The sequence below is a fragment of the Platalea leucorodia genome, assembly GCF_965183815.1.
Source record: "Platalea leucorodia genome assembly, chromosome: 19".
Lineage (NCBI taxonomy): Eukaryota > Metazoa > Chordata > Aves > Pelecaniformes > Threskiornithidae > Platalea > Platalea leucorodia.
The window spans coordinates 3,660,959-3,727,914 of NC_138841.1; the positions used below are offsets into that span (position 1 = coordinate 3,660,959).

General features: G+C 51.0%; 3 protein-coding genes across 3 annotated transcripts; 2 read left to right on the forward strand and 1 right to left on the reverse strand.

Annotated features, from left to right (window-relative positions):
* Window positions 1–13,626: 13,626 nt before the first annotated feature.
* On the forward strand, window positions 13,627–23,124 carry CAMK1G (calcium/calmodulin dependent protein kinase IG; the record flags this gene model as incomplete). Its single annotated transcript, XM_082329979.1, has 11 exons — window positions 13,627–13,718; window positions 16,504–16,632; window positions 17,132–17,206; window positions 17,978–18,116; window positions 18,259–18,382; window positions 18,952–19,027; window positions 19,591–19,703; window positions 20,709–20,787; window positions 21,212–21,299; window positions 22,074–22,501; window positions 23,031–23,124. The coding sequence occupies 11 exons, from the start codon at window positions 13,627–13,629 to the stop codon at window positions 23,122–23,124; spliced, it is 1,437 nt and encodes a 478-aa protein (XP_082186105.1).
* Window positions 23,125–25,548: 2,424 nt separating this feature from the next.
* LAMB3 (laminin subunit beta 3) lies at window positions 25,549–49,814 on the reverse strand (the record flags this gene model as incomplete). Its single annotated transcript, XM_082329980.1, has 22 exons — window positions 49,751–49,814; window positions 49,099–49,253; window positions 40,498–40,612; window positions 40,223–40,296; window positions 39,578–39,760; window positions 39,112–39,175; window positions 38,599–38,774; window positions 37,771–37,894; window positions 37,217–37,405; window positions 36,968–37,123; window positions 36,158–36,354; window positions 35,069–35,180; window positions 34,179–34,551; window positions 33,535–33,695; window positions 32,250–32,458; window positions 30,927–31,130; window positions 30,079–30,223; window positions 28,516–28,723; window positions 27,354–27,495; window positions 26,791–26,967; window positions 26,176–26,329; window positions 25,549–25,685 (listed from the first exon to the last, which is right to left on the reverse strand). The coding sequence occupies exons 1-22, from the start codon at window positions 49,797–49,799 to the stop codon at window positions 25,549–25,551; spliced, it is 3,504 nt and encodes a 1,167-aa protein (XP_082186106.1). The 5' UTR covers window positions 49,800–49,814.
* An 11,059-nt stretch (window positions 49,815–60,873) lies between these two features.
* On the forward strand, window positions 60,874–61,878 carry G0S2 (G0/G1 switch 2). Its single transcript, XM_082329908.1, has 2 exons — window positions 60,874–60,975; window positions 61,256–61,878. The coding sequence occupies exon 2, from the start codon at window positions 61,290–61,292 to the stop codon at window positions 61,587–61,589; it is 300 nt and encodes a 99-aa protein (XP_082186034.1). The 5' UTR covers window positions 60,874–60,975; window positions 61,256–61,289; the 3' UTR covers window positions 61,590–61,878.
* The last annotated feature ends 5,078 nt before the right edge of the window (window positions 61,879–66,956 follow it).

A 66,956-nucleotide genomic window follows, 5' to 3' on the forward strand; every position in this document is an offset into this window, starting at 1 on the left:
TTAAGTTCTGGAAACTATCTTCCTTTTGGCAAGCGTCCCTCTTGTCCCCCGAGGAGCTGGCATTCGCATCCTCCAGGATACTCACTGTTTGGCTCCTTACGCTGGCAGCGATCTGCACTAATGTATCATATGTGATTAGATATATTTTTTTAAGCAGAGTAGGAAGGCAATAGAAAATAATAAGGAGAAAATGCTTTGCTAGGAAGTATCTGGTAGACTGGTCTTTGCTGTTCATCTGCTTCTCTGTTAATTATCTGCAGAAAATATTAACATTTTAATTCAGTGAAACACCACATAAGAATGATTTCAAGTCTGCATTTGCATCTGCAGAGTCCTTTCTCTTCCAGAAGGACCACCTTTTCCTAAGAAGCCTGATTTTCCTGGCTCTGAATCCCATGCCTCCTTCCAGCTCCCATCCTGTCTGTCCTTTCGCCTTTCTTTTTTTCCAAATCTGGTTTTACACTGCAACTCAAGAGAAGGCAGCACTGATCAAATCACCCACATGCACACAAGAAGTAAAAAATTTGACGCTGTAACCATGAAGCTTTCATGTTAAATCCACCTCGTGCGACGGTAGCTCTGGTGTGCTATCGCCATCTCATACTCAACTCTTTTTGTGACTTCCCCCTGTATCCTTACAAGAGATGCTTGGAGCTTTTGTTGCCATTTGAGCTGTGAGATTATTGTGAACCAGAAGCTTGAAAGGAAACTTTAAGATGTAAAACAACGAGGATCACAGCCAAGAAACCTATTTACCAAGCAAAACCAAAAGAGCTGTTTAAACTCAGGAGAACCTGACAGATCAGTGGAGCTCAAAACATACAAACTGGTTTAAGCAGAAAGAAAAAAAGTACTATGTCCTCTCCATGCTGTCTAGAGCTGTTCGTGAGCGTACGGCTGCTGGTAAGCAGGACGTGCACCTCCCCACAGCGTGCTGGCCCTCTGCACGCCAGCACCGGAGTCCCAGGCAGCATCTCACATCGAAATAACACTTTTATTCCTCATTTTGCTCCTTCTAAGGCGGCCTCAGGGCAGTTTCTCTTTTACATCTTGCACGTTGGTAGGGATGCTCAGAATACCCCGCGTTCCCTGTGCCAATGCCAACCTGAAAACAGACACCTGACAGCTATTTCTAGTTCTTCCCAATATAAATAATGAATGGTTTCATACCGGGAGGAATCAAATGGCACCAGATGACTCTCTAATAAATCAGGAGAAAGGCAGGTGGTCTCTTGTCTGGCATCTCAAAGCTGATGTGCAGCTTTATGAGGAGGGAGGTGGCTCTGGTACAAAACACATCAATATAAATCTCAGATATTAGAAGCTATAGCACTTTTCATGCCAGTTTTAAGCTTTATCATAATTCTGGCCTTATATGAAAAATCCTTGGCAAAGGGCTGGGCTGAGGAACACGCCTGCACCACTCTGACTTTGGGGTTTATGTTCATCACTGTACGCTAAATCATTGTCATTCATTGGGGGACAACTCTCTTGCTGCCAGCTTCACTAAAAAGAATTGGATATTTGGGAGTGGGAAAAACGGACCTAAAAATCACCTTCTTCCACTTGGCCACATAGGTAGCTCGACTCGCTCTTAGACCTTAATAATAAATAATCATTTTCACTACATTGATATCTAAGCACCTCTTTCATCACTGCCACACAGTCCACGATGTCCGTATGCGTGTGCCCGTATGGGACGAGGGGACCCATGGGGTGCCAGCGAGGGGACACCCCCACCGCAGGCACTGTGCTTTCACGGTTGTGCGAGGAGCAGAGACTGTGTGTTTGGAAACCACCCCTGCCCGAAACAACTGCGAAAAGGGTTTAGCTAAATAAAGGCTGCGAACAGGGGGTGTGCTCGTCCGTCTGCCAACAGCTAGCGGCTCCCCAGGCACATCGGCTCTATCCCCTCGCCACCTTCTGCAGTTTTCCTTCCTGGCATGCAAAATCCCAGGGACATTCAGCACATATTTGAGTAATTTATCCATTTCTTTACTCAGCTCTTCTAGTCTTATTCTCTAACGTGCTTAGAAAACTTCTGCTTCTTGGGGGAGGGGGAAAAAAGAGACTATGTCACCATCTCAATTACCCACTGAGACAGTGCGGCTGAGACGGACCAGTGGGTCACCTGGGCAGGAAAGCCATTATCTGCCGTGTACACTGTCAAATTTCATAGGAAGGAGGTGGGAAGGTTCCTTCTGACAAGAAGTGGTTTTGATTTAGTGCTACTATAACGAACTGCATGGTGTGTCTAAAGATGACAGAGTACCTGGAAGGTAGTCTATTTACCCATACGGATAACTACCGTCTCTTTAAACAGAACAGAGAAAAGATTATTTAAATAGGTTTGGATATATTCCCTGTGTCATAGCAGACATGTTAGCTGCCAGCAGCCATCCCACAGCTATTTTCAAATGGTCAGAAAGCAGATATTCTGAATAATTACATCTAGCAGGATCCAGGCAGATAAAAATTTGTCTGAACATCACCAAACCGGGGTAATGGTCCATTATGAATAACAGCACCTCGGGAAATGTTTCTGGTCACCTTATGTGTAGGTGAGTAAAGCGAACACTTCCAAGTGGTGATGGTTAGCCAGGTCTCGTGGGGAACCTGAGGACAATGTTACAGAGCTCCAATCAAGGCTACTAAAGTGCAGTTTACAATTTCAGCAAAGCCGGCTTTTATCAGTACTCCCACATGCCGAGAGATGGACTCTGTGACTGCTTATGAAATGTTTTGTCATCTAGCTTCCACTTTTCAGCAAGCTGATGAAAAAAAAGCATAAATCCATCAGACATGTTGTCTTACCAACTCCTGATATGTTTTGGCTACTTATAAAGAGTAAGAGAAGTCTTTGGAGCAGATGTGAAATTCAGATCTTCTTTGCTCACTTGTCATCACTCAAAAAGCAAAACAAACACTCCTGCTCCTGCAAAATTAGCCCTCACGTCCCACCGCTCTGCCTCGCCGCACTGCACGCTTGCTTGATCTCCCCCATGGGTGATGGTTCCTTTTGGTCCGTAGCCCGGTCCCACGTTCTTTAAAACTTGCTGTGAAGTGCCAGAGAAGCAGCGATAGCGAGCCCAGGAAATTGTGCAAATCAGTCCAGGTGGCAATTATGCTGCAGACGTGACTCATTAAAAATACCTAGAATGCCACCGTACTGCACCTGAGAGCAAAAGGTAACCCAGAGAGTCATGAAAAACGATTTCACGAGAAACTTTCTAGTCAGCGTGTTTGTCAGTGTTGTCACTGTGAGTTTCTCTGCCTCGAGAGGGGGGTTTTACAGGTACGCGGAGCCACCTACAAACTCTGGATAACACAAAAGCAGCCAGGATATCAGTTTATTACAAATGCCCTTTTTCTTTCTGATACTTCAACGTGCTCTCCAACCTTCACGACGTTTCTCATGTGATACTGCAAAACGTGGAGCTGGTTTGGCAGGACTTCCACATACTTCTTCAGAAGTGACGTATGCAGTTTTTCAGCATCTTCTCCTTACACCTTAGCCGCTCTTCCCGGTGTTTTGCTGTGTTCCCCAGGCACGCGTAGAGCCGGGCTGCGACCGGCTGCATGACCAGCAGCAGCGAGGGAGGGAATGGAAACCCGGGTCGAGGCTGTCTCCATCCTCCTCCCAGACTTCTGAGCAGATCAGGAGGTGGTGTTGGTGTATCACTTAAAGGAAAGTTTTTTTCTTCTTGTTCTTGCACCTGCAATCACAGATAAAACAGAACAAGTGATCTGAAGCTGCTATCTGCCCCAAGAGAAAAAAAATCGTAACAGAAACACACATAATCCCATATGAGATGAGCCCAGAAGAATCTAATTGGATTTTTTCTTAAGCTAAATTCTACAATACCCTTATCTCCTTGATTATTTACCACACACAGTAATAAGCAGACAAAGAAAAATTGCTCTTGATAAAGCCTTCCAGCCAGATTTCAGCATCCTGAAAGATTTCGTTTTTAACTAAAAAAAGAAAGCTATATCTTTACTAGGAATGCCTTAATCATTTTGCTTTTTTAACAGCCATCACATGGTATAAAAATACTTGTTCTGGAAATTCTGAATTTTATTGGTCCTGTTATCTTTTTTGTTTTCTGTAATGACTGATATATTTAACCTTCTCCCCACCAGGATGACGTAGCAGGGAGGAGCCAGTTTCCCGTTCAGAACAGGCACGTCACCGATGACTCTGAGCAGATGCTGCCAGACGCAGCGCCGAGGCCGAAGCCCGCTCTCCACCGCGGTCCCTGTCCCCAGCCCTGCACAGGCCAAAGTTCCCAGCGCAATCGCCAAGGGAGCCCGAGGCCGAGGAACAGCAGCCGCAGGGAGCGGAGCCCGAGAACGCCGGGCACAGCAGCCGTGGGACCAGCCCTCGATGCATCCACCGCGCTTTGGTGGTAAGGATGCGGAATATAAAACGAAACGTGGACCTGGGCCGTCCTTGTCATGCTTTGCATCAAGTCTCTCCATCTTTCCAGCGAGAGACGGTCGCTCCCTCTGCAGCTCTCCGAAGTGACGAGCGGTCACGGCAGCGGTTGGAAAGGATGAACTTCTCAAGGCTTCACATGCATCACCAGCCAGCAGTCACCGCGATTTCCTGAGCCTCTCCTCCCCAGATGCACAAAATTAAGTTTTGCTTTTTACAGATGCATAATTAACCCCTCGAGTAAACATCTATTCAAACCTACATAATTAGTACTTAATTTTTCAAAAAGCTAATGAAAGGCCCTTTTAGGTTCCTAATTGGCTGCTACTTTCTATTAGTTAACTCTGAGTATGAACTATCAACATGGGAAATGCACTGTACGACAGGAACAGAGCGGGAATGCGAGGCTGAAAGCCGACAAGCAGGATGGCCAGGCGTCTGGGTGCATGACCCAACATACCTCACGTGGCCTGTTGTTGTGCTGTACAGCCTAAATGTGATTCAAAAGGAGCCATTCTTCAGTTGAAGAAATTCAACCCGCAATGTCTGATGTTTAGGTCACGGGGTGGTTGTAAATTTTGGGATGGTGGTTTGTATAGCGGGTCAGGGCATGTCCCAGAAAGAGAGTTTTCTATGAAAACAATGGCAAGACGAGATATGTGCTAGCTGGAATTATTTAGGGACAGATAATCAAGCTATACAGTAAATGTACCACTGAGCAGCTTAATTAACAGCGCATGCTTATCAGAAGCTAATTACATGATTCTTTACCATTTTAAAATGAATGGTTACTACTTAGTTCCCAGGACCATAATTACCAGGTTAGAAGAATGTACAAAATCTATAGCTAAGTTCTTTGGATAACTCAATTTAACCACTTTATTTATAAAAATAAAGCCTATAGAAAAGAGCAACACTTTCCAGCAGAGACAGTATAGATTCGAAGAAGCAGCACCTAGTTCCACATCAACTCGTTTGCAATCAAGCTAGAAATGAAGGAACCTCCTTGCTTTACAGCCAGCGTCTGCGTTTCAAGGCAACAAAGGAAAGCAAATAATGCTTACGGATTCCACTTCAGAGGAATACGTTATTGAATTGCGTGTTATTTCAAGGAGCTCATCTAGAATAACACCTTCCCCCCACCCAACCGCTCAGCAATCCCAGCTGCGTTGTTTATAAAAGTCCTTATTTATTTATTTGCGCTCCGAAGTCCACGGCGGTGTCATTGGCTGGGCTGCAGTGCTCTCTGCTGGCACCAGCCTGGGAGCTGCGGGGACGCCACAGCTGAGCAAAGGCAGCGACAAGGCGGTCACAGCCCTGAGCCTGTCCACCCGGCGACCGTACTGCTGGCGCCGCCAGGCCCACGGATTTACAACCCATGAGTCAAGCTCCTGGAAAACCCCGAGATTACCAACACTGGGTCTTTGTATTTGCTTTCTGAGTTTGTATTTACGTTCACTTCTCAAAACGTCTCTGCTTGAAAACCGCTGTGCGAGCGCCTCCTGCACCAATGGCCCTGCTGCCCTGTTTGCCCTCCCACTGATAATATTCAGGAGATATTTTCTCACTTCCTTGCAAAAACAGACAGAAGTGTTCCAGGTCCCTTCTCACCCGAGGATACCTGAGCTAAGTCCCACCATTTTATTCATTTCCAAGGCAAAGGTCTCTGGCACTGCCTGATGAAGAGCACCCAGGACCAGGATCGAAGATCATACATGATTTTCTTGAAAATCTCCTTTGCGCTTTGTTACCTGGCCCCCCCACGGCAGGGCCCGCAGGGACGGGGCTAACGGCGTCTTTCCAACACCTCTGCAAACAGGCTGCTGTAATTTGCACATTGTGCTGTTGCTTTCCATCACACCTCCTCACTTCTGATTCACACCGTTGAAAACTAGATTGTTGCTTGCTCTGAGTGTTTTTGGTTAATAACTGCTATTTTAACTCGAGCCCATTGAGAGCTCAGCAAAAGTCCCTGAACTGAATTGCCTGTTGTCCTAGATTTCTATCAGGCAAGGTCGAGAGCCACCATCTCGATTGATTCTTTCCACAGGAAAGCACACAAGGGAGCTTTTCCCTCTCGCTCCCACCGGGTTGTTGGTGTTTTTCTCAGGGTGTTTCTGAAGGCCAAACTCTGAACACTGCTGATGTGGGGAATGGTGCAGCTCTCGCATACTGAAGAGCTCTGCTCTGCTTTCCTTTTTTTCAGGCAAGTTTCTTCCTACTCCTAACTGACGGCTGTCCCTAGCATCGCCCTGCTGCAGTCACGCTCTTTCTGTAAGATTTATAATGCATTTACAGCAAGTGCTACAACAGCAAGACAAGGCGCACGTACCCACTCCAGTTTATCTCAGCCTTCTCCTCTTCAACACAACTAATAATACTACACGACTCCAAGGACTGGAGCGCAGTAAATGCTTCCCTTTTGTTCTCATTATCTCTGCCTTGAACTTCTCCCAGAGCAATCGCATTATCATGAATCGTGTCATTTTTAATTTCATTTCCCCTTAATCACCCTACAGCTGACCCAGCCCAGCCTGACTCGGTGCCCCTCGCGCAGGCCAGCGAGCCCTCCTCCGCACAAGGCAAACAAAACCCCAGGCTCAGCCACCAGCATCACAGGGATGATGGATGCTCATGCATAGATGCCAGTTTGTCCTCCTTATTGACGCTGTATTTAGAATTATCATCATAATGAACCTATTTCAATAAAGGACTTGTTGCTTTCCTCCTCTGCCTTCCCTACGCACATCTACCGGCCACCTCGCCAGCGCCTGCGGGCAGCACTCGGCTCTGCTGCGGGTACGGAGGTTCCTTCAGCTGAATCCACCTTAAAATGCCCTCTGTGGTCCAGGGTGTCCTTATCTCACAACACGAGTTTTAACTGGGGCTATTAAATTTCTAGTTAGCTTTTGAGAAAGGAAAAGAAGTTGACAAAAAAATCCAAAATCTTATAAAATAATAAGAAATGAGCTGAGACCTGACTATGACAAAGACAATAATACTGAAAGCATTAAATTGTTTTTATGTTTTAAAACTGGAATTAATAGATGGGAATGAAAGAGCACGAGGCAGACGTGGCCAGCACCTCTCCCGCTCAGGTCTGCCCCGAGGCACGGCGGGCAGAGCAGCCCCTGGCCCCGAGGCACCGCGGGCACGCACGTCCAGCGCCGGGGCGGGCGCTGTGCCTCCCTGCCGAGGGCTTCTGCTCTCTGCCAGCTGCCACCGGTTTTACACCGGGGTGCAAATGGAAATGTCTGTGCTGCAGCAGGACCAGAGGCATTGACCTACATGTCCGTGTTTATACATACACACATATTAGGGTATATATCTATATGCGTGGTGTATATATACATAGATATATACCCTAATAAATGACCTCACGTTACTCTGATCTTGGTGTCTCAGCGGTGATGCCAGCAGTGGGACTGGCACTCCAGAGGAGGTACAGCCAAGGCCACGCAAAGGCTTTTGGTGCTGCCACATGGAAAACATTAAAGGGACAAACAGGTGAAGCTTTACAAGGGTTGCAAGATCAGATCAATGCAAATTCCACCAAAACCTAGTGCTAAACAAAACCTTAACATTCAAATCCGCATCCAGGAATTCTGACCAAAATCCCCAGCACTATGGAGTTCACAGTGATGGAGCCCAGCCAACAGAGAAATGGAGAATACTAACTGCCTCCGCCTTGGAACTAAGTTACTGAAGAAAAAAATATTAAGAAAAATAATGTGATTTTCTAGTATTGCCTCAGAGTTGATTTATTCCTGATATAAAACTAAACTTTGCAATGATATGTACCTTTTTCATGCATTATTCTAGATGGCAGTGTAAATCAAAATTGCAAGTGCAGTCAGTAAAGTTGTTATCGCCATCTCTCAAAATCCTACAGTAAAGATTCAAAGAATTATTAATATTTCCTGTATTCTATTCCTATATATGCTTCTTGGGAAGGCACACACGCAGAGGTTTTGGAAGTCAAAATAGAGACATTGCATGGTTTAAAATAGTCCAAAACTGCGGTAATAGAGATTAATCTCTGCTGCAATGCTTTTTCTCCATGGTTTTGTACCATCTAAAAACGGTGGAGAGCATCACCTTCCCAGTGCTGGAAACGAAATGACTGGGGTGCCGGAGCATCCCGGTGGGAAACCCCATCTCGCTCCAGTCCCGCTCCACGCTGTGTGGGCCCACAGACCTCCCAACATCATAGAAAAGAAAATGGGGCGATTTTTTAATACCGAGAAGTCATTAGTTTGATTAAGGCAAATTATATTTGCATTCCGCCCAGGAATATTTCAGTACCAAACTGGGTACTCGCGGGGAGCGGCTGCTGCTGCACACCGTGCACCATCTCTCCCAGCAGCAGCTGATTCAGTTCCTGCCGGCGAAGCGCTGGGGTTCCCGTGTCCGCGCTGCCAGGTACGGCTGCCGTTCTCGAGAGCGACGTGCACGCACACGCACACCCACAGGCAGCTCGTGCTCGTGGCAATTTACTCGCGGCGAAGTGCTGCCTGGTTACCATCGCGGCAGAGCCATCTCCTCCTCCCCGCTGCCGGTGAGCACCCAGGCGGGCTCTAATCCCCGCAGACCGCGGGAGCCGAGCCGGAGCAGCAGCGAACAGGAGTTGCTTTGTTTGTGGTGACTTGGGTAAGCAAAATGTTATTTCCTTAATAGCCATTTGCTTTTCCTGTCTGCTCTGTGCGGGAAGCAGGTGGGATTCTGGCTAACCTGGTTTTTTTTTAAACGAATTTTATCTAGTACTGGGGAAATACTGGAGGACTTCTCTGCACAGACTGTTAGTCTAGTACCCTACAGCACTCATGTTATATTTAGCAATTTCATAGAAAGCTGCCTTCTGACGTTTTACTTTAAAAGTATGTTAAGGAATCGGAAATATTTTAAATGAAAATAGTGATTTTGCAAGTCTTCATCAAGGACTACTAAGTTAACGCACTGCTTTTGAATTGATGGAGTGGTGGGATGAATACAAGATGTTTAACGTGGATTTGTTTTTAATGGCGAGCTCGTGTTTTCAATTTCTTGTTCTTTTGTCCCTGAACAGGGAGGCTGGCCTGGCAGTTAATTCATTCACATGCAGATTGCTTGTTTTGGTGTATTTTTTAAAGCAAAGCCCTTTGACTTTGTATTCTTTTTTTCTGTAAACTTCTTTCTAATTCTAAAGGCAAAATCATGAAAGCAGCATGTATCTTCCCCCTCCATATGTAACTTTGTCACAAGACTATTAATCATGTCTTACAATAATTTTGCTAATGCAGTATATCCATTCAGAAGCAGAGTGTCTGTCTGCAGATGGATTTGTTACTGTGAGATATGAAAGCGGAACAAATTTCTCCAGGAGCTATTTAAGCAAGGTCATAGTAACATACATTACATTCTAAGCAATGATGTGTCGTTTGCTGGATCAGACAGAGTACAGCAGCAGTCACGTTTATTGACTTAGTCTGTAGAAGAGCCCAAAGGTTAGACATTAATATCGAAACTATTTACTACTTCCAGCGTACACTCATCAGATTGAAGTCCTGCATATTGCTTAATTTGTTGTGATGGGGAAGAGGGAAGCTAAACAAATAAAAGCAACGTAATGTACTTTGTTTTAATCTCCAAAGGTCTTTACCTACATTTATAAGTGAGCATTTCCATTTTATTATGCAATCTTAACACACTACTGTTCTTGCACTGCCACAAAAGGTTAATAAGCAAAGGGGTGAACACGGACCCTTCTCTAGATTAGGTGTGGGAAATAATGCATTTTTCAAGCGCATATTGGGGGTTCTCTGTCCGTGCATCCCACTGCTGCGGCTGGAAGACTTGCCCACCAAGCCAGGGGGTGATGCACGTGTGAACGGGGTGTCAGGATGGGTCCGACAAACAAAGCGTGTCAGGAGTGTGATGGAAGTGCTCAGACGGACACATCGTATGGCAGGAAAACCTGCCAGTCCAAGCACAAAGTCTGTTCGCCCAACTTTTGGTATGATGGTTTCTATTCCTGTGTAAAGTAAAGCTTCTTCAAGTAAGCGAGTAGGTACATTAAACCCCGTTTGCCCATACGCTGTGTACCGAGAAAGGTCAGGACATTGTTGGGCCAGAGCCCGAATAAATAAGAAAAACCAAACAACAAATATATCAAACATGACATTCTCACAAACTGCTGCGAAGTGCAACAAGTGGCTTAACCAGATTGAGAAACAAAGTAAAGACGAGTTCCCAGAGCCTGCATCAGGAAAGTCACAGGTCTCCTAATCCTGTGATCACGGCTGGACCGTGAGGCCTCTGCGTCCTGCACCAAGCCCCATTGCAAATGCTTTCCCATGTATCAAAAGAGGAAAAAGTACTGAGAATAACATGATCCAACGTAAGGAAGGAGGAAGGTGGGCAAGCATTCATCACCCGAGCGCATATGCAGCTTTACATTTTAGGCAATTCAAACATTTCATTATTTTGCTCTCAAAATAGCAGCACTTACTCCCCTTCCTCGCAGCCCGGCGAGGGGAGGCAGGAAATGACTGGCTCGTGATGGCACAGAAAAACTGAGAAAGCAGGAAATCAAATCCACGTGTAGGGAGTCAGAGCTATTCATCCAGCCTTCCCTCCAGGTATCAGCAAAACCAAATGCCGTACACGGAGTGTGACAGAAGGAGGAACTATAAGATGAACAGATGATTCACAGGAGACTAAAGAAAACACGATACTACCTTCCTTTAGAAGCAAAATCCATTTTAGAAAGAAACTTGTTGAATTCGCAAGGAATTAAACATGAAAATACTAAAGGAATCGAGCTTAAGTAAGCAAATGGCGGGCAAATTTGACACTTGTGCTCAAATGGGCCAAATTCACAGAAGTGAGCGCACATGGCTCCACTGTCACCTCCCGCCGGGGCGGGGGGGACAGTCACCTCTGCCGGGGCGCCCGTGGCGTGGCCCAGGTTCCCAGGAGGGGCTGCTCGGGCTGCCCCCAAAGAGCTTGTGCCAACCGGGCTGCGCTTCAGCGCAGGGGCTGCACGGGAACGGAGACTAAAATACTGTTTGTCCCTGGGGCCAGGCTGACCTACATTTGAGGTTTTTTTTTTACTTCATATTCTTTGTTTGACAGCAGGCTGGGGAAGAAACAGAGAGGTCATCTGAATTTTACCCGTCATTCAACATCACGCTGGCATCATGCGTTTGATATTTGGTTAAAGCAGATAAAACTCACCTTCCACCAGCAGCTGAATGTCTCTGCTGAGAATTCGTTTTGTGACATTCCAGTTCTGTAGAGATTTGGGATGGGCAGATGACTCCAAATGAAAACTTAATTTTAGGGCTCAAAACATTGGCAGAAAACTTTCTACTAATTGATCAGCGTTTTTGTGAAGAACTTTTGACCTTCGCTGATTCTAAACAGCAAGATACGGCTGGTTTTTATAAGGAGTTGTATTTCTAGGAGTTACACGTGCATCAGAATCCAGAAGGTAAATAAAGGTCAAGTGCACGCTGGCCTTTCGTGATTTTATGGACTGAAGCCTTCAACTGTTTACAATTGAGTCAATTTTGTTTTCAATGATGTTAAATTAACCTTTAAAAAATTGTGTCAAGGAGCCCAAAACCCTGAAACCGTACTAATTAAGGAGATAAACTAGGTTCAGGAGAAATTCAATATCTAAGCTGTCTGTCATGAAACAAGATCTTTCAGCTTTTTCTCTGCTTTAATACTTCTGTCTTTTCCAAAGGCTTATTTTTACACCAAAGATTGTGCTTTGTCTTTCGAAGGCTCAGCTGTGTCTCACAGGCTTTGGGGCAGCCGTTCCTGCTCTGGAGAAGTGCGATGCTCCACGTGCCAAGGGTGCTGCTGTCCCCCCCTGCCTGGGGATATTTTCAGTGCATTTCTTTTGTATCCCGATAGTGGGGACAAGCCACTTTTTTATATTTTTTTCTAGACTCAGGGCTTCTTTCTCACCTTCCAGCATACTTCCAGTTCTGTAATGTTAGACCTGATCTTAATAAGAGCGCTTAGGCGTTTCTATAACATTTCACACCTCCCAGGCGTTGTGCAAGCTCTAACTGATGCCCCCACCGCTGCGGTGAGCTCCCCCCGGGCTGGCAGCGTTACTCTCTGTATTACAGCGGTGCTGCCCAGCCTGCGCTCTAAAGAGCTTAGCAGAGGCGGGGAGGTGGGGGACTGGGACCTGGCCAAGGTCAAGCCACCCGTGAACGGCGGTGCGTGTTTCAGATGCATGGATCAGTGGGGAGTCCCACGGCTGCGTTTACCGGCAGCGCAGATTTCCTGCAGTTACATCCTCCAACGCCAATAACAGGGGCTCAGCTGCCGCCTCGCAGAGCAGGGGCGACTCCAGAAAGCTGCGTTTTCTGCGAGCTGCTCTCGCCAGCCCCCCACACGCCGAGTGGGGGGCTGCAGGCGGGGACCGCTTGCTCCATGGCTGCAGCACAGATGCCATCAGGGCAGGGCACTAAAAGCTGGGCACCCCTTCACCGCGTTGGTGGCCTCCCACCAGCCAGCACCGCGGCATTGCAGCCCTGCGAGAAAAAGGCAAAGGGAAGGTTATGACTCAGAGCAAAAGCAATCTGTCAATTAACAAAAATTAAAGACGACAGCAGCGCAAACTGTACAAGACAGATCAACAAAATGTTTTATATCAATTCCCCTCCCTGCAGTCATGAGCTCTTTAAACCATTTATTATTTGAGCAATAAAGCAGCTCAACTATAATCCATCTCCATCACTAGTTGTACCTAACTTTTAATTCATTAAGTCATGGATACTTTAGTTAAAATTAGCAACCATTCAGCAGGGCTATTTTAACCACTAAATATGAAGCACAATATAAACATTTGTAATTGCCAACGTGCGCTAAATGAGTATACTGACAAGAGAGTATTACCATATGGTCACCAGCTCCAGCCCAGCTGATCTGGTATTATGCTGCACTGACGGCTGGAGCGGGACCTAACGGCAGAGGCATGGTCAGCACGAACGTTTGTGAGTAGCAAAAGCAGCACAAAATTTCACATGCTTGAAAAGTCTGACTCCTCTGACCAAGCAAACGCCATTCACAGCATCCTGAATCCAGCTAGCTCCTGGGTAGTCCTGTTCTTCATGCAAGCACCTACCACATCACTCACCTCTCTCCTCCTCTTCCTCACAGCGTTCCCTGCTTCCACTCTGGAGGAGATGGGCCGCAAAGAAGAAGACAACAGCAGCTCCTGGAAAAAACAGACGAGCAACATCCGAAAAACATTCATTTTCATGGAGGCCCTGGGATCGTAAGTACCATAACCGCTCTCCAGAGCGAGCCACCCCTAGATACCGGCTTCTCAGCCCAGGGCAGCAACTCCCTCCCTAGCACTGGCCAACGTCACAAGAAAACGGCTCCCTCGGAGATGGGCACCGGTCTCCAGGCGCGAGGTGGGCACCCCATCGCTGCTGCGCAATTGCTGCTGGTGCTCTGCTTCGCGGCTCACGCTTGCCAAGCGGCACCGAAGCAGCTCCTTCCCACCCAGCCCTGCGGCACGGCTCCGGGTCAGCTCTGCCCTCTCCTCCTTTCCCTCTAAGCCTGCATGGCAGCTTAGTTAAAGTTTTTGCTCTTTTGCTGCTGAGCACACTGGTCTGCTGCTGCTGCAAGGTCAAGCACGGTCAAGGGATGGCTCTGGGAGAGGTATTATAATAATACGTCATATATTTAGCTCATAAACCCTGACTCAGTTGAGGGATGAAACAAGAACAAGGACGTTCAAGTTGTACGATACTTCTCTGTGAGTTAACAGCTTAATTTGCCTATTCATGCGAATGAGACAAGAAAACATTTCCAAGGTGGTGGAGGAGGAATTGAGTTACCTCCACCAGCGAGTTCTGTCACAGCCAGATTTTCTGCTGCTTTAGAACCCACGACAAAGCTCCCAAAAACAGCTACTCCAGAGCTGGGCAACATTTTAAATTACTGTGTTCCCGGTCAGCCTCAGAAATTAGTTAAATTATCCAGCAGCTTTCTCTAAAGGAATGACGTTTGAAAAAGCTTTATTCTCTCCTAGCCAACTTGTTGATTCATCATTTTTTAATAAGGGGCATAATTATTATAAACTGTTTGGGACAGATATATAGAACAGATGCCCCAGCATCTGATTTGTAGGTTGTTCATTTCCTACTATTACATTAATAGGAAAATTTAGCATTAGAAATTGGGATTTTTTCCACACACACCGCTTCAGCTAGCTGAAGAATATAAATGAAGATTTGGGACCAAAAACTACCTGGAAACTTCCTGTCACCTTCCCCCAGCATCCACAGCTGTTGGATTAGGGACCTCAGCGAGGACGTCCCTGCCTATTCCCCGAGAGCTCTCAGGAACTTGAAAGGCATTTCCACAAAACAGCCTCCAGAGCTCAAATGGATAAAAGGAGAAAAAAAAAAAAATATGTAAAACAAGGAAAAGGTCCCAACACCACCTGCTTTTGAGGCCAGAAGAGAGAAGACCACTGCGTATAATTTACTGAGTGAAACAAAAATTTGAATTCATCGGTTGGGATGCCTTCCCAAAAACCTATGGGCTTTTTTTTTTTTATTAATTGTTGGTGAGGTTTTTTTGTTTGTTTGTTTTTTCCCCTTGCTTTGAACTGGTCCTGGCACAGCCCAGTTCCTCACAACCCCAATGCTCTTGCACATTGCTTCAGCAGCGCTCAGGGGCCCACTGGAGGAGCAGGAAAGCTGAGCCCAGCGAGGAGCTGCCCGAGGCTCCCGCTCCCCCCTGCGTCGTCGCCGGCTGCCGCTCCCTAACAAAGACACAGGAGCAAAGCACCGCATGCAGATGGGTACAGCTCCGTGCTCAGCCAACCGATCTGCACAGTATGCTGGATTCTTTGTTTAGTGGATTACAGGAGATACAGGTTTTCTGCCCTCGTTTATTGGGTTTGCTGCAATAGCATCCCAACCAAGAAGGTGCTTCTGCTGCGCTCACCTTCCTCGCTCTGCCCTCCAGCTCCCTGCAGCGCTTTGCAGACTCAGCGGCAAGTTCCATTTAACTTTCATCAATTAATCTGTTGCTCATTTGATGAGGATTATTGAGGACTGATCTGGCAAAGTATGCACTGTCACTGTCCCGAGACACGTGTTCAGCTACCTAAGATAAACCTTTAACAGGATTGCAACCTTTAGGCATGTTATAAATACCTGCTCATCGCTGCAACCCGTATCAGAATGCACAAGACGCTCATTGTCACTTTGTCACTTAGGGTACGCAGAAAGGAAAACACATTGGATGCTGAATGACAGTGTTAACTAAGGTTATCCAGTTGTTTTGCACTTTAGATATACAAAACATTGACTGATATACCCAAACCGCAACGTAATTGGGCTCTCCTCACTGCAATTCAGCGCGCTCGGTCCTCAGGGCAATGCCGAGCAGGCAAAGTGAAGGACTGCTTTAAGATGGTGGGGGCTTTGTGGAGACGCGGTTTGTATTAAGCAGGAATCTGGCCCCGTTGGAGGGGAGGCTGCGGAGACCTTTCCACAGGGAGCTGTTATCCCCGGTGAGCACCCGAGCCGCAGACTGCCCCGTTAGCGAGGGGGCTGTCGATACGGCCCCTCGGCTGGGCTTGCACTTAGCCCGGGAAAATTCCCCCAGTGCCAATGGATTCAGAGCACCCCGGAGGTGTGCTCTGAACCTGGCACGGCTGAAGTTCACCCACAGCCTGGCACACACACGAGTAACATGCTTGACTGTCTTTACAGACAGTCCTGAAGAACCGGATTTAATTTCATTGCAGGGATCTTTTTTGTCCACTACCTCAACACAGCTTCATGAGGAACTACGCAACAATAACTTTTTCTCTACAGGGAATATTGTGGGGGTTTTTCTACATATTGCATAATCTTGCATTGAATATCCTACGTTTGGGGCTGCTGGAGATGTAGTTCTAGCTTTACAATCAGCATCCACTTAGAGCTAAATTACTTCCATATTATTTTTTCTTGCTATTTCCTCTTCCTCTCTGTAAGTATCCTTCCAGTTCACAGCAGCAGCATCTACTGAAATACAACTTCTCCTCTCTGCAGAGGTGCCTTTTCAGAAGTTTTCCTAGTGAAGCAAAGAAGCACTGGCAAGCTCTTTGCTCTGAAATGCATTAAGAAGTCTCCTCTCACAAGGGATAGCAGCTTGGAGAACGAAATAGCAGTGTTGAAAAAGTGAGTATATATGCATTGTAATGTAAAGTAGAACAAATGTGCTTTCCTAAAACACGTGGCTCTACAGTAAGAATAATATAAAGAAATAAGTATTTCTTTTTAAAGAATATATAAATATTAATATGAATTAGTAGATTAGTAAAGTTTCTTCGCTCGCTCCTCGGCTGGACTTGGAACCCCCGACAGCCGTCCTGCCCCAGACCTGTGGAATGAGACAGATGAAGCAAAGCAGCACTCAGGGAAGGAGAACCAGAGTTAATGCTTTTGCAGTCCCAGGAACACAGCTGATGCAGAGCAGGCAGGTCTGCTCCTCCGCTGGCGGTGCCCGGTGCTCCAAAGGGCATGGCATCAACGACCCTCTGCCACGCAGGGCGAGGGAGATCAGCCACAAATCAGCGCAGTGAACTTTCACTGGTGATTAAAGCAAGATGACTGTTGGGTTTCCCACTTGAGAAGCCACTTTGCCCGGTTTGTTTCTGACCCACGTTTATCTTTGCAGAATAAAGCACGAAAACATCGTGACATTAGAAGATATCTACGAGAGCACGACCCACTTCTACCTGGTCATGCAGCTGTAAGTATCAGCAGAGCCGTTTCTTTGTGGGCCGCAGAGGAAGAAGAGCGGCAGGACCAGGGTGATGCACCGTATGTCAGCACCTACACACCAGAGTCCCTCGCATGTAAAAGTTGCATGCGCAAGAGCCGTTCAAACACCTCTCGCTAACGAAGCTGCGTGGTTTGAACTAACCTGGACACTTCTCATGCTGTCTTGGCCCATACTCATTTTAGCAGCAAGTTTCTAAACCAAGATTAGGATCTATTTATGCAAATTAATTCATCACAGTTTAGCAGGGCAGAGACAGAAGTATTTCTAATTAAAGCTGTGCCATGCAGGGTTTCTGGAAATGAAAACAGGCAACATGTCAGCTGCAGAGAAAGCAGCTCGCTGTGGGCATCAGCTCTGAGCACCCGGCTGCTACTGCTAACTTGCAAATTTAGCTAAAAGGAAGCAATCACACAAAAACCTCTATCTGCTCGTGTAGCAGAGCCTGGGGGCAGTCCTGCCTGCGGTGCTGGATGCCTGCGGCTCAGACCTGCCGGGAGCTGCATCGTAACCTTACCCAAAATCCCCAGGTTTACCAGTAACGCTTACTGGCACCCTGAAATTGCACTCCAGAGTGTCCATTGACCTCTCAGCCTCACAAAAACTGCTGCCCAAGGAACAGTTCTGCTACAGGTGGAGTTGTAAAAGGACCAGAAAGTTAACTTGCCTAACATGAAAGCATAATTAGCTTTATTTAACTTTCTTTTCAATCTTTTTCTTTCTGAACTACCATTTCCACAGCGTATCTGGGGGAGAGCTATTTGACCGAATTTTGGAACGAGGAGTTTACACAGAGAAAGATGCGAGTGTGGTGATCCATCAGGTCCTGACAGCAGTGAAGTACCTCCACGAAAACGGAATAGTTCACCGTGACCTGAAGGTGAGACCTGTCCCCCAGCAACGGCAGTGCCGCGGGGAGGCGGTGCGACTGCAGGCTCTGCCCTCTCTGCCCCATGACTTTCTGTTGTTCCTTTCCATTTTCCTACCACAAATTTCAACCTCTGACCACTCTGTATTCACAGCCTGAAAACCTTCTTTACCTTACTCCCGAAGAGAACTCCAAAATCATGATCACGGACTTTGGCTTGTCTAAAATGGAACAGAACGGCATCATGTCCACCGCCTGTGGGACTCCGGGATACGTTGGTAAGACAAGGATCAGGAATGGGCTTGTGCTGGTGGGCTGTCTGGAAAAAAGGTTGGGCACGTACAGTACGTTACCTAGCAGACGGGGAAAAAAAAAAAGTACATAATTACGTTAACAACAACATGCTAGTCACAGATGCACTGCATGGACCACATAAAGCCTCGATTACAGATGAATGTAGAGACTGCAAAATCCCAGAATATTTAACAGTGCAAAGAAAAGGATAAAAAAAAAAATATTTCAGCGTTAGTCAGGTATTTATTGAAATTTTAAAACAATGGGATTTTGTTTCATGTTCACCAGACTGCATTAGCTTGATCCACAGCTTACTGGTTAAAACCTCAGGATGCAGGCAGAAATTGTCAGTGGTTCTTTCTATCGATGGCATAAAATAGATACAAAAAGCACAGACCAATCCAACCGGTGAATGGGGCTGTTACTGGTTGATTCTCCTGCACTGACACCTCAGAGACCAAGTGTACAAGAACTACTGCTTTTCCCAGTATTTATTATTTTCCCAGTAATTTATTATTGCTTAGAATTTTTATTTGGTTTTGCTGTTCTGCAGCCCCCGAAGTCCTCGCCCAGAAACCATACAGCAAAGCCGTAGACTGCTGGTCCATTGGAGTCATCACCTATATCCTGTAAGTAAGAGCAAACAGCATCCCACTTATTTTTCCATGAGTTTCCCAACTCCTCCATCGCTTCAGACACCTCTGCAGAGTGGCAGCGGAGGTGATACTGGACCTCCCATTTTGCTGTGGGAACATGGCAGCAGCGTATTCTTCCCTTGCACAGATCCACTAGACCATAGAAAGGAAAGGGACGCGGGGAATCAAGTACTGGAGCGGAGATGAAAGGAATCACATTTTCTCTATTATGTGCCTCATCCTATGCTTTGTTTTTTTTCAGTTGCCTACAAATATCATTCAGTCTTCCTCGGTACTTTTTGTTTCATTTCCTCCCACGCCATACAGTTATGTACCAGCTGTGGCTTTGTCCTTTCGCTGCTGCAGTTAAGTTTTTAACTCTTTTCTGCAGCCTTACCAATACACTTAGCTGTGAGGGGCAGACAGATGGATAGAGCAGCCTCCCCTGTTGCTCACTCCCTCGTGCTGCCCGTGCGTGCCCTGGCCGGGCTGCGGAGGAGCCTGTGCAGCCGTGGATGGCAGTGCTGGAGGACCGCTGGCTTTCTGCTCTGTTCCAGGCTGTGCGGGTATCCTCCTTTCTACGAAGAGACCGAATCCAAACTGTTTGAAAAGATTAAAGAAGGCTACTATGAGTTTGAGTCTCCATTTTGGGATGACATCTCTGCATCAGGTAAAGCTCCGGCACCGGGAAGCACCGCGCTCCCTCCCACAAGCTGCAATCCAGAGCCCTGCAACCCGCGGGCAGGAGCCTGCACCAGCCGAGCCCCCGCGCCCCCCGGCAGGGACGGGAAAGGGTGAAGCGTTGAACTGAGTCACTCGCACAGCAGCAAACCCCCAGACGTGGGAACTGATTGCAGAGGCTCCCAGCACCGCGTTAGCAGGGGCGATGATGCCAAAGCCGAGCTGCACTGGCAGAGCTTGGGGTACTTTGCATCCTGCCTGTAGCACAGCATCCTCAGCCGAAGCCTCTGTTAACGTAACCCTGATTTTCACAATTAGTGAGCTCAGAGTGGGCTTAGGTTTCCCTCGGAAGCAGGGGAACTCTGGGGATTTTTCACCTTCTTTTTCAGTTAGGGTTTTTTGTTTTTTTTTCTTTTCCCCTTTGCTTTTCTTCCCGTCAGGCCACATTTCCTTACAGCAACACAGCAAACTGTGTCAGCCACCACTGCACCCTTCCACCAGGCTAACCTGCTTGTGGAGCTCGCCTGCGCAGCGTTTACCAAAGCCAGCATCTTAGCAGCATATTTAAACATCAGTCTTTTATACATACAAACAAAACTAGCATGAGGTCTGTTAGGACTTAATAACAAACACCACAATCCTCCCTGCAAAAAAAGAAAAAAAAAAAACGGGAGGGATGTAACTGCTCTTTAGAGCAACTTCTAAATCCTCTCAGCTTGCACCGTCTTATGTTTTTTAGCTGAATAATTCAACTCAAATGCATGTAATCTAGGCCTGAAGTTTGGTACGTCCCCAATTCACGTTTTTTCATCCAGAGCCCTTCGCTGCAAACATCTCCCTTTAATGGAGTAACGAAGCAGTACAAACACCTCCTTCTCGGGGCTGAGCACTGCGATGTTTATCCACTAGCATTTGCCATGTGCTATTAAGATCATATCTTGGAACAAGGAGAAAATAACCTTTATCTCTCTGCTTCTCCTCCCCTCCCAAACAGCCAAGGATTTCATCAGACATTTACTGGAGAAAGACCCGAACACGAGGTTTACCTGTGAAGAAGCCCTGCGGCACCCATGGTGAGAGGGCCGGGGCCCCGGCAGTAGCTGGCGGCCACGGGGATTTAGCAGCCTCCGCGTCCCGCTCCACGTGCTCGGTGGTGCTGGGAACAGGGGTGTCTCCCCAGCCCCCGTTAGTAACGTCACCGCCTGCCTCCGCGTGGCCCTGGGTGTTTCTTTTTTGTGTGCGAAGAAGGAAAATTATGAATAATTAAAGATGCAATTTGTGCCTATTTGCCTCCATAAACAGAGGCAAAGAAGAAATCCCATCCTGAGCTTTTCCAAGCTTTGAAGTGTGTGTTTGTGTTACATTTTGTTGCTGTTTTTCCTTTGGGTTTAATTATTGCTGATTGAACGTACAAAGCAGTTAGTTGCCTCCAGAATGTGGAATGCCTTACAAATGCCATCTGCCTACGAGCCCATTTTCTTCTCTCCCCATCTGCAGGATTAATGGAAATACAGCCCTTCACCGTGACATATACCCATCTGTCAGCGCTCAGATTCAGAAAAACTTTGCAAAGAGCAAATGGAGGGTAAGTCGTCTGCTGGTGGGAGCCCAGAGCCATTTCACTAACAAATGCCAGTTGCTGCCATCTAGCAATAAGCAAGGCTTCGGTTGTGTGGGTAAGAACCCAAAAGCTGAGATCCTCCAAAGGCTGCCTGAAAATTGTATGCAGTTACTGTTTATAGTATGTTTGGACCAATATTCCCTGCTGCAATGCACACTGGTAGATTTACCACAAACATTGCAGCATAGTGGCCTCGCCAAGAAAGTAAGGGGGAGGAGGAAAGGATTATTGCCTTTATACTGAGGGAGTGAAATTGGTGCTCCATCAGCAGATCTTTTGGGGAGCTTAATCCAGCTTTTCCGCCTTTCAGCCTTGAAGATAAATTGGTACTTCACTTGTATCAAGAGCTTTAGTAAGAAATTAGGCAGAGAGAGGAATGCCAAAGGAACCACGTGTACAACAGCATTTTAAATACTTACATTTAAAATTCAGCTCTAGTCTCCATTTCACACTGCAGGGTAATTTACAGCTGTTCCCCTGATTTCCTCATGTAGAAGTGGTTGTAGTCTTCAAAAGCATCCACAGTTTGCACTCAATGGAAACCACCGTGTTTATGCCAGGAACGAGCACGTCCCACTTTCCACATATTGTGCAAACAGACCGGCAGCGCTAACCGGTGCAGCGCTGCCCGCCCCATGCACGCAGTCACTACCTAGGGGGACCGTCCGTTTGTCCACAGCACCCACCCAGCCCGGCATCACTGGGAGCTCACCGTGGGTTGTGTGTCTTTTTCCCCAGCAAGCCTTCAACGCCGCAGCCGTTGTGCACCACATGAAGAAGCTCCACATGAATGGTCACGCAGCGGCTGAAAGCACCCACCCCGTTATACAAGCCTCAGAGCCACCCAGACCCAACACACCCATGGTGGCCACCCGGCCGGCAACGCCAAACGAAGACAAGGACACGTCTCTCCCTCTGGTCCCCACGCAGGGCTGTCCAAACCCTCCCGCTCAGCTGGAGCAAGACGCAGGAATGAGAGAGGGAAAGCTGCAAAGCCGCTCAGAGAACGGACCGCTGCCTGCAGGCAGCAGCCCGGTGCTGCCGGATAACCACAGCCCGCCAACCAGAACTTCTTGTGGCTGCAGTCCAGCCTGCGTGGGGCACGAGAAAACAAAGACATCCTTCTGCTCCGAGACGGTGCTCCTTAAAAAATCTGCAAAATCCCAGTAGGTATCCAAAACATTAGCCGTAATTTCCAACAAAGTACATGGGAATAACCATGTCTGGAAGGAGTTGCCTGGCACTTAAGTCGCCAGCCCCAGGTGGAGGTAGAAAGAAGGGAGGAATGAGGACAGAAGCAAACGTTTTGGCTGGCTGGATAGCAGCACCCAGCCAAGTGCCTTCCATGCTTGTAGGAGCATCAGGTGAGGCACAGTGCCCAGGCTGTGTGGCAAAGCTTGCAGCGAGCCGAGGCAGCAGTGCTCAGCTGCCACACTCTGTTGATTTGAGCACATTTGCTCTCCAGAAACTGCAGTTGCTGGTGGTTAAAGCTGCTGATGCCAACTACTCAGCTGGTGCTGAGTGACTGGACCCTGCCTTTGCTGCAGTGCTGACTCGCACTCAGCTCCGCTTTGCTTTCAGCGGCTGATGTTCTTCATATTAAAAACATAACTTCAGTTCACCTACAGAATGATCGTAAATAGTGCTATTTCTCTTTTTTCTTCTTTCTCTTCTGATTCTTCCATTTCCAACCAGTCACTTCAAATCAGAAGTTCTTGTTCCAATGAAAACCAGTAAACACTCTTCTCACTGTGGCACTGGGCAAACTGGAGTTTGTTTGATCATGTGATGAGGAGGCAGCCACTGGGCTCCCCGCATTGCCAGAGGTAAGTGCTCTGCAGTCCAACCACTAGCTGCTTTTAATTAATCCCATTATGGCATGAAAAAGGAAAAGGCACAAATAGCAAAGTGATTGTACATGAAAAACTGACTCATGGATTTTTTGCAACAGAAAAAGCCTTAACTAAACCATCTTTCAAGGAAGAAATCATCTTTCAGCTTCTGTTAAGGCCAGTCCAGTGACTGATCCAACTTTTACAATTGCAACAGAGTTCCCCAAGGAGCATGTGAAAGGAAGCCAAGCATGTCATATCAAACTCCACAATTATTCAAGCTGCTCACTAGGAATCACACTGGAACCAAACAGCTTCATCAGCTGGGATTAGGGCTTTTCAGCCAGGTCTCAGCTGTGACCATGAGCAAAGGGCTGACAACAGCCTGCTGGTCCATGGCCAAGCATAGACAGGACATCTCTGCAGCCTGAAGGGCCATTCCCTGTCCCAGATTTGGTCCAGGCAGGTCAGTTTAAGTTGCTTTGTTACCAGAGAGCAGAGCATGGAGATGTTCGCTTTGTAGGTGAGCAGAGTGCAATCATGGAAGTTTCATCCCGTTTGACCATAGCTTGGATTAATTCTGGACTAGCTAAATTGTTATCATTTGCACCACGTTGCATATGAGCTGTAAGAAGTATTGCTATTAGATCCTGCATTAAAGAAGGTTCCTCAAAGGCGAGCAAATGCTAGCATGGTTCTCCACAAAAGCCACATAGCGAGCTACATCCTATCATCTTTGATGACACCCTCTACTGATGAGATTATATGAACAGAACTAATACAAAGGATTAATAGAAGAGACAAATGCAAGCGAGACCTACTATAGGCTCCAAAAAGGTCCATTCCGATGATCAGTCATGTAATAGCCCTTTACAAATAAAGCACACAAAGGGATCCAAGCTGTTCCTAACCCCCGTGCTACTGCTTATTAACAGAGCACATTTTGAAGGTAGCAGTCTAGCGAAACAAAGTTCAATCCTCAACTGAAATTCTCTCTCTTGCAGAAACAGAAGGGCTGTTTTACTCTTTTCTGCACTTCAAAGCCAGACATCAACAGTGCGAGCGAGAAAGGAGGCTGTGTCCCGCCAGGGGCAGGCGGGCAGCAGCGTCTCAGACAGCAGCGACCGACTGGTGACGAGCGGCACGTTAGTCCCAGGAATCCATCCATGCAGTGACCTTGGGGCGTTTCTGGATCGTTAAAACTGGGAGAAGGCACTTTAGCAAGGGAAAGTCTGAGGCTACTGCTAGCATATTCAGTGTATATTATCCATATGACATCGCTCAATGCTATAAGCTTTTGTTTTCTGTATACTGTTTAGTTGTCCAATGCATAATAAGTGCACTGCACAACGTAAATCCTATAAACCAAAGCCATGCAGAGTTTTACTCAGTGGCAGCTCAGTTATTTTTACAATCTGCATCCTATCCACTCCTTGGATTTTGGTTAGTCCCAGGCTTCGGCACTCTGAAGTTCAGCATCAACCAGCTGCCCAGGCTGCACAGTTCTCACTTCAGCTACAAAAGGAGAGACAACCTGCTAGCAACCTCCATATGTCTGATAATAATCACAGCAAGGTCTAAATTCCCTGCTTCCAAGTCTGTAATTGCACAATAAATACTTGCTTAATAAAGCTGAGTTTTGTTTTGTAAAGTGCCTGTTGGTTATTCATAGAAATTTGATGTGGAAATGGTCTATTAAGTGCCTTCTAAAGCATTCCCCGTGCATCTGCAGACCTGCTCCCTCTGGTATTTTCTGGCAAAGCGTCACACGGTAAATAAGCAGATTGTGGCAGAAAGTCAAACAAGACATTTGACTTCACCTTTGAGTACGAGATCGCATTGCTCTTATTTGTATAAATGTAGGTATGTTGTATAGGTATGATGGAGATAAAGTTCTCCATTTCTGTGATGTGGTTCTTTGAAGAAAGATCTAGGAGGGAAGTACTGAAGCCACGGCAAGTTTTAAGGATTAACTGCAGCATAGATAAAAAGTTTTAAAAGGCCCCACAGGAGGGTTTTAATTTGAATAGTGACATTCAGCTAAAAGAGCTTGAATTGGCTTAAACAAGAAAAAGAAATAATGTCTTGGTTTATAAACCCCTCTGGAAATAACAGCTTTGAGGGTGTTTTTATTTGCAATGGAAGACTGATGTCTCTCCCCCTTTTTCCTCCAACCACTGGGCAGCTTCAGCCAGTCCAACCAAGGATAGCCCTCTCCAAGGGCTTGCTCCTTTGGCTCAGTGCAGCTATTTTCCAGAGGTACGGAAACTCAGTTTGCTAAAAATAGAGACATGAGAACTCCAGCCGGAAAATGGGAATAAATACACAAGTCAGAGTCTGCAGAGGAGGAAGGCAATGCCGTTGGGGCGCAGGCAGCTCGCTCAGGAGCAGCTCTCGTAGTAGGCGACTCGCTTGTTGATGGCATCCCGGATCCTTCCCACCTGCTCCTCCAGGCCCGACAGCTTGGCCGACTTGGACATCAAAGCCTTGTTGCTTTCCTGAATTTCTGTCTCTAAAGCTGAGGAGAGAGGGCAGGAAAGGGTTACGCGATGAGATGATGGGACAGGAGGAAGGCATGTGGCCATTGCCCTCCCCAGCAGGCTGGGCTGAGCCTCCACCTCCCTCCTGCCATAGCTCTGGAGGGGCAAGGAAAACAAATATCCTGCCTCCTCCTCCTGCATCCCCCCTTCTCCCCCTCAAAAAAAACCCAACCCGACTGCTCCAAACAAAGCCAGTACTTCTGAATGCTTAAAAATGGAAGTGAGCGTGTGGAGGAAAACAGGGGCACATTGGCATCACAGGCAAGGCGGCCCTTCCAAGGCCACCCATGCACCCTTGCAAATTCTAAATTTACTGGCACAGCACCAACAGATGCAGCCCAAATCTGCACCATCTCAATGCCCAAAGGATGTTGTCGTCTTCATCATTTCCTTCCCTCACCCCACTGGGCGTCAAAAGCTCTTCCCCAGCGCGTGAGATTATTACATCGAGTTCACAAAGAGTCTTACTTTCCATCCTGCGCATCATGGCCAAAGTTTCCTCAAACAGAGCCTGGGCCTCCAGGTCTATGCTTTGCACCCTGCTGCCCTGCTCGCCCAGAGCCGGGCTCTGCTCCATCCTTCTCTTCACCTCAGCATACATTTGTTTCACTTGTTCAAAAGCCTGTGGAAAAGTAAATAAGCAGTGCAAGTAGGATCAAGCAAATAGACTGGAGGAAAGGGGATTTTCCAATGTTGAATCCATTCTAAATATTAAATGGATACTGTGCTAGAGCTTCGCCGTGATGTTATCATGCAAATGCATAACAGTTTGTGATGCGATCCGAAAGATGCTGACTGACAGCTGTATGGGCTACTCTGCCTCAGGCGGGAGATACAGCAGAGAGAAGTTTCCAGCAAAAAGCATTAGGATTGAGAAAGGTCCTGGAAAAACTCAGTAGTGGTATACTGCATCAGATTAATAAGAAGTGACACGACAACGCACAAGCCGTGGCCTGAACAGGAAAGCCTCCTCGCCTCATCCAAAAACGTGCCAGGACACAGCTGGCTTTGCTGTCTAATGACGGCAGGGAAGCGGAGCACAGCTGTGACCGCCCTGGCCGGCGACGTGCCGGAGCCCGGTACCTGCTGCGCGCTCCTGGCCTGCTCGCCTGCCTCCCTGGCCGTCTGCTGCGCGTCGGTGGCCCGCAGGCGGTTCTGGTCCACTCCACGCTGCAGCTGCGAGAGTCTCTCCATCAGCCCGTCCAGCTGGCCTGCAATGGACTTCACGTTCTTCTCGGCTGGACCAAGAACAGCCTCAATCTAAAAGCAGGGTGATCCACATTAAGAAGGAAATTGCATCCAAACCCCACTCCTAATGGTTCTTCCCTCTGTGCAGGGACCAGCTGCGCCGCTTGACAGACACACCGCCGAAGCGGGGTTTCGGCAGGGAGCAGGGACTGCTCCCTGCGCAGCTGAGCACGGCAGCCGCAGGGCTCGTCTCGGGGATTCCGGCAGGGACCATGACTGGAGTTTGGAGAAGCACGCAAGTGAGGCACAGCAGAAAGAAGAGATTTTTACAGCAAAAGCTTGACCAGATCCCATTTCCCAGCTGCGCTGGTGCAGGACTCTACCGAGTGGGGAAGATTCAAAGGAGCAGTGAGCAGGGCACAGTATTGTTATTTGGGAAGTCACCGCACATCACTCACTTCTTCAACACGCTCCTGGATGAACCGGAGGGAAGAGCCAGAGCCCCTGATAGCACCCTGGGCCTCCAGCAGCACTATGTTTGCTTGTCGCAGATTCCCGACCACCTCTTCCACGTTGCCTTCCACGGCATTTGCCCGGTTCCTGGGGAAACGTGGGAAACAGCCAAGAGTGAGTGTAGCCAATTGCATGGGCTGGAAGTCAAGGTCGCAGAGGCTAAATAGGGAAGCCTGAGAAGCGAGGCAGGATTGTTACTGAGAAGGCTACAATCTCCATCCCCCAAAGCCACAAACCCACACATCTGGACACACTGCAGTCCAGCAGGTCTCCTTTCGAGAGAAGTGTTACTTCCAGTTCATACCCCCAAGCAGAGGAGACAAACTGAGAAGGGGAGAGAAAAGCCTTCCTTTAAACTAGTTAGAAACATTTTTTTTGTAAGTAGTGCAAGAAAAAAACATTGAAGGGAAAGCAATAACCACTGAACCAGTTTCAATGAATACTTTTCTGCTTGCAGTGGGACTATTCAGGTCGGGTGATAGAGCTCCCCGTAGAAAGCCAGACTCCCTTGTCTCATCACTTCCAGCAGGTTAAGCAGGTGTCAGACACTGTCAAGGAGTTTACGTACTTATCCCGCTAACCTTCTCACTGGGATATTGCTGCAAGTCAACACGTGACAAAGTAGATGCTCCAAATTTGCAAGGACACTCTGTAATTACTGTTTAAGGGACCATGGGATAATCCTCCCAACTTTCACCCAGAAAACAAATAGCCCATTTAATCTCCTCATGCTCTCTTGTGCAATTAGGGTGTAGGTCACCAATATCAAGTAATAGCAGGGCAACCCTGTCATCTCCCATCACAGGGACTCAAGAGATAGAGAAAAGCCTCCGTTACTTTTGGTAAAGACCTTCTTGTTCTAGTATCCGTAACAAGATCTAATCTTGGCAGCCAGATTTCTTATTGGGGCACCAGGGAGGTGTCTGCAGAGATTGCAGACTCATTCTTTTAGGCACTGTACGGACACAGAAGATCCTGGGCTAAAACTTCATATTGTGCAAGTCGGTACAGCTCTGGCAGAGCGAGATTTCAGCCCAACTGAGAACCACCACACTCACTCCGGCTGAGTGACCCTCAGCTGCCGAAAGCCCTTGAACCCCAACTGACCTGGCTTGTTCTGCCTCCTGTTGAAGCTGCTTGGCCTTAGCGATGTCATCGGCCGTCTGGGCAAGTATGCTCTCCGGGCACTGCAGCTTAGTCGCCAAATTTTGGATCTCGGTCATTTTTCTCAGGACTGAGGCAGCATCCGTGGGGAGACGTAGGGAGAGAACAGACTCACTGATTTCCTGGATAGTGGCAGGGTCCAAGTCCTTGTCTACAGAGCAAACAGACAGACGGCGTCAGAACGGGAGAGGGGAAAGGCGGGAGTGCAACTGCAAGGGAGGACGAGGGCAGGCATCCAGCCATGCCCTCACGCACACAGTCTCTTCATTTCAGACAGCTGCCAGGATCCACCCTGAATGTAATTCCCTTAAATTTAATGTACTTCTCATTCACATCAGCAAAACTTTCAGAAAAGTACTGAAATACCTTTAATGTGGGGACGAGAACACCGTGGCTAAGCCCAGAGCAGAGCCAGGTGAACCTCACTGAGCAGATGAGGTTGTGCTTCAAGACAAGCCTTTTTTATTTCACAAAGAAAAGTTAAGAAAACTGAGGAATCAGAGGCAGGCAAAGCCCAAGGGACATTAGCCCAGCAATTAGCTCAGAAATATCTTCACTCAACATTAACACCAGGCAGCACCAAATGACCTGATTTTCTTATTCAGCTAATGCTCATGAGGCTCATTATGTTATTACAATCTGTCTGCGAACAATAAGTCATCCCATTGGTTTATAGGACAACAAGGAATTCTCGTCTGATTAGCAGTCTGCTCCAGAGATCTGTCTGTCTCTCTCCGGTCAGCGAGTGTTGCCGGTAAACTTTCCCGCATCGGGTCAATGCCAACTGCAAATCCTCACAGAGCACCAGCCGTGGGGATGGGTTTGTCCTCGAGCCCCAGAGATGGCGCGAGGCTCTGCGGCAGAGCGCGGGACCCAAAGCAAGCTGTTGTCTGTGCTACGGGCAAAAGACCTCCTCCTCCACAGCCTTCCACTTATGTTAGTGAACTGAAGTTCATTGCTTTAGAGGCAATATCTGAGAGCAGTTCACGGGGGATGTTGCGAGACCCCTCCATGAAGCCCTGCGCAGAGAAGGTCAAGGCCATGTGGTACCTTCTGCCCTGTGGACCTCACAGATGGCCCCCAAATGTCCCCAGAAGGAAGCAGGCAGGGTCTGTCTGCCCTGGTGACATCCCAGGGAAGTCAACACAGATGGAACAGCCAGGATTAATTTGGGTCGATCTGAACAGCACGGTCAAGCCTGAGCAAGTCAGCTGGCCAAACTACAACTCCTGACAAAATCACCGACTTTTGTACTGCCGAAATGTCTTCTCCGTTTTTCAGAAAACACTACCCAAGCCTGCCTTGCCATCTCAGAGGATGTGCGCTACCTTTGCTACACAAATACCCATGTGCAGATAAATTGGATATCCGAGAGCTTAACTGGGATGAGCTATTCAGCTGACTCCCTCGTACTGTACTCTCATACATGATATCACTGTAAAAATTATTTTTTTCCATGCACAAGTCAACCTGCACAGACATATTTTACAGCTTGCAGAGCACTACCTGACAAGAAGTTTCGGACTTGTTGGATGAACTGCTGGATGTGCCGGACATCTCCTTCTATCTGGGTCCTTGTTACACTCATCTGGTCCACGAGCCGCCGAGTATTGCTTTGAATCTGATTTGCAGACGTCTCTGTCATTTTAATCTGCAAACAACAATATCCTGATGGAGCCATTTCTGCCTGACCTGGAATCCCAGCAGCCCTACCTCAACTCTGAGTGAACTGGGCAAGGCACTCAAATTAGGCTATTCCCCATTCTTAATATGGCACTGCTTTAAAGGATTGTAAATGTTAAAGATCAAGGGTTGGATTTGCAAAGAAAGCTCTCAAACAGGGGCAGTACTGTTTAGCTTTTTTAAAACACCTTTGAAATGGATTTTGAATGAGTTTGAAAACGGACTTTATCTTTGCAAGCACCCAAGAGGCCGTAGAAAGAAGCTGCAACAGCCCTAACACACACGCTCTAGATTGTATCGAATGCTAGAGCAGATACAGCTGGGGATTCAGAGAGGTTTCCACATCCCCACCCCTTCTGCCATACTAATCCCAAACCAGGAGGAGGACAGGCTTCCTCGTGACATTTCCAGAGCCGCTTGCATGCCTTCAGCTCTGTGGCTCCTGTGCTGGGGGCAGGCAGGACCCACGCACGCAGCAGGAAGCCTCCCACTCAAAAATTCCTGCATTTCTGCAGCTGTCCAAAAGATCAAATCTCAAATAGAGTTTGAGATTGGGTATTTTATCACAGCTCACTCTTTCCACAGCTGTCCCCCCCCAAGTTCTGCTGCTTGACACCAAAGGACCGAGCACGGGGCTCAGCCGCGGGACAGGCAGCGCTGCCCGCACTCACCAGCTGCGCCGTCTCCCGCAGCCGGGCGTTCAGGCTGTGAAACTCCCTGGCGGCTGCCCCGGCCATGGCGAGGGCCCCGCTCGACAGCGGGAAGATGCCGTGGCAGGGGCGGCCGGCCCCGCAGGCAGTGCTGTTGTCCCGCGGGCAGAGCAGCCCCTCGCAGCGGGCGGGCGTGCACGTCTCCACTCGGAAGCCACCGCAGATCTGGAGAAGGAGAGAGCGGTGGGGCAGTGAGGGCACTCGCCTTGCTGGTGAGACCTCAGTGCCCTCGGGGAGGCAAACCAGCACATCACAGGGGCCAAAATTTCAACAGACCCTCGCCAAGGGAGCTGGGGAACTCGCTGCGCTCGTGCGACAGAGCCAACCCTCCCGTCAGGGCTGACGGCGGGGCATGCAGCACAGCCCGAATGACTGGAGATGGTGACTGTGTTGGAGCAGGGCAGCCAGAGCTACACACGTGTATGGCAGTGCTGAATGCCCACACCTGAGACAGCAATGCAAGGTCTGCATCTCCTCACCACCCCAAGCTGGAGCATAAACGAGAACAAAGCAGGAGCTAAACCCCAGCAGCTCACAAAGAGTAACAGAGCATGGCTGCATGGAGCCAAATATCTCATTTACTCTCAGGACAGCAACTCATCCCCTCGTGGCATGGGAACCCTGTCCAACCTGTGCAATTTGCTTTGGGAGAGAGAATGGGATGAGAGAAGACCCTGCCCTCTTGCCTCAACATCAGTGGTTTTAATTGCACAGCATCTTGTAGAGTTGCCACCCACCAAAGAGGCACTGCAGCAGGGGCACATGCAAACCCAGAGCCAGCGCAAGCACCAGCCCAAGCTGGTCGCTTGGGAATGTGCTGCTGCCCTGAAAAGCAAAGAGGGGAGGCTGGTGGTCTCCACAGCAACCGTGCATTAGGAGACACCGAAATGGATCTCCATGGCAATAACAAAGCAGCGAAGGAGAAATAAAAGAAACCTCATCCAGAAATTAAGTGGGGCTTTGAGATACAAGAACTGACACATGGGAGACTCCTTGGAGGAAAAAGTGCGTGCTTGGGAGGGGGTGGTGGGCAATGCTTTGGTATCTGTGACCCCCAGGCAAGGGATGCTCAGACAATTCTCCACTGACGTCCCAAAGCGGCAAGTTGCTTAGATGCCATTTATGAGTCTCTCTGGACAGAGACTTTATCTTGTGCCATGCTGGACTGTTTGAGGGAAGATGAATGACTGCAGGATGAGACTTCGGCCTCCTGAGCACTACAGGGCCCTCCTGAAAACTAGATGTGCACAGTGGCAAAGTCATAAAACTACTTTGTATCTTCACCTTATTTATGACAGGGGTCAGGTTGGGAGATGAGGCTATCTCGCCCTTCAGGGTCAGCAGCTTGGAGGTGGACCCCGCGAGCCCTCCCTCCAGCCCCACGGCGCTCCTGCGGCTCTCCCGGGACTCGGCCAGCAGCCCGGAGGCACCGGTGACGAGGCTGCTAGCATTGGTGGATGTTTGGTAAGCAGATCTGATTGTCTTGAAGGCTCCTGCAGGAATAAAGCCGACAAATGACACAAATGCCTCCATGACTCATAATTGCAGCACAGCTACCTAAATGAAGGCATTGACTATACCCTGCGAGGGGATGTGTGCACAGAGAGGAGGTTGACACAGCCAGAGTGGTTAGTCACCACGGCACAACGAAAAAGCTCCTTTTATTTCCAGATGCTTTTCAGCCATTCCTTCAGTGAGCTACAGAGCTTTCCTGAAGGACCCAACTCTGGGTTGGGGCTAAAAGATTGAAACAAAACTAAAGCAAGACGACATGCACATGCTGATCCTGGGCTTTGCTCTGTGCAGCCCAGAAGGGCTTTGGCGGGGCAGGACAGGGCTCTCTCAGAGCCCTCTCCCCGGCTCCCGAGCAGGCCACCCCATTCCCCTCCAGCACAACCTGGAAAGAGCACGGTCGGGACATGGACACCTAAGCCCTGCTTGGACAAGCGAGGTGCAGAGCGAACCTGCCCAGGCAGCGGCCGCTCGCCGCAGCTCGCACGTCCCCGGCCGGCCGAGCCACGCGCTGCAGCGGGGAGGCGGAGGCAGCGATGAGACACTTGGAGAGAATTAGCTGTAGCAGGCATATAATGGCAGCCTACCACCAGCATCATCACAAGGCTTAATTAGCTCTTCTCCTCAGCGCCTGACAGCCGCCTGGCTCCCTTCCCCACCCCTCCATCCCATCCATCTGTGCACAGCCTTCATTATCTCAGCTTCCTCCCGGGTTCGGTGACACGCTCCCAGTGGGGCTCCCCCCTTCCCACCGCACCCCGGCAGCGGAGTTTGTGCTAGCCGGGGGACGGGAATGCGGTGCCTGCGGAGCGAGCCACCCAGCCCCAAAACGCTGGAGCAAATAACCAGAGAGCGTGAAATCCTGGGTCATGGACCAGAGGCTGGGTAGAAAGCATCCCTCTCGTTGGGGAGGGAAGATGTATTTGCTGTTCCTAAGCTGACAGCAGGTTAAAAACTCCATCTCATCCACGCGGCCGGTGGGAAACCACCAGGCACAGTCACATTGAGGTAAATTAACAGCTGCAAATTAAGAGATATTACAGCTGCAGCACCGTACCTGACAGATCCGTGCTGCGGCTGGTTTCAAACTGGGTCTTCTTGCTCTGATACTGGGTATTAGTGATAAGCAAGCTGCTGCTGAGGGCTTCGAGCTCCCTCGACAGAGAGGCAGTCTCATCCAGAAAACGAAGGTCAGGATTTATACCTTGGACCTGCTCTCTGGGAGAGAAAAAGCAGAAAATGTGACTTCAAGTAGAGAGCAAAGCACCTGTAGAGAGAGCGCAGGGTGCTCTCGTGCGGGGATGCTGCCAACACCCAGTGAAGAGGCACTTCTGAGCCCAGAGAGCTGGCGGCCAAGGACAGGCCACGGCCTCGCAGGTTTGCGGAGGCAGCAGAGAGCGGGGCTGGGCTACAGCTCGCAGGGCCATGCCCACGCAGGGACCGGGCAAGATGCCAACCGCCTGGAGCCTGTCCACCGGCCTCTCCTGCCTTTGCAACGTTTTGCACAGGACGGGCACGTGTGGAAGCGCTGCTCTCTTGCATCCCTGGTCACCGCATAAACAGCGCAAGATTTTCAGTTACAGAAAGAAAGCAGAACACGTGCAAGCAGCTCAGTGTGACAAGTGGAGTGAGCACCCAGAAAAAAGCCAGCGTCCCCTCCCAGCTAAGGGATACACCCCGTCAGCAGCATCCATCCCTCACCTGATCGCAGTGAGCGCACTGCCCACCTGGGCCAGGCCCTGCCCTGTCATGGAAGAGCGGCCGAGGATGCCCTGCGCCTGCTGCACGTTGCTCTCCGCCTGCGAGAGGCGGGGGCCAAAGCGGGAGCCCCCGCTCCCGAGGGGCAGCCGTGAGGTGGAGTTGCTGAGGCCAGCCTGGCGCAGGTGCAGGCGCTGGATGTCCCCATCGTAGGCGCGGAAGCAGGGGTGGCACAGCTCGCAGCCGGGGTAGGTGCTGCAGTGGCCCCGCTGGCACTGGTCGCAGCGGGGGCCCGTGACACCCGGACGGCAGAGGCATTGGCCCGTGGTCTTGTCGCACCCCACGTCCTCCGTGCCCTGGAAGTCACAGTCACACTCTGGGGGATGGAAAGGTAGAGAGATATAGAGGTGAAGCCCACTGAAAGGGGGGGAAAAAGAAATTTTTATATATATATAAAATATATAAATATATATAATAATATAAATATATATGTATATATATAAAAAAATCAGACCCTGTTAATGGGATGCCAACACAATCTGAAGTCCAACCCCACCCGTCAGCCCCTGCAGCATCGGGGAAGGAGGTGGCATGGGCAGAGGAACGGGAAGAGCCCCCAAGCCCAGTTGCTCACCCAGCCCCTGACCCTGCAGGGCCAGACCGGCACGGCCAAGGGTCTCGCCCAAGGCTGCTGGGAGGGGACTGGTGGATACCTGGAGATGCGGGAGAGCAACAGGGATTAACTGGGAAGCTGTTCCAGAGAGGAAATTTCTCTTGCAAAATAGCGTGGGAAATGCTGATGTCAGGACGTGGGCCAGGAGCTCTTTCCCAGATAACCCGTGATTTCACAGCGCTAAGCGACACCAAGCCAGAACAAAATGGATGCTCCCTACCTGTGCACCCTACCCGGACGTCTCCGTAGTGCCTATCTGGGCAAACCTGCTCCTGCATGGCGGAGCACGTCCGTCCTGTGAAGCCTTCTCTGCACGGACACTGTCCTGTGAACTGAGGAAAGAGAAATACATCAGGGAGACCCGGCTCTGGATGCTTTCCTGGGAAAGCCCTCCCTTGACTGCTCTTGAGCACTAAAGCCAGCACATGGGCAATCTTCTCTGCTCAGCCTGTGTCCCAGGCCGGGCCCGCGCTGCTCCGGCCGGGCTGCAGGCTCAGCCATGGCCATCACACAGCCTCCGAACAGCTCAAGCACTGCAGAGCAGAGTTTTAAGCTTTATTTCAAAGACAAAGGAATTGCCCACAAGCAGCCAGTCTGCCATCTCAGTCTCCTCCCTGCACATTTGGGACCTACCTTTGGTTCTTAGAATTTGTCATGGGGTTTTTTTGTTGTTGTTTGGGGGGGTTTGGGGGGTTTGGTTTTGTTTTTTTTTTTTACATTTAACTTTAATTTTCCCAGTTGTCTCTTAAGCCTGAAGTGACACACATGCTTTTCATTGACAAATGAGGACAATTAACTTGCCTCACCCACGTGAAGATCTCTTATTAGGACTTCCTTACTAAATATCAAACCTTTTAAAATGGCTTAATCTGCCTCGATAATTACCACCTTCTTTCATTTTTCTGAATAGCCTGTCATAGTGTTTTCTAGGAAACAGAAAAAGGAAAATAAGGGCAGAACATGCTAGGGAAAGCACGGCCCTTTTGTGGAGGCTCCCACGGACGGGGCAGGACAACGGAGCCACCCAACAGGTGGATTGGGTGCTCTGAGCGATCCCCGGCGCGGTGCTGCCCAGCGGGGCCGCGGCTCCGTGGCAGTGGCACTCTGGGCTGTGCGGCTCGGCCCCCCCGCTGCTCCCAGGCAGCCCCTCACAGCAGCATTTGCAGAGTTGGGAAAGGGGGGAAAAAAAAAAAAAAAAGAGAGCAAGCTTGCAGGTGCATGCGTGAAAGAAGGCAGGGAAATGAAAAAGAAATATTGCTGAAATATGTTGAATCTGCCCTGAGGATGCTGAAGGTGGGCTGGGCGGTACCTGGTTGCAGTGGGGGCTGCGGGAGCCGTGCGGGTGGCAGCCGCAGGGCCGGCAGCCCCGGCCGCTCCCCATCTCCCAGTGCTTGGCCGCGCACTGGTCGCAGTCGTTCCCCACCACGTTGGGCAGGCAGAAGCACCTCCCCGTCTCATCATCGCAGGGCATGTCCTGCCGTGTTCCCAGCACGTTGCAGGTGCATCCTGAAACGGGGAGGGTTTTGTTCTATTAAAAATGGGTGCAGAGCACCAGCGCAGCTTCCCACGAAGCCAGGTCCACAGAATGACCTTGCAGCCACCTAAAGACGAGCTCTCCTGTCTCTCCCTTCACACCTGAGCTCGGCACAAGGGACCCACACCCCTGCTCCCACACCACGTTGCCTTCTCAAGGGCTGCAGCAGGACTCAGCAGCCCGAGAGGCCTCAGCATCCCTCCAGCCCAGCCGCACAGGCGGCGCTGACCCGAGCCACAGCTGCCCTCTGCTGCGCAGAGCCCAGGTCACCTCCACGGCATCGCCTCCGGCATCCCCGGCAGCTTCCCGAGCCCTGCACACCCGGGAGGCACTCGAGAAGGGATACAGCCCTACACATGCCCCGGGCTCGCTATCCCTGTGCTTTCTGCCAAACTTATACCTGACACAGGCAACAGCCTGAGCAAGGAGGTTTATAAGCCTTTGCAAAATGGGCCTTTGGCATGGAAACCCCAAAAATCAAAGCTGGCCGGGAACCAGGTCCCTTTCAGAGCCACTGAGGATGCTGAGCGCAGAGGTGGGGTGGGAGCACCCTGGGAAGCAGGGGATGTCTCAGGGTGTACTCACTGCGGCACCCCAGGGGGTTGGTGTTGGCCAGCTGGGTGAACCCCGGCTTGCAGAGGTGGCAGCGGTCCCCCTGCACGTTCTCCTTGCAGACGCAGCGCCCCGTCAGCGGGTCGCAGATGGAGCCCGGCATGGTGCCGTCCGGGTCGCACTCGCAGGCTGGAAACGTGCAAGAAACGGCACTGCTGAGGGGCGCGAGGGGCGGACAGGGGGTCCGGGGAAGGTGCTACAAGGGGGCAGCCAGGCACTCACGCAGACAGGCTTCAGGATGGGCAAGATCTTGCCGCTGGTTGCGAAAATAGTTAGTTTTGCAGCGCTCACAGTTGTTGCCTTCGGTGTTGTGCTGGCAGTTGTCACAGACGCCCCCGCTCGCCCCTCCGCTGGCGCGGTACAGCTCCGGGTCGAAGTGGCACGAGGCTGAGTGACCATTGCAGTTGCACCCTAAAAAAACCCAACAAAATGGCCCAGCTAGTGCTGCAACCGTGCAAACGCCTCCGGCAGCGGCGGCTCCGGCACTAGAGGGTGCCCAAGTCCCCTGCGTGACACAGTGACACCCGCAAACCACCCCAGGACCAAGCTGGCACCAGCTGGACAGAGGGGCCGAGCACTGGCACAGCCCCGTGGAGCAAAGCCCAGCGTGCAAACGTGTCGGGGTGCCTTTGGCAGAGGCATCCGCGTTAAAATCCAGCCCCCCAAAGTGTCCCGGGGTGAAAGGTCTCCGAGCTCGCTCCCGGTCCTATTGCTCATGGCTAGGGAGGATTTAGGAAAGGCCTCGGGAAAAGGAGAGGGAAAGGCACTCGCCGTACTCTGGCACTCGTGGGCATCGTCATCCTCCGCGGGTGCCCACGGCCGGTCGTTGTAGAGGGCGGCGCAGCGATCGCAGTTGGGACCGGCGGTGTTGTGCTGACACACGCAGTGCCCGTGGACCTGCTGCAGAGACAGCATTTTACTCCTCCTGCTGCTCGGTTCAGAGCTTCACCCTCCTGTTGCCTTTCCAGCACGCCCCTGGCCTGCTCCTGCCCCCACGCAGCCCCCATTCCCCGCACAGAGATGAAGCTCCGGCACGCAGACGGCACTGCTGCGGCAGCAGGGACAGGCTGCTCCTCACCCGCAGCAATTCCCACCACCTCTTCCACCCGAGGACAACCATGCTCAAGGCAAAGCGGACAAGCATAAGCTGGGGAATCCCACCACAGCAAACAACTCGTGCTGGCAAATCCTCCTGGGCATGAAGGAGCCTGCTGAAACCTTCTGCGTGTCTCCCACCCAGCCAAGAGACCCAGTGCTGGCAAGAGCAGTTCCCCTCCGAGCATGACCTCCCACAGCCACTGAGCTTCATAACTCCTTATAAAGCCCCTCCGCCGCCTTCTCAACACAAAAAGAGGGTTTATATGGGGGTACCGCAGGCTGCTGTCTCACAGCCACCACCCCATTACTGCAGGCAAAATGGGGCATTGTTTCCCCTGATTACGAGCAGCCTCTTCCCAGGGAAAACACTCCTACACCCCATTGCTGGTCGTCCCAGCCAACATCTCCCGAGCACGTGGTGGAGCGTGATGTTCCCGCTAGGGTTCAGGGGTGGTCTGATACCACAGAGGTCACCTCTGGGCCTTTCACTTCACCCCAACACTCACCATGGCCTGCAGGTCTTCCGAAGCAGCACAGCGGTCGGCATGTCCGTGGCAGAAGCAGCTCCCCAGCACCCGCATCTCCGTCACAGCGTAGAAGGTGCTGGGCGAGTGGTAGCCCTGGCGCGCAATGTGGGGGAGCTCGGTGAAGTTGATCCGCAGGTTGGTGACCTGCCCCAGCTCTGTTGGGGACGGAGGAGAGGCGTGAGGGGGCAGCAGGCACCCAGGCGCCAGCTGCAAAAGCGCACTGCGATTTGTGCGGAGGGCTCAGAGCAAGAGACAGAGGCATCGGCACCAAGAGCAGCAGCTGAGCCATCAGCAAAGACCAAACGCTGCTCCTTGACACCTCGCAGGCACCAGGGCAGTGGTCTAACATGCAGCTCAAGGCCTTTTTTGCTGAGGACCTGCTCCCCTGCGGGGTTACCCCGGCTCAGTGCTCTCCATCACACGTAGGAAGAACCACGAGGTGCATCATCCCCCTCTCCCCTTTCTCAGATGTAGAAGAGGCCATTCACTTACTATCGACGGCCTGGCTGTAAGAGGTAGTGATGGTAGATGCCAGGTCTTGGACACTAAATTTCACCTGAGAAGAAAAAAAAAAAAAAAAAAAAAGTTAAAAAGCAGGAAACAAGGTCCTTTCTTCCCACATTCTGGGCAGCGTGTGCTCTGGTCCTGCCTCTGCAGAACATCCCTTAACACAGAAAAAAGGCTTCAGAGTTGCAGAGGATTTTGCGGGAAGACCAACATAACACCTCGCTTGCCACAAAGCAGCGAGGGCTTTCCTCCCAGAGGAGCAAGAATCCTCCCCTCAGCAGCGCTAGATGTCCACGGACTCCATCCCTTGCCAGGTGTGATACGTGTAAAAGATTTCCAGGCCACCACGTGTTTCTGCAGCGCTGTGCAGGCCACCTGCCCCAAGCCCAGGGTCACAGCGGGGGGACGGGCACACGCAGGGGTCCCTGCCACAAAACCCCACAAATCCTACCTTGCCCCCGTGCAAAGGGTACCCCTGCAGCGCCTGGCACCGAGCACCCTGCCAGCTCTCGGGGGAGCCCCGGGGGACGTGGGGGAAGGCGGTGGCGCAGTCGGAGGCCAGGTACTGGTACACCTCCCAGGTCTTGCCGAAGTCGGTGGAGCGCTCGATCAGCATTGCGGCGGGCAGCGGCGACTGCAGAGCAGGGAAAGAGGCACATGTGTAACGCGGTGCACCCCAGCCGGCTCCCGGCCTGGGGATGCCTGTCCTCCTCCTCCTCTTCCCTCCAGGCCCAGGACTCCGCAGGCTGCTGGAGCAACCCCCTCCCTTACAGGTTACCAACAACCTCCGAGCCTCCCCCTCCCCTCGGCCAGCACTGCTGCAGCCCCACCTTCGCAGCCCCAAAGTACACATCTGCACCAAGGAGATTTTTCGGCACGCAGTCGTGGCATGGGAACCCACCACCCTGCTCTGCTCCTCCCAAACGCCCGGGGGAATGGCCATGCAAACAGGGAAAACGGAGGGATGGGGGCACGATCCCTGGCGTGCTTCCTATCGGAAGCCCAGAGGGAGCTGTGAGCCGAGATCCCCACATCCAGTGGGGCCCATCCGCCACCGTCTGTGACCCCCTCGCAAGCAGGGATGATGCACACGAACCCTGAAGTGAAGCAGGATGCTGCTGAGCTGGAATGCCTGGTCCAGGTCCAGCTGCAAGGAGACGCGCTCGATGCCTGCGGGCACAGAGAGGCAGCTTCAGAGGTGCAGACTGCGGACTTCAGGAAAACAAATCGCTTCGCCGCCTGAGGCAAGCCATTTATTTCCTTCTTTCTTTCCAACCTATTGAATTCAACACCTCCTCCTCTCCCCCTCATGCCTTTATTGCCGGGGGCCCGGAGCGCGGGGGGACCCCAACGCGCCCAGCCGGTACTCACTGTTCTGGGACTGCCACCAGCGCGAGTGCCCGGCGGAGGACAGGACGTTCTCCACGCGGTGGCCGTTGTAGGCGTGCGGCAGCCGCGAGTCGCACCTGCAGCATTTCATGCTCCACTGGAAGAGAAAGGGCGGGTGGAAGCGACCGTCCCGGCTCGGCTGGAGGCAAAGACCCCGCTGCAGACCCCAGAGGTGAGAGGCCCAGGTGCAGCGCAGACTCGCCAAGGAGCAAATAGCATCAGCAAAGCTGGTTTATTAGAGACCTGAAGAGCCGCGATCAATAAGACTAATGATATGCAGGACTCAAGTGGTCCCCTTCACACCCCATTAAAAAACACAACTCGTAGTTTTATGGACTAAAGACTAAAACCAAAATGCTTTTGACTGAAACACATTTTTGGCAAACCATCAAAAAAGCCTTTTTTTAAGCAAACCCCCTGTTTTCCACAATGACAACCCTCGACAGAAAGCTCTTTGCAGCTTTTCAGGACCGGTTTGCCTTTTCCATACAGCCGAGGGGCTGTTTGTTTGGGTGAACAGAAAGGCCTTTCTCTCGCACCCAGAAGCCCCGGGCGATGCTCAGCCCCCCTGCGCTCTCCCCTGGGAGCGGAGCGGGAGCAAACAGCTCAGCGGGTGAGAAGTCAGTGGGAGGGAAGTCGAGCGGCTCAAAGTTCACTTGAGCAAGTAATTCAAGGAGCAAACGGAGATGTAGCACAGGGAACGCGGGGATGGGAGAAAACAGGGTCCCTGAGGAGCAAACAAATACCCAAATTTTGAATAACCAAGCAACGCTCTGTGCAGCCACCGGGTGCGCGCGGCACATGAGTAGGCTCAGAAATGTGTAGAAAGCAGCAGGAAGGAGATTGAGCAAGAGATGGGGAGCGGGGAGGGTCCAGACATGGGCCAAGAGGAGAGGTGGGCAGAGGGTGGGCAAGCAGGCTGGGTGAGGGCCACGCAAAACCGGGGGAGACACCCAGGTGAGGCCAAGGTGGGGAAGGGCAGGGCCCAGAGGGATGTTAAAATAGCAGGTGACGAGAGCCCGCAGCAGCATCCCACAGGGGACACGGGGAGGCCCCGTCTGAAGCGCTCAGTACCGGCCGTGCCTAGAGCGGAGCAAACACGAGGGGCTGTAGATAATGCTGGGCCAAAAGCAAAAGTCATGTGAAACATTTCAACTGGAAATTGAATTTGTCAGTGGCCCGAGCAGTAAAGTAGCCTCCCAAACGGAGCAGTGGGACACATGCTTCCCACTGATGCATCCCAAAGTCCAAGAAACTGGGGAAGATGAAGAACCGTGCCAGCGATGGAGGCGCTGGCCTTGGCGGCACAGGGCAGGACGGCCCAGAAAGGTCGCCCTGGGAGGAAAGCGGGTTTGGGGGACAGGAGGGGAGCGCGTCTGGCACAAGCTCTAACAGCCGACACTGGGAAGGCAACGAAATACCCCGCTGTGAGGGCTGGCAGTCCCTGGGGTGGCATAGGGTGACGGCAGAGGCACGGGCATGTTTGGGGCCCCAGTGATGAGATCGGCCCTCAGTGGCAGAGCGGAGACATCGGGTGACGAGTGACAAGAAGCACTTTATATCCACCTCTGTGCTAAAACCCCCCCATCTGATACTCACACAAATGAGCCGATTCCAACCCAAGCACGACCCTGTTAGTGCCTAACACAGCCCAGACCTGACTCTGCCCTGCCCCCGGACCTGGGAACTTTTCTTTGAGCAGTCGGGCAGATATTGAGGAGAGATCCTCACTTAAAACTGATCTGTTTCCATAACATTTTCCACAGTCTTTATGTTCTCTGTCTATAAATATCCCAGAACAGGAGTTGGCCAACTACAATATTTATAACAATATTGCAAAGTAAGCAAACAGAGAATTTAAAGTATATAATCATGCAATTTCCCTGGCTCTACCAACTCCTCCTGGCTCTGCCAGTAAGAATCAGAAATAATATAATCGGGCCCAGGCAGAAGAACTCGTTTCAGGTAATGACTACTAGCAGCAAATTGTCAGGAAGCTACAGGAATTATCCACAGAAATAATCTAGCGAACAATTCCCAATAATGATTAAAAATGATTAATCACAGTTCTGACTGTGATTAGCAAAGGGAGAAGGAAGGCTTTCTGCAAGGGGAAAGGTTAATCTCGGCTAAATTATTCATTAGGAGTGATTCATGCATACTCATTAGACCATTCACACAGACACGAGTGCCTTCCAGTAGCTACAACGCAATGTTGGCAATGAAGCTGCAACCGCACCGAAAACGCAGTGCCAAGCAGAAATGAAGCTTAAACTGTCTGTGAGACAGACCCCCCCCCCCGTGCAAGCCCGGGGCTGGGCTCGGTGCAGAAATCTTTGCCCATTTTTTTCTTCCCCCCTCCCCCTCGTGCTTTTTAATTAAGGCTAAATTTAACACTGGAAGCAAAATTCATTTCACGTCCTTGGATCAAATTGTGAAACCCCTCTATTGCACAACAGGAGGATTTGCTGTTACTGCCCGTGACTATGTGTCTCAAAGTTCCTTGGGACAGAGGGAATTACCAAAACCGACAGACCAGCGCCGGGCTGAGGGGAGATTCGCCGAGCGCACACCTTTCCCCACCTCTCCCCTTCTTTTTTTAGCCGCATAGCAACAGAGTCGGTAGATCCCCCAGAGCTGGGCTTGCCAGGAATAGGCCAGGGCTGCGGGAGGACGTGACAACTGGAAATGAGGAGGTCAGGGTCTAAGCTGGGTCACCGACCCCTGGGGCAGCCCCAGCCCTGGCTCTCCAGCACATCGTCCCCTCCCTGCCAGGCACCAGAGGCCCCAGCCCCTGCGCTACTGCAGCAACAGAGAATCGGCCCGTGTTTCAGTCGGTATGGGACGTGGGGCTGAAAAGGCCTATAGGAAGGCAAAAGAAGTTGTAGGTCTGCAGGGAAACCACTAACTGTCCCTCTGTGCCTCCAAGCTACTCAAGAGTCACCCAAAATACAGGTTATGGAGGTTCAGAGATTAACGGAAATTCCTTCCAGCCTTTTGAAAGGGAATTCAGAAGGCAGTCGTTTTAGAGGAAAAGCTAGCGTGTTGAGAATAAACACATTCGCGTTTTAGAAATAAATGGTGGAGGGGAAAAAAATTTCCACGTTGAAAAACAACCAGCTATTGTAAAAACACCTGTATGTTACATCGTGCACCTGGGACGCTTCTGCACGGTGCGCGCAGGGACGGGGCGCAGACCCAGCCCTGGCCCACGCGCTCGCCGCAGCTCTGCTGCGGGTTTCTGCTGCTCTCCTCCTGCTCTGACCTTGTGAACCAGTTACTGATCAGCCTCCCATGCTTCCCCGCTCATGCAGGGGCAGAAAACCGCAAACAATTTTAAGCTGATGGACTCAGACCAAAGTATTTTAAGTAGCTCTAGCTGCCATTTTAATACGAGTAGAGAGCCCTTGAAATAAAACCTCCTGGCATAGGTGCACAACCCAAAATAAACTGAAGTTATTCATCAGCAAAAATGGGAAGCTGCTTCTCTCCAGTCATGAAATGAAGACCTTTCATAGCTGCAAAGACCTTGGTGGTCCTGCATTTACCCAGCTCCGTGTCAGTCGGGTTCCTGGCACGCAGCCTCCCATACGAGAGCCTTGCGTGGTCTTGCACAATTAATATTGTATAGGGACAGTAATTACTGCTCCGAGTTTATTTGGGGACAACGTGGAAGGCAGTAGGAATTTATATGCATACAGAGAGACTGAGGGTTATTAAGAAATAGGGTGAGCAGCAAGAATAAATTACCTTAGGAACAAAGGCACCTGTTAAAGCCAAGTTATGCAATTCTCCATTCCAACCCATTTTCATTCCCTGTTAACACTAGCTCTAGGACATCGCTACGCCAGGCTCACGGAGCAGGGCTCGCCTTGCCTGTGAAGTACTCTACACATTTTCAACGGGAAAACATAGCAGAAGTTACCCATGGTTATGTCAGCATGGTTAAACTTCTCAGTGAGCAACTGGTATTTGCTAAACTGGACTGTGCTTCAATTTTGAAACACAGATACATCTCCTAGGTGTAACATCTAACGTCACATCCTTGCTTGGCCAGTCAGAAGTGACACTGGGCAGTGAGCTCTGAGGTTATGCTCAAAACACAAATAGAGGGCTCTGACCCTCAGCTTGGTTTTACCAGTGACCCCCAAATTCAGAGGCACCAGCAGAGACGGGGGAGAAGACACAAGCTGGACAAATGTCCTAGGTACAGGGTTTAAGGAAATGAAGTCCATTTCTCTTGCTTAAAAGCAAGCACGTGGATGCCTGCTTTCCTCCCCCCGTCTGTTCTCATCATCTCTCCTCAGAGAAACTTCACGTAAAGCCTGCCAGGATGACGGTCGGCAAACCCCCTCCTGCACCAGCTTATCTCCACACCCCGCACGCATCGCCGGGGTCCTGCTGCCTCTGCAACTTGTCTGCGAGGGAACGACACGATGTCTCCCAGCATACGTGTCCATTTGCGGTCATGTGGCAAAAGAAGATACAGAGAAGGGAGGTGGAGGAGGAAAAAAAATAATGGGAAATAGTCTTTTTCTTCTGCACATTCACTACAGGTAGGGACATATCCCTGCAGCAAAGAGCAGGGTGTGTCTGAATGCCAGAATAAGATGAGATAAGCACAGAGAAGCCCTGTATTAGCTTCAACAGGTCTGGAATACAAATTATTCGGTGCAAACCCTCAAAATTATGAAGCAATACTTGAAACTAGAAGCCTTACTTTGAGCAGGGGGTTGGATCTCCTGCGGTCCCATCCGACCACAATTGTTTCATGATTTTGTGGATGCATTTTTCTGTGTAAGAAACTTGAGTTTGACTGATGACATGGGTCTGGAAAGCAAACGAGCTGGGAGGCACAGTGGCTTTTCAGCGTGCTCTCCCCTGTTCCAACACACCGAGGGCCCGCTGAAGCACCCGGCGGGCAGCATGGTCTGCATCAGTACTGGGCTCCCTGACCGACTCACGCAGGTGGGCAAGCAGATGTAGCCATCAGACAGGAGCAATAAGGCAGACAGAAGCATCAGTTTTGCACATATTCTCTTCCACAGACATTGGCCTGTATTTTTGGAAGCAAAGATGACTCAGTGCTGAGACACCACAGGGAGAGATGCTACAGAGCAACCCCTGCCAGGCAGCTGCGACCATCCGTCAGCAGCAGGAGCCCTCTGCCACGCCGGAGCTCCCCTGCCCAGCGGGCTCACGCTCCCCTCCCACTAACTCATTTAGGGATTAGGCTTCTCTGGTACCTCTCGTCTAGGTTCCTACCTGGATGACCCCACATCACCAGGGCATAAGGGGTGATAAAGGTGACTTCCCCCCCTTCGTTGCTCACGTCCACCAAGTGCCCATGGAAAGCAGGTGAGAGCAAGCAGAAGAACTTGGTCCTTGACCTTATGCAAACAACATTTTAACATCCAAAGTCTCCCAGGGTCGGGGCGTGAGGACCCCCGTAGTCACCACACACGCAAACTGCTCCACTGCAGGATGCAGGAAACAGAGCAGCAACACAAGCACAAGGACACCCAGCTTCGCTCCTCTCTCGCCTATTTTTTGGCAAAAGATTTCACAGCGATGTGCAGGGTGCTTTGGGTACTCTTCAAAATTAATAAACCATCCAGAAAAGTCCGCAGCTATTTTCTAGTTCTGAATACGTCTTTATGCTGAAAGCATTGCACAAGCCTGGAGGAAAGAAGGGCTTTCCCTCCAGAGAAGCGTCAATCTTGCTGGGTGCAAGCACGCCACAGTGCAGGTACCACTGCTTCCAGTGCAAAAGAGCCGGAGGCGTGCGCAGCCCTCGTGCTGTCACTCGGAAGGGCCGGGCCAGGCGAGGGGACCGGGAACCTGCTAATCCGCGCAAAAGCCACACCATGCCTTCCCTTGGCTAGAGCTAGGCAGTGCGAGCTACTCCATATTCCTATCAAAGCTCTATGCTTAGCATTTAAATAAAGAGATGAGTTAAGTGGGCCTTGAATCACACCTCAGTCAATGAGAGTCTTTCCACACACATCAGCGCCTTTACGGCTCCAAATCCAGGCTCACTTATTTTTCTATTTTATTTTCCGTTTCCCTCTTGCTTTTACTTTCCCTGCTGACTCAAACAGCCATTTCCCCAGCGCTAAGTGATTGCCAAGCCAGACCATTGGTCTGCCTGGTTTCCACCCCTCATCACTTTTCTAATCATCGCCGCAGTCCTCTGTGCTATAAATGGCAATGCTGAGTGTCCCTCTTGGATTTCACCAGGCTGAGCCTACAGCCAAGGAATGGAGCAATCAGGAGTGCAAAGTATAATGGTTAGAGGGATCTGGAGAGGGAGCAGACAACGGAGCAGAGGCTGAAATCGAGGCCCACAGCGAGTGACCCACCAGAATTGCACAAGACGACCCTGGGGCCAGCGCGGGCTGGCAGCGGGGCCAGACAGCGCGCGCCCGCCAGCTGGCACGAGGGCGCCGGCAGCGAGAGCAACCCCTCATCCCATGCCCTCTGCTGAGATTGCAAAACAGCCCCCAAATTTCTACCTATTTGGCAACAAAACAAGAGCAAGACTTGTAACAAAAAAAAAAAGTCAGAAGAGTCAATAAATTAAATGTGCTTACTTTTTATGGGATGGGAATAGGAAAATTGAGTTCAGGGGATTAATTTTTGCTTAAATTAGAGAAGTAGAAAAAGGAAGGAAAAAATTAGGAAATGCTCATCGTGTAGGGATTTCTCCTGCTAAGATAGGAGCTGCTATACTCGTAACTCCCATTAGCCATTGCAGCTGCAGAACAGAAATAAGAGTCTTTGGGGAATTTGCTAGCAGTAATGATGCATCTCTCATTCCAGTAGAGGAAAGGATCGCATATGTGTAGGCAGTAAGGAAGCAAAGACCCCGTTCCCAAAGCTAGAATTGGAGAATCCAACTTACCAGTGTTAATTGTTCCAAATCCCTTTTAACCCTGGTACTTGTAAGGCAAGGTATAAGGGATATGAAAAGGGAATAGTTTAGGGACTTGAAGAGTAGAAGACTGCTGCAATCTTCCTGCCTGCCTTCCTCCGTGGCACCGCCACGAGACCTCACTCACTAATTCTGCACCGAACGGATCGTTTCTGATCGAGGTATATCACAGCCAGCAGAGAGACACCCAGTCTCCACTTCAAAGATTACAAATGATGCAGATGATCACAACTCAAGGCCCTTCGGAGTGACCCCTCACGGTCAGGCAAAGGGAATAACGAGCCCGCTCCAGCGGGTATTAGGACGATCGGCTTAATCAAGGTTTTGCAGACCCTCACTTCCCATAGCACAAGCCTCCTCTTCAAGCAAAAGTCACTGTCAAAAGTCAATGTTAAGTGAGGATTTCAGAAGTACGTTTATGTACCATTTTCCTCAAGTATAAACAGAAATCAGGAAGAAGAAAAAAAAAATTAAGCCAGAGCAGAAATAATTGCTTGTTTTTTTCCTCTCCATGGGCCACAGCACCCTTGAGAAGCAGCGGGGGTTTGCTGGGGAGGGGATCAAACAGCCCAGCTGCCTGGGAGCAGCAGAACAGCTCCGAAAAAGTGAGTGGGATCCTGACCGGAGGAAATGCCTGACCGCAGCTGTCAGCCTGGAAAAGGACCCGACAAAGGGCAGATGCTGCCCCCAGCCCAGCAGCCAGGAGGGCGTGATGCTCATACCCGTCCGGGCCAGGGACCTGCCCCAGTTTCACACCAACCAACAGCTCCCAGCCATCCCTGAGCCTACAGAGGAGCAAAAGTCTCTCCAGCCCAGTGAGAACACCGGCACTTACTGCCACGTCTTGGCCTTCAACTTGAAGGGGAATTAAAACCAGAAGAATGCTGACTTCACTCAAGCTGGATTTCACCGTAGAAAACACTGCCTCACCAGAGGTCTGCTGTTTCCTTTCCTCTCAAGCATCTGTTCCAAGACCCTTTTTGCCTGTCCTGCATTGAACCCGCTCCCTTTTGAGCTCCTCCCACGGCAGTTACGGGGTTAACATTGCCAGACTGACAGAGAAAAGCTTTGGGAAGCGCTCCCACCAAGGACATCACCCCTGTAGTCAGCTCTGTGCTCAGGCAGACTTCTCCTTAAACTCTTACTCTGATTTGGTGGCAGCTTTGGAGCCTGGGAATCCGCAGCTGGCTGAAACGTTATCCCCCGAGCGCGATCTCCTGCCCCCGCACAACCAGTGTAATTGAAAACAGTTGTTTGGTTCAGAAGCTTTTCCAAGTCTTTGTGAAAGACCTGAAATGTTCCCACTTTTGACAAGTGAAATACGAGTTTAGTTTATAACTAAAAAATCTGGGGATAGGAAGGCTTGGGATATTTTGGATGCAAAAGCTTCCGTTTTGCCTCCAGCCCTTCACTGCCCTTTCCCTGCCACCGCATTTGTGCTCAGCAAATCTTCTCAACCATGGGGACGGTACAGAAGGGCTCGAGGGGACGCCACAGATGGTGCAGTGACCCAGCGTGGTTGGAAGGGGGGATAAATACCTGAAATAGGTTAAACACAACCCTGCAAAAGGGTAGGAAGGATAGGACAGGTCAAGGCATTAGCATCCCTACGTGAGGTTTCAGAGCACGGAGGGAGGAGGTGGACGTACCTCTCCATGGGGCGTGCAGTAGGTCTCGGGCTTGGTGAGGCCGCAGGTGGAGGAGGCTCGCAGGTGACGGGCTCGTCCCAGCAGCAGGTCCCCGGCCGGGGGGTAGCAGGCTCCCTGGGAGCAGGCTTGCTGGGCGCCCGCCAGCCGCGGGGCAGCTGGAAGAGCAGGAAAACAGGACTTGGGGTTGTGTCAGGGTGGCACAGTCATCAACCAGCACGTCTGCTGTTTTCTACAACAGACCAGCTACTGCCACGCTTGGGACAAACCTACAAAATGTACGTGCCAAAAAGGACAAAGGTATTTTACCCCTGAATTGCCTTTATTGTTAATAAGAAAAAGGCACTTTTAAAGCGCTTTGTACTAACAGTTATTTCTGAAACTCTTCTTTGCCATGGCCCCAGTGTTTGGGCTGCAAGGATGCTCAGTTCCCTGCCCATCACACTGAACGGCCCTGTTTACCTATAGAGCCAGCCCTATAGCCGGTTGCTCGGGACAGAGAGCAGCCTTTTGCCAAACACCAGCACTGTTACCAAATACCAGTCTCCCAGCTGCTGCCACAACACTGTTACTAATACAAAGCTTACAATAGCAGCGTTTCTATTTAGTCAGCTTCTCCCATATCCTTTTAGAAACACTGTATGGTGAGCCTTACCCAGGAGGGCAAATAGTGCCCATGGCCAAAGCTGGCAGCGAGACTCCATACCGCCAAGGACACGCCTAGGGAAGAATTTGCAGCATGAGCGAAAATAAGCAGAAAATGCCAGTCTAAAGCTCAGTCCAGGACCTTCACATTCCGTCTCAGTTTACAGGGAGATAATATAAATTGATCTACAACACAATAACGTGGGTGAAAAATCAAGAATAATGAAGAGGAAAGTCAGATGCACAGACTGTATTTGTTTTTAATGTACAAAGAATCCCAGCTTTTCATCTAACTCATGAAGCATGCATAAGATTCTCGCGAAACGTATACGAGATTGCCCCCTTCCCCAAACACTATCGTTGGATCTTAATATTATTGCTGAGGTGAACCGCAGGTACCAGCACACCACCTCGCTCTCAGCAGAGCTGTAATTTCTGACTGCCCGGCTCCCCAGGGACATTGAGAAGCCGCAGCCCCCAGCACTGCGATCCGCAGTGGGCAAGGAGCCGGCACTGATGCCGGGTCGCAATGCACGCCTAGAAACGATGCCCTAACGAGTGTGCACACACACACCCCCCCCATATACCCCCCCAGTCACGCTACACTACTGCTCTCCAGCCCCACCCTTTGCCCTGCGTTTCCAGAATCAATTCCAGATCGAAACTCACCAGCGCACGCAACGGCCCGAAGTCTTGTTCTACGAAAAGAAAAAACCCGTAAAAAACGCTGCAGAATACGTGTCTCCTTCAGGGTCTCTGCGGGGAAGCCCTGCAGGAGAGCCCAGGGGAGGCAGAGCTGCCAGCACAGCCCCAGCAGCCAGAAACCTCACCTGCCCTCTTCCCTGTGTGAGCGGGAGCACTGTCCCCGGTCCCCGCGGTGTCCCCGGTCCCCGCGGCGTCCCGCGCGTCCCCAGCTCGCAGCGAGGGCTCTCTCCCCCCACGCCACCCAGCAACCGATCCGCAACCGCAAGAGCCCTCTGAGCCTTGGCTCTCTCCTCTCCCGGCTTTTAACACGCAGCTGCCTCACCTGAGACAGAAGGTGCCTGTGGGTGCAGTAATGATAAAGGGAGTGATTCAGGGATCTTCAGACATACACACCCAGTTACCGTATAACACATGACAGCTCCTAGACAGGGCGCACGGCCGCAGACATAAATCACTTCGGACAAGGATGACAGCAGCGTGAACCAGCTGCTCGGCAGGTAACCAGCAAGTGAAAGCCCAGCTGTAGGTAACCCCACCTGGGGCTCGCGTGGCCACCGCCGGGACCACCGCCAAGTCAGCTTGAAACCAGCTCCCTCCAGAGCCGCTGCACGGCTGGGCGCCGGGTGATACACCCGAATGTTTACCCACTCTCTCGGACGGGTTTTGCGTGTTGTGCTTAGCATCGTAATGACAAGACAGCACCGCTACCAGCACCGAAACTTGATCATTTAAAGCCTAATTAGGGACGTCCACATGAGTTATAATCGCACTGTGTATTCACATACCAGACTTCAGCCTGAAGGCGACCTCGAGCGCAGAGGCTGGGCTTTACAGGCAGACTCGGTCACGCAGCCCCTCTCCTGTCTGCAGTACTGGAACCCCTCAAGACACAAAATTATGGAAGATGATCTCGAGGATTATCTATAAAACACAATCCTGTGAACTCACCAGCTGTGAAAAAAGTCAGAGAGTCATCAGGTATTTTAAGAAACATAATTCTTGTCTGGGTACCTAGAAAAGTACCAAGATATCCAAAAGGACTCTATTTATCACGCCAGGATGGTTTCTGGTATCAGCCTGGGAGCGTGTGGAAGAGCCAGACCCCTGGCTGCACGCCCAGCTGAGGAAGAGCCCTTCTCCCCTCCTTCGGCCCTATGTCGGAGCTCTCTTGCACTTGACACTTTTCAGTGGTCACTGCTGCTTTTCATTACTATTAACGGAAACAGTATCATAAGTGGGGTTTTGTTGGGGGGCTTTTGCGGTTTTGTTTGTTTGTTTTACTCTGCCAGCAAAGTAACAATTTTTTAACAAATCTGTTTAAACTGACGACTGTTCGGCGATCGCAGCTGGGAGTGCAGCTCCGCAGCTTGCACACAGCCACCACCACCCCCCGCCCCGCACACAGGGCTCCTCGGCAGCGCTCACAGGCTGCGTTTCAGCTAAAACACAGTTTTTCATCCTCAGAAAAACTTACATCAAGCCTTTTCCGTTTACTTTACTGAAACGACCCCAAAATCACATCCTCTGCCCTGCTGGTGGGGGAGCTCAGCAGACCACATCAGATGATTCTGGACTTTTGCTCCTGTTGCTGTGCGTGTGCTACCTACCTCCCCGTCCTCACGCTGAGCGACACAGGCGTGTGCAAGCTGGGGATCGGGAGCTCAGAGAAAGGGTACACACAGAGCTGGAAAAAAAAAATACTGTCCCTTAGGCTACAGTCTGTGAAACATTGGCTCAGCTTCCGCCTCCGCTGAGGTGTGCCCGCAGCGCAGGGTGTGCCTGCCCTCACCCTGTTACTGCTCAGCAATGCGGTAACACCACATTCCTCCTCCTGCAGCAAAGATGCCTCCTCCCCATCTCACCTGGCAGCAAAAAAAGAAGCGGGAAGAAACACTGGAATGTTTCACAGAGAAATTGAGATGAGATGGGCCACGAGCCGCCGACGCCATCCCTGCGTGCCGGCTGTGAGCGGACCCCTGCGCAGTCAAATCCATCAACAGCACAACCTCGTGCAGTGAAGTGCTAACCACCTACGCCAGGCTCTGCGAGAAATCGCATCAAACTCTCTGCCTTCCTCCTCTGGAGGAGTGACTATGCTGGAGAAGGCAAAGGAGAGGACGACCTGACCGATTTGGGTTTCTGCAAGGCCGCTGGTGATGCCGGACGTGGCACTCTTGCAAGCCTTGGCTAAACGTCCGCTGCTGGGTGCCCGTTCCGCCTGGTTTGAAGCCATACCCTAAAGCTCTGGTAGTCAAACCGGGAGGCTGAAGCTGCTCTCGGAAAGACTGTAAATGCCACCTATCAATCCTGCCAGAGCCAGCAATGCTGCGCATTAACATGCTCCGAAACGGTGATGCTCCACCCCAAATTACCTTAAAGCACAGGACATTGCAATTCTGCCACACAAACAAGGGTAGGACTGGAAAATGCTACCTCAACCACAAACTGTTTGAATGAATTATCCAAAACACCTCGACCCATCCTCTCCTCCTCCAGCCTGCTCCCAGTGACTTGCCAAAGCAAGGTAAACCATCGCCTGGAATTTCAGGCTCTGCAAGTTCAAACAAGAACAAAAGCAAGGAATAGTCTCATTTACAGAATAGCTACTGCAAATCAACGAAAGCACAAAAGAAAAAAAAGCAGCTGTGATCAGCTGGGTGCTCAGGGACAGCACGGTTCAGCCCAGGGGATCCCAGACACAGCCCTGTGCCCCTGATGGGACTCAGGAGATTCAGGCTCGAACACTGCTCCCGGCTGTACTCTGCCCACTTCACCGTGTACAGATGACAGCATTGACCTGAGTACCAGGGAACGAAGATGCGTTACAGATTGAGACACATCAAGACAGCAGGACCAGCCAAATACAGAAGAGATGCAATGGTAAAAATGCACTACAAAAAACAAAATCTAAATGTTGGAACAATCCTCTGTGATCAGTGGGAGGGACAAGAAAGATGCTCTCAGGACTTCCAGTGCCTTTTCAGTTTAGCCTACAGCTGCACCAACCTGTGCTGAGCTGCCAGAGCCCACCAGCCTCGGAGGGCTGGGTAAGACACCCCTGGAGAACAAATAAAACTAGCTCCTGCAGGAAATTGTGCTCTGAAGCCATGGGACGTGCCCTGCCCTAACACAGCATTAGGGGACACTACTCTGCTGGAAGCATCTTCTCCAGGACGAGACGCACGACCAGCTCCTGCGGAGCTCCCGCTCTGCGCCATCATGGAGCCGCTGCCTCCTCGCACTTGGTGATGTTTGTGCGGGCAGGACAATTTGAGCTCCTGCTCTGCAGTGCACGTGTGTGATCTGCCAAGCAGCTTCTCTGTCCTATCCCGAAGATGCTCGTCAGAGGCAGAAAAGCTCGACGTCGTGCGATCCTGTACCTGTGGCAATGGGCTGGCCCCAGATCTTAGTGCCAGCGGTGGGCTGAAGGGGACTCATTTTAGAGGACCCTGTCCCTTCCACGCTGGCAGCAACCAAGAAAGATGCTGCTGGGCTGGTTTTAAGTTTCAGGTGGAAAGAGGTCACAGCATTGAGAACAGACATGCATCACAGCCAGCTGTTTAAAAGCTAATCTCCCCCTAAAAACAAGGAAGGGTACAGAACAGCGCTGGCAGCTGGGGACGTGTGTGCCACTCCGTGTCACAAGCTCACATTCTGCAATGGCTAATACCTGCCAAGCCTCTGCTTTTATAATTAGGGTCCTTAGCCGGACAGGCAGCCAGACCCCCGCTGCCACGTGCGGTCAGATTCCCTGCACTCTTTCTAGGCTCCGACGTGGGTGACGGAGCGGGACGAGCCGCGGTGGCGGGAGGCACCGTGGGTGCGTCATCCTTGGGCAGCTCCCCGGGTGCTGCACCCACAGAGAACTCGGCAACGACCGCGCTCAGGCAGTGGCAGCCAAAGTTGAAAAGGATGTGACTCCTGCATGAGTAGTTTTGTTTTACTTCCTCTAATCTGACATTTGTTTTCTGTTTGAATTAAAGGCGCACGAGTACTTTACTCCTTGGGGAGTTTTTCAAGGACACCATCTGAGTTCAGTAGCTTTTGATTTAGTTCAAGTGTGACACTGGTTAGTCAGCGCTGACCAGTCTGGGACAGTCGAGTTCAATTAGTTTTTAACTTCTCTCTCTGGAGTTCAGAGGAACACAAAGGTGACTGGAAAGCAGGGGCAGAGCGCTGCAGGCAAGAACACTTAATCTCTTGAAACCCAAAACCTCCATTAAGGAAAAAGATGCTTATTGAGTATAATTTTATAGCTTGAACATATCAACACTAAGCAGTATTTAATGCTGCTGTTGCATTTTTCATTGAAGGGTTAACAAATGCCTGGAACACAATTCCTGAAAGCACATTTGCTATATGGGCAGCTGCGATTACAAACGGAAAACCGAGGCAGAGGGCTGATTTGCTTAATGATGCCGAGCAGGATCTTGGCACAGGGGAGGGCAGGCTCTGGAGTCCCAGTCCCCTCCAGCCCCTGCCTTCCCAGAGCTGGGATGAAACCCCAAATGCTCTCCATCGTTGGGCCGGGTACAGCCTGCGTGCGTCTTGCCAGCCGCATGCAAATGTTCGTGGCAAAAACCTGGAAGGAGGTACAAGACCCGGAGCTGGAAGCTGCCTGGGAAGAGGGCAACTTGGGAAGGTGTTTTCAGGAGAAAGAAATTCTGTTTCATTAAAACCTGACCAGCAAACCACCTCCTCATCCCAGCACACGCAGATGAGTTAAAACACTGTCTTTACTAATTGTCGCATTTTCTTTTAAAAGCATTTCAGGAATTTCTGATGAAATTCCAATTCGTGTCCTGAAAACCCTACACCTGCTCTGAAAGCAAATAAAGCTTTGAACCAAAAACCAGCTGACCTAGTTTAGGTTTAAATTCAAGTCACCCTGGAAGCTTTGCTGCGAGGGCAGCACCCCTGCGACTCAGCCTCCCTGTGCGGCCCCGCTGCGGCATCTGCCCGGTGCCAGCGGCAGGCAGGGCCGGGGCCCGGGCTGTGCGCTGCCTCGGAGGTGGCCGCTCCTCCCTGGCACAGCGGCGCGGGACCCAGTACGTACTGGCTGCAACTGGCCAAATGCCAGAGGGCAGCTGACCCGTGCGTGGCGATTGCCCCAAATCCCAGGACTGGCTCTCCTTCGGGAGCGACTCACAAGCTGTAGATTAAAGCTAAAGCAAAGGCTGGTGGTATCTGCCCTTAAAGGCAGACTTTTCCTTTTCCCTCCCCCAGCTCCTTTCCACATCTAGCAGAGCTTCACATGCCCAGACACACACACAGGGTCGGCACAAGACCCCGCGCGGAGCCGGACGGTCTGTGGCTGCCCACCTCCCGCGGCACAGCCCCCCCAGGCACATGCCGGCACGGGCAGCAAAGCTGGCAGGGTCAGCGGGCTGGGAAGCCTGCCTGCTTTCCATGGGGAGGTTTGATAAAATTATCCTTGCAGGAGAGCATCCTTATTTTTGTCATGTCCCCATTTTCTAAAGGAGAAAATATTCCATTAGGAAAGTGGCCGGCTGCCATCTGGAGGGTTTCAGCTTTTCCAGGCTGTGGTGATGGAGCAGGGAGGGGGTCTCTGCGCTCCCACTGCTGCCGGCCAGCGAGCCCCTCGGCACAGCAACCCTGCCTCCACCTGCGACCATCAATGGCAGAAAGTTTAAACTAACGGTGTGTTTAGGAGCCCCCTTTAAGCCAGGTATGTGAAATGGAGGTCACGCTATTTTCTGTCCCTGGTTGCCAGCTTGTTCCTCCCACCACCTTCGCTCCCCTCCCCTGGCAGCACGGCAGGTTCGAGCAGGTGAGCACAGCCCCACGTCCCAGACCGCTCCTCGGCTTCTCCTCCGTTTTCCAAGCACGGCCACTGTGCAGCTGCTGCCCTATGCGCACCGCGGAGCTCGCGCTCGTCACGGACAAAGTCCAGCAGTGCCTGACCCTTGTCCGTGCACGGACGTGTGGAAGATGAGGCAACACATCTTTCTACCTCAGCAGTGCTCCTGCCGAGACGATGCTATGCTGCATTTTGGGAAATGTCACCAACAGGCAGAGGTCACCTTGGCATTTTGTCTTAGTTTCCCCCCCCCCAACTCTACAAAACCCAGAGCCACGTCCCGGGCTGGTGGGAAGGGACCTCCAGCGGCTGTCAAGGCCAAGGTGCTGCTCAGCGTGGGGCTGGCCTCCCAGACTCAATTCTTGCAGAAAAGCATTGGGTTAATTATGTGTGAGTGTCCTCCAAGATAAATAATATTAAATAAATAATATTAAATAATATTAAATAATAATATTAAATAAAAAAAAAAATTTGGGGTTCAGAGAAGAGAACTTGGCCAGGCCTATAGTAGGTCGGCTGGAAGAGCACCCGGGTGCAAAGCTGCGTGAAACAGGGGCAATGGTAGGTGCTAAGCACTGGAGTCCCTGCGGCTGTTCCTCTGTGACCTCCTCCTCTCCAGGCGGCCGCTATCGCTCCTCGAGAGGCCACAGCAGAGCACAGCCACAAACTGGCCATCTCACCCTCCGTGTTTACCTGTCTTCACTCTACGCGCTCCCCCCCGAGCGCCAGCACGCACCCGCAGCGTGCCCAGCGCCTGCCGTGCCGCTGCCCGTGGCCCCGCTGGCAGCATGGAGCTGTGCGCCGGCCAAGGGACACGGCTGAAACCAGAGCCGAGCCACCTGCGAGCCGACCCCTCTCCAGCCCTTCCGCAGAGCTGGAACCGCTCACCGCTCCTCTCCTCAAGCACGTCCACCCACAGCAAGGGCAGAGCTCTTGCTCCCGGTGCTCCCATTCCCAAGAGCATCACCAAGGTTATCCCTGTGCAAAACGAGCCACACCACCAGCAGAGTTAAATTTGGGCTCCTGCAGGCAGAGCTGCCCCAGAGCAGCTGTGGTTGCAGCACGGTTTCGCCTGCGCCCTCCAAAGCACTTTCAAAGCAGCTTTACCCGAGCTGGTGGCTCCGATGCTGCGCACCGGGCGCTGGCCGAGCTCAGCACGTGCAAAGCCAGTGAGCAGAGCCGGGTTGTGGAGCATCATCTCCCTGAGCCGCTCTGAGCGGTCACACTTGTCGGCCTTCCCCCGCCGGGCAATTTTTAGGTTAAGCCTCAGGTGCTTATGCTGCTTTGCAAATTCAGGCAGAGCTCTTCTTCCAGATGACGTTAAACTCATGCAGTTTTCCCAGCTACAAAGCCTAGTTTAATCAAAGTTGCAATTAAACCTGACAACCTCCCTGTGCAGACTCTCCTAAATAAGATTAGGAACAGCTAAAATTAGTCTAATTTAGTGTTAATCATTAATCCTTTTATCCACTCTTAATCCAATTTAAATGTCCACACAACGAGCTTGCACAGACTTTGTTACACAAATTTAAAACAAAATTGAATTAAATATTATTTAATTAAATCAACACAATCTGAGTGCTGCTATAAGCAGCGTTTGCCACAGATGATTATCAGTTGCTTTGTTAACCCTCAAAATCATCCTGGGCTCTGTGCTCTCTCTACTGCTCCAGCTCCAGTACTTTGGGATTGCATAGGCATCTCCAGCTATATTTAACAAATAAAAAGTAGCCTTCCTAGCCCTCAGGTTGGAAAAGAGACTTTCAAATACAAGGTTCAAGAGGCAAAGAAAATCCTGCCTCAAAAAAACCCCTCTTTTTAGGCAAAATGTCACGATTCCAACACTTCACGCTGACCTTTGTCTCTGGGATTGCGCACTGCACAGGCACGCTGCTTTCTGGTGTTTGCGCAGGCCTGAACCCCGCTCCTCGCTCGCGCGGCTGGAAGGGGAGAGCCCATCTCACGCCGCGAGGAGCCCCAGCCTCGCAGGCAGCCGGCCCCGGCTGGAGGTATGGTGACCTTGAACTTTCCCTGTCTAATTGCTGTCTCCTCCAGCTGTCTTTTCTGCAATGGTCATTTTTCAAAGCATTGCAGAACAGAAAAACATAGCTCGAATGCAGGAATCAGCTGCAACCTTTGCTGCCAAGTTGGCAGAGAAGATAAGGACCTTTTAGAAAAAAACCCAGACACTGAGGAGGACAGACAAGTCTTTAGCAACTTTTACAGCCAGTCGTGCAATACAGTTTCCTAAGCACATTCAAAACTTGCAAAAAAAAAAAAAACCCACCAACCACCAAGTTTTCACTGGCGGAGTTTCCTCGGAGCGCCCTGCTTGCTGTGACCGCCCTCCTGCCCGGCGCGGGTGCTGCGGGGGGCAGGAGGGGCGGCGGCGGGGAAAGCCTCCAGCACCCAAAGCCTCCGACGACGTGCGGGATGTGAGGAGCAAGGGGTGACTCACTGCTGCACACATGCCCACGGCAGCGCTCAGCAAGGAAGGGAAAAAAAAAAAAAAAAAGACAAAACCAATAACAAACTTCTTGAATTTGAAGGCGACCACTGCCCGCGGTCAGGGAGCTGAGCAGCGTGCGGGGCATTAATGCCCGCAGCCCAGGCAGGGCCGGAGAAGAGCGGAGGAAGAGAGCATGGTCCTCACCCAGGGGATGGCAAACGAGAGTTTGGAATTGCAAGCCCAACCCAAGCCAGATTTTAGGCTGGTTTTAATTTGAGAATCAGAGAATGGTTTGGGTTGGAAGGGACCTTAAAGATCATCTAGTGCAACCCTTACAAGCCAGTTCAGTGATTTCAGGGCAGATTGTGGGCAGTATCACCTCATAGGGCAGTTTTTCAGAAGGGAAGGTGTTTAAATCCTCCAACAAAAGAAAAAAGGGACCCGGCTAACTAACACACTCCAGCAGTTCCACATTTCTGAGAGCTCTCTTCTGCCCCTTTCCCACACTCGGAGACAAAACCGGTGCTCGGCCTCGGCTGTGCCACGCGTGCGGACTTGCCGGCTGCGGCACCAGCGACGCCGCAGGGGCAGGAAGGGGAAACGCGGCACCAGTTATTCACATCACTAGGTATCCACGTCAGGGAGGTTTCTCCCGGGCAGGCTGAGATAAAACCCAGCTCAGGGGCATCAAACCCCCGTTCCCTGTGCCACAGTCCCTCTTTTCCATACGCTGGGGGCAGGGAGTAAGAGAACCCCCCTTTTTCCCCTCCCTGGCTTGAGGAGAAGCCACCTTCGGCTCCAGCTTGCTTCGGGGGCTGCCTGCCCACCCTTCAGGCTGCACCTCGCCGGGGTTTACGAACACCCTGGGTGCCCCTCCAGGAGATGCAGCCTGGGGAGCCACCAGGCAGCAGCCTCCTTCACAGCAGCTTTCGAAGGCTGCCTTTGAGCTTTGCCTCTTTCCACATATACCAACTGCTCCTTCAAAGCACCGCTGTCCCATCCACTCACGCTGTCCTCTACTGTCTATGTATCGCCCTGGCAGAGCCAGTCCCATCATCCCAGCCATACGGATCAGATAAGAAATCTGTCCAGACGCCATCATCTGCTCTGCGAAATCAGAAGTTGTAAATCCCAACGACTTCTTGTGGCTTTAGCAACTTCTCTAAGGTCAGCAGCCGCTGACATGTATATGGTTCTTCCAGCCAGAGCAGCGTCTGTGCGCCGATGAAGCCACCAGCAGAAGCGGGTGATGTAATCTGCTGCATGTTATTGATGCAATACTCTTCGGCAGCGAGCCCGGGAAGCGGTGTGACAGTGCTGCCTTCTGGTTTTCCCCCAAAAGGAAATACGCCGTCCTGTAGGTGAATCACAAGGAGCGACACTTAGAACGGGGTGTTACAGAGTTTCAGCACCAAGCATAGGAAAAGTGAAAAACAGGGTCTTAACGAGTTGCCTGTACCCTTCACTAATTTAGGAATTTCCAGTTATTCTCTTATTTCCAAGAAACCAAGGTGCTGTCACATGCTGCATCTATCCACTTTCTAGCGGTTCCCCTTCCTGTGAACCACCTATAGAAACCTTTAACAAGCGTCTTCACACCTTGCCCTGGGTAACATAGCCTCTGTTATGCTCCACTGTGGCATCTTTTTTTTTTACCCACTTCACTACAAGAAGGGGCAGCAAGGCAAAAACACGTGTTTTGCTGAATCGGACTTTGCACAAATCCAAGCCCTAGATCCAAACACTGCGATGTTTTACGAGCTATGGACATGGACCCTCTCCCTCATGCCCAGCTCCTGCTAATATATTAAACATTTCTTATTAAATATTTCTTACAGAAGCAGCCCCGGAGCTGCATTGCAAGCCGGACATGAGATCTCTGGCTGTGAAATCGGACTTCAGGACAATTGGGGGGGGGGGGGGGGGGGCACTAACAAGTTTTGTAAAAGGAGAAGAAGAAGAAGAAGGGGAAAAAAAAAAAAAAAAAAGTTTTTTTTAGCCTGGCCGGATTAAGGGCGAGAGCTGCCAAGGCGGCGGGGGGGCGGCCCGTGCTGGCGGCGTGCTCGGGGCACCGTGCCCGCCCCGCCCGCCCCGCCCGCCCCGCCGGCGATATAAGGCAGCGGCGGCGGCCGCGGCGGGCAGCAGCTGCCGAGCGGAGCCGAGCCGAGCCCAGCCGAGCCGAGCCCAGCCGAGCCGAGCCCAGCCCGCCCCGCAGCGCTCACCGCCCCCTCCCCTGCCCCGCAGCAGCCGCCGCCTCTGGGTAAGGGGGGGCGATGGGGGGGCGATAGGGGGCGATGCGGGGTCCCCCCGCCTCGCTGCAGCCCGGGTCCGGCTGCGAAGCGCCCGCCCTGCCCGGCGCCTCCTCCAACAGCCGCCCGGCAGCGCGGCGCGGCGCCGCTCCTGAGGAGCCCCCGGCGAATACCCAAACCCCCGCTTAAAGCAGGGCTGGGGGGCTGCGGGAGCTGGGGCTGCCTGGAGGGCTCTGACCGCTACAGGAGACAGCGGCTGGATTTAACTAACGTCCCTCTCTTCTCTCGTAGAACTGACACCTTCCAAATCTGCTGCTGCAAAAAAATGGAAACCATGCATGAGCTGATCCCCTTTGCCAAAGAAATGCTCAGCCAGAAGCCCAACAGGAAAATGGTCAAGCTGTACATGCTGGGCAGTGTGCTGGCTTTCTTTGGTGTGCTTATTGGTCTGGTGGAGACAGTGTGCAGTCCTTTCACCTCTGAGGAGAGGCTAGAGGAGGAGAAGAAACCTGCCCCGACGCAAGAGCAAGTGCTTCCTCGGAAACAGGAGGATTTGATCTTGGAAAAGAGCAAGAAGCCGGCGGGGATGCAGAGGGCCCTGGTGACCAGGCAGCACGCCTCCTAAGAGCCCCGCGGCCGGAGAGGCGCCTGCTGAGCAACCAAGCACAAGAGACTCTGCTGTCCTGTTGTACCTGGTGGTGGTTCCAGCAAGAAGAGAGAAGGGTTGGCTGAAGGAGGAGACCGCAAGTGCAAGACTTGAAAGAAGTGAACGGTTATATTTGCTGCTGTGCAGCAGTGGGAAAAAATACCTTTTGTTGGTATAAAAATGTGCAAGATGCACAGCATGGTTTCTTATTTTTATTACAGATGCATTTTACATCATTTTGCAAGATCAATAAATATTTTATATGGTACCAGTGCTCTCTAGCTGCATTCATTTCAAACCCTTCTCTTACAGATTTGCAAATAGGTTTCACTTGCGCCTCTGGCTTCTCTCAGGGGGGACCCAGGGACCAGCCGAGGGTGGTGGCAGCATCCTCCCATAAAGCCTCCCTCGGGGACCGAGGGTTGGTGTTTCTGTACCTCCAGCAGCTGCTCCCCTCCAAACTGGGCCAAAAATGGGAGGAGGCAGCATGTGTCTGACATGGGCGACAGACATGCCCTGAGTTGGCAGTGAGGTTGCACTCCATGAGGTTATCTGGGTTTAATGGCACAGATTCGTGTCTCTGCCATGGCCATGTGTGTCCAGAACTGTTCTACAAAAACCCTGTCCGTCCCCCAGCAATCCTCCAACAGGCTACAGCTGCTGCGCAGCTAGGAAAGCTTTAAAAAAAAAAAAAAATCTACCTTTCCTGGGATCCTTCACAAATGCACCAAAGACACCTAATTGTGCAGAATAATATTAGCGTCCAGTATTACAGGGGGGTCACAGATGGAAAAAGACTGAAGCATGGAGAGACAGGATGGCATGGTCAGCCTGGAGGGCATGGAAACAGAGCTTCAGGGCTGTGCCCAGGGCACTGAGAGACTCATCAGAGGACTTTCACTATTTAAAAAAAAATCTTTCCTGCGCTTACTAAGAATCTGTTGCATTCAGGACTATATCACATTAGTCAAATAAACCCTCCAGACAGCCACAGCTGAAAGATCCTGACCACGCTACAGAAGGGAGGGAAGGGAAATAGTCCTTGCCAGTCATGACGGGGGCAGAAAATCCCTCTTTATCTGCTCGATGGCAAAGACCTGGCCGGTGGGGCAGAGGCAGGAGCAGCCTACACACCTTGCACAGAAACTGGGAGATGTCCCAGCGATATGCCGCTACCTAGCTAAAAGCAAAACAATTGATACAAACAGCAGGAGACTATGGAAAATGAAAAAGCACTGCCTGACACCAGTGCCAAACATGTAGCTCCTCCCAAAGCTGCACAAGTTAAGATCAGAATCTGAAAATACAAGAAGGCAGCTGAAATTCACCCTTACGTTTATCATAATACATAACCATGCAATTCATTTTGTTGACAATTATTTCTGTCAAAAAAACCAGCAGCGCATTGTGGAGGAGGAATCCTACCAAGTCTGCACAAAAACTCTGTTCAAGCTTTGAATCAAGTATAAAGTACTTTTTCCTCATGGGGAAAAGAGCAGAGACCAATTAAATCACAAATGGCCTTTGAGAAATACTTCATTTAGTCCATAACCAAGCCTTGAGGTCTCTGGCGAGGCTGAACAATCCAACACCTCATTGATACCAAAGGAAATTTAATGGGCAAACATGAAAGGAGAATTCAGGCCTGAAGAAAGCCATCAGCTGACGAGCGTCCATCATCATCCCCCCAATTCCAGCTTTAAGCAGGTTATACATTTGCAGGGACATTATACATTTGGCCTCAGGGACAGGGAAAGCTGACCTGGAATTCCCTGTGGCACGCCTGGTGCATGGATAAACCAGGGACCTGAATGTCTGTGGCTGTGTCAGGCATGAAAATATTGCCAGGTCTGAGCTCTCGCACGTTACTGTAATTCAGAAGCATCGCTGCTGCGGCAGAGCTCAGCAGCTGATACATGGATTAAACTGAGAGGAGAATCACGTCTTTGTCCAGGGCAGCTACAAACGCTGTCAATCACACATCGGTTCCCAAGATCAGCCCTTCTCTACAAGTTGTAGGTGTCTCACCCTGCCCTATGGGAAAGGGAAATTTTAAAAATGAGGCGATAGAGCTGGTCTCGAGCCCAGCTTGCAAGTCCAGGGGTGACGAGGGAGCTCCAGACAAGCCCATGCAGGATGGCCTCCACCACTTCTGGGTTTGGACCTCACCACCACGCAGGCAGCCTCCTCGCATCGTGCCGGTGCCCTGAAGCCCATACCTCCTCTCCACAGTTATCCAGTCCCAGGGTTTATGAGCTTAAAGCAAAGAGGTTTGTGGAACAATCAAAATAGTTCCTCCTAAGACAGCTAACAGGATTAGGCAGCTAAACTACGCGCTGTGCCGGCAGTTCTGGAGCCAACCTGGTAAAATCATGTCCTGCAGAAGGCGATCTCCTGCCTCCTGACGCACTGCAAGCTCAGGGGTCGTCACCTCCCGCGTATTACCCCGAAAGGTCAGCCTGAGAGGTCAAGCCTACGCGGCACCATTTCCACAGCGGATTGCATTGATATTAGACAGGACCAGCTCTCTGCAGAGTGGTGAATTAGACACATATTAATGGCTGATTTTACCACAATGACTATATGAACTCTTATTTAAACCACACACCGATAAATTCGGCGCACATGGAGGCTTAGTAATCCATTTAACATCACTTTAACTATGATGAATGACAGACTTGCCAGATGCAGTAGATTAAAAGGCTTCAGCAAACTTCCCTGTCTTTAAACCATGGCACGACTCTCCAAACCAGCCTCTTTCCCAGCCCCATCTCCTGAGCCCCCTCACGTCTCTATTTCGACACCAGACAAAGTGCAGAAAGCCCTGGCCAATACAACTGTCACATGCAACCAGCAAACGGCATACACACACACTGGCAACGGAGCACGGCGGAGTCATTCAAAAAGCCCACATGTGAATTGCAAAGAGAAATTTTAATTATAAGTACTGGGATATACCAGAGAGCAACCAGATGGAATAAGATGTACAGTCAGTACTAGTAAGGACACCTCAGGCAAGCTACAGTGTAGAAGCATATGGAGCATTTAAGACTGAGTTAAACCAGAGTCCCGAGGGATAAGCTCTTGAGGAGAGCCACATGTTGCCCAAGTTGCAAGTTAGACTGCTGACTGTCAAAGGGGGTTGATTTCTGTTATTCTCTTTCCTTTAAGACTTGCCGCATTTCCAGGTTAAAGTAAACTGTGTTCAGACATTTTCCTGGTACATTAAATCCTCAAGAAAATTGCAGCTGACATAAGACCTGGCAAGTATTTGTACCCATCCTGCAACACCTCTTCAAAGATCTTAGTTCAGCTTGGAGCCATTGTCCAGGCTTTCATCGTATGGAGTTGGAGGCCACCTAAAACCCAGCAGCCCCCCCTCACAGGCCAATCGCTTCAAGGGCATGAGCCAAATGTCTTTAGAGAGTCCTCACTCGCTATTTGCGGTTTGGACTCTAGATGTTTCAAGAGCTGCCAGGCTAAAATTAGGGGCCCAGATAAGCATACCAGCCTCTGCCACCCAGCAGCAAGGGCATCGGGAACGTGGATAGCGGCCAAGACTTAAAGCAGCCACAGTACCAACAATCAAATACCAAGGCAGCAATTCCTGATTTGGTCACGCAGAAAAAAATAAATTTAATGCTTAGACATGGCTTAAACATCACAGTATTTTCTCTAAACTGGCAGTGAGTAGAACTATCGTGTCAAACCAAACCCACCCCTACAATCATCTCAAGTCTCCCTTGGGACCCGAGAGTGCATTTTTGGGAGCTGTGCAGCCGTGACGGCGATGGCGTTCGCAGGACGCCTGCACTGCCCGCGGGCCGCGTCCAGGAGCCACGGCGAGGCGGCGTGCAGCCGTGCCAACACACACACGCATCCGTCACGGCCTAACAGCATCACGTCGACACGCACATCGGCCTAATGCAAATATAACTGAGAGCAGCCCTTTACAATGGTGATATCTGTAAAGAAAGGAATAAAATCTGTGCTTGTGGTAAAGTACGCTGGGAGAGCTGGGTATGAGAAATAATGTTTTAATGTCTACGTGACAAAGGAAAGGGGGGGAAGAAGGAAAATCCTCTGCATTTAATAAAGATTTGATAATGGTTGAAAAAAGCCAAATATCACTCAAAACGAACAAACAACAAAGAAATGGTATCCCAATTCCTTCCTAAGTGCTTTGGAGTCCCCGAGCTGCATGCACGAACCTGCCCGAGCCCCAGCCCTGCCCCTGGAACGTGCTCCTCCAGGCAGCGCGGGGCTGCGGGCACGGCAGGGGCTCTGCAGCAGCCCCCCTCGGCTGCTCCGCCAGTCTGTTGTCGGAACAGATTTCCTTCACGTCTTCGTTTCCCTCCAGTGAGCTCCAGGCAGCACTAAATGAAGAACCTCCCCTGCGCAGAGCGGTTAGCACAACGTCGAGCGTCACTCCTTGAAAAACACAGCTTCAAAGAGACGAGCAATAGAGAAACGATGTGCAGCGGCGGGGATACATCCAGGAAAATTCAGGTGAAGACGTTTCAGAAGCAAGAGGTTGCTCCCCCGCGCTCCCGGGGCTCCGTCTCACCGGGCTGGGCACGCCGCCGGGCTCCCCTCTGCCAAGGCACGAAGGTTTGGCAGCAGCGGGGCCAGGACCGGCCTCGTGGGCTGAGATGAGAAAACGCTTCTCTGCAGTCACCTCTTCCTGCCCTCCTCTCCCTTCCCTCGCTCCCCACCCCCAGGAAAAGGTTAAAAACAAGTTCTTAAGTTGCATACAGCAAAACAAACCCAGAAAAAGCTGCGAGTGGGAGTGAGGAGCAGCAGCGCCCTGGAAGGGCGACAGATGGCCAAGAGCAAAGCCACGTGGGCAGCCAAGCGCGGCCGGATCCGGCAGCTCCCGCTGCCGCCGCAGCCCCCAGCCCTCCCGGGACCACGCCAGCACCCCCCGCTTCATTTCCACACAGGACACCCTAAATGGCGCACACACACAAATTTTCTTTTATAAAAAGTTTATGTCCAAAATATTCAGTATTTCAGTCTTTTATTATCAGCTAACTTTGTTTCACACAAAAAGCCCAGGCAAACCCACAATTCTCATTAAACACCACACCAGCAAGGCGAGAGCTGCGTTTGGCTCCGTACCCACCGGCTGCCCCCGGCCCTGCGTCTCCCCGCGCCGACGCAGAGCAAAGAGCACGATCCCTTCCCAACACGCTTGCAGCCAGTGCACAAAGGTTGACAGTTATTGCTTTACTGCAGTATCCTAATGCTAGTAATAAACAACAATATCTGAAAAGAGCCTCTCTCCTTGCTGGCAACATGGACAAGATGACAGCTGAGATAAGGTTAATTAGTTTGTGTTTTGTT

Excerpts from the sequence above, each read along its gene's own strand:
- G0S2 (XM_082329908.1), top strand. The coding sequence starts at position 61,290 with ATGGAAACCATGCATGAGCTGATCCCCTTTGCCAAAGAAATGCTCAGC.